This window comes from Lates calcarifer, linkage group LG2, assembly GCF_001640805.2.
Source record: "Lates calcarifer isolate ASB-BC8 linkage group LG2, TLL_Latcal_v3, whole genome shotgun sequence".
Lineage (NCBI taxonomy): Eukaryota > Metazoa > Chordata > Actinopteri > Centropomidae > Lates > Lates calcarifer.
In genome coordinates, this window is record NC_066834.1 from 6497332 (window position 1) to 6567438 (window position 70107).

The 70107-nt window shown below is 39.6% G+C and overlaps 6 protein-coding genes across 13 annotated transcripts; 2 read left to right on the forward strand and 4 right to left on the reverse strand.

Annotated features, from left to right (window-relative positions):
* Positions 1-12890: 12890 nt before the first annotated feature.
* Positions 12891-19023, reverse strand: stk16 (serine/threonine kinase 16). 3 transcript variants are annotated; one of them, XM_018683712.2, is made up of 8 exons: positions 18912-19023; positions 17716-17842; positions 17017-17236; positions 16797-16930; positions 15757-15844; positions 15487-15615; positions 15257-15378; positions 12891-15065 (listed from the first exon to the last, which is right to left on the reverse strand). In XM_018683712.2, exons 2-8 carry the CDS (start codon positions 17799-17801, stop codon positions 14927-14929), a joined length of 918 nt encoding a protein of 305 aa, XP_018539228.1. In that variant the 5' UTR covers positions 17802-17842; positions 18912-19023; the 3' UTR covers positions 12891-14926. The 3 variants fall into 3 exon arrangements, with proteins under 3 accessions (XP_018539228.1, XP_018539226.1, XP_018539227.1); XM_018683710.2 differs by lacking the exon at positions 18912-19023 and adding an exon at positions 18196-18311; XM_018683711.2 differs by lacking the exon at positions 18912-19023 and adding an exon at positions 18158-18246.
* Positions 18217-21260, forward strand: LOC108887964 (PEST proteolytic signal-containing nuclear protein). Of its 2 annotated transcripts, none has more exons than XM_018683714.2 (5): positions 18217-18367; positions 19028-19254; positions 19543-19617; positions 19711-19766; positions 19922-21260. In XM_018683714.2, exons 1-5 carry the CDS (start codon positions 18241-18243, stop codon positions 20031-20033), a joined length of 597 nt encoding a protein of 198 aa, XP_018539230.2. In that variant the 5' UTR covers positions 18217-18240; the 3' UTR covers positions 20034-21260. The 2 variants fall into 2 exon arrangements, with proteins under 2 accessions (XP_018539230.2, XP_018539229.1); XM_018683713.2 differs by having other exon boundaries at positions 18275-18367; positions 19025-19254.
* A 2-nt stretch (positions 21261-21262) lies between these two features.
* LOC108887962 (interleukin-18 receptor accessory protein) lies at positions 21263-28546 on the reverse strand. Of its 3 annotated transcripts, none has more exons than XM_018683706.2 (12): positions 28114-28546; positions 27820-28024; positions 27428-27587; positions 27166-27337; positions 24815-24886; positions 24448-24577; positions 24114-24268; positions 23517-23654; positions 22875-22985; positions 22643-22789; positions 22434-22549; positions 21263-21938 (listed from the first exon to the last, which is right to left on the reverse strand). In XM_018683706.2, exons 1-12 carry the CDS (start codon positions 28199-28201, stop codon positions 21681-21683), a joined length of 1752 nt encoding a protein of 583 aa, XP_018539222.1. In that variant the 5' UTR covers positions 28202-28546; the 3' UTR covers positions 21263-21680. The 3 variants fall into 3 exon arrangements, with proteins under 3 accessions (XP_018539222.1, XP_018539223.1, XP_018539225.1); XM_018683707.2 differs by having other exon boundaries at positions 22643-22786; positions 28114-28544; XM_018683709.2 differs by lacking the exon at positions 28114-28546 and having other exon boundaries at positions 27428-27559; positions 27820-27968.
* Positions 28547-29794: 1248 nt separating this feature from the next.
* LOC108887958 (interleukin-18 receptor 1) lies at positions 29795-35828 on the reverse strand. The gene is made up of 11 exons (XM_018683699.2): positions 35777-35828; positions 34465-35165; positions 33162-33399; positions 32327-32513; positions 32016-32160; positions 31862-31924; positions 31642-31765; positions 31386-31531; positions 31073-31216; positions 30811-30963; positions 29795-30734 (listed from the first exon to the last, which is right to left on the reverse strand). The coding sequence occupies exons 2-11, from the start codon at positions 34526-34528 to the stop codon at positions 30376-30378; spliced, it is 1623 nt and encodes a 540-aa protein (XP_018539215.1). The 5' UTR covers positions 34529-35165; positions 35777-35828; the 3' UTR covers positions 29795-30375.
* On the reverse strand, positions 35375-46116 carry LOC108887959 (interleukin-18 receptor 1). Of its 2 annotated transcripts, XM_051074502.1 has the most exons (12): positions 45979-46116; positions 45424-45549; positions 43390-43636; positions 42022-42208; positions 41711-41855; positions 41557-41619; positions 41337-41460; positions 41080-41225; positions 40736-40879; positions 40408-40560; positions 39994-40276; positions 35375-35858 (listed from the first exon to the last, which is right to left on the reverse strand). In XM_051074502.1, the coding sequence occupies exons 2-12, from the start codon at positions 45470-45472 to the stop codon at positions 35855-35857; spliced, it is 1545 nt and encodes a 514-aa protein (XP_050930459.1). In that variant the 5' UTR covers positions 45473-45549; positions 45979-46116; the 3' UTR covers positions 35375-35854. The 2 variants fall into 2 exon arrangements, with proteins under 2 accessions (XP_050930459.1, XP_018539217.1); XM_018683701.2 differs by lacking the exon at positions 35375-35858 and having other exon boundaries at positions 36648-40276.
* Positions 46117-46227: 111 nt separating this feature from the next.
* Positions 46228-54502, forward strand: LOC108887957 (coiled-coil domain-containing protein 81). Of its 2 annotated transcripts, none has more exons than XM_018683696.2 (16): positions 46228-46367; positions 46450-46511; positions 46597-46750; positions 46893-47077; positions 47166-47240; positions 47326-47497; positions 48212-48326; positions 49097-49190; positions 49917-50063; positions 51044-51142; positions 51354-51523; positions 51618-51696; positions 52395-52505; positions 52879-52988; positions 53165-53290; positions 54074-54502. In XM_018683696.2, the coding sequence occupies exons 1-16, from the start codon at positions 46292-46294 to the stop codon at positions 54210-54212; spliced, it is 1914 nt and encodes a 637-aa protein (XP_018539212.1). In that variant the 5' UTR covers positions 46228-46291; the 3' UTR covers positions 54213-54502. The 2 variants fall into 2 exon arrangements, with proteins under 2 accessions (XP_018539212.1, XP_018539213.1); XM_018683697.2 differs by having other exon boundaries at positions 48215-48326.
* Positions 54503-70107: the final 15605 nt, after the last annotated feature.

A 70107-nucleotide genomic window follows, 5' to 3' on the forward strand; every position in this document is an offset into this window, starting at 1 on the left:
TTGGGCATGGGGCTTACAGCTCATGATAGCATGTTTTCGTCCTTGCTTTCCTGCTTTGAGGAAATCATCCCCTGCCATTAGCACGAAGGTAATGTCTTCTTATTGCCCAATTTACCTGTTCACACTAACCAAAGGTTACTGAGTGGAGAGCGGCAGACACACAGTGAAAGATAGTGAGAGAATAGCAGAGGCAGATTTCTTTTTAAATACAAAAAACAAACCTTAACTTAGAAACTTAATGAACAAAATACCAAGAGGTTTTAAGTTGGTTTTTCACTGTGCAGCAAGCTCTTTCATGATCTTTGATTATTCGGCTGTCTGACAAATAGTTCTTGTAAAATATACTGGAAGCTTTGGCCTTGCACAGTCGCAGTCTGAATGCAAACAGTGGATTAGACATATATTCTAGCTATTGATGTTGGTAGCTGTTCTCAAATACATACAGTACCACATTTTATCTGCTGGGCTTGAAGTCACCATGACGCCAAAGCCAAGTTATATGTCTGTGTTGAATTGATACACTGTGCCGTAGCCTGACATGCATCCCCCTAGAAATGGAACTACATGTTGCAGCTGCACAGGTTGCAACAACTCTGACTGGTTCACTTGGTTGGAAAAATTCATCCTCCAGTCTTCCTCACTCAGTTCATTGCTACACACCATCTCCACCAACATCATTTCTCTTTTCTGCGTCGCGGTAATTTGCTAATTTCAACATGTAACTCCAACATGAAATGCATGAAGAAACTCAAAACAGTGGTACAGAAACCACATGGCACAGGCCACTTGCATAGGCTATTGCTCAGGCTGAGAAGAAGTAGGTGTAGATACACGTAAACACAGCACAGGCACCCCTTGTTTTCAAAGATGAAGCAAGTGGAGAAAAGGAATTTTTTGTCAAATTAAGTTTAGATCTTACTTCACCATCTTGTTGGGAGACGAGTGTGATGGATGCTACAAATTAGAAAAAAGAAATTCAATCACACATGAGACTAATCTTTTAAGCAAATGAGGCTCTTTCTGGTAATGCTAGTAGTGCCACCTCCCATCAGGTAATTTCTGGTGGGACGCGGTCAATATTCCAAAAATTGAAATGAATTGATCAGCCACTTGACTTTGTCAATAGACTAATGGAGTGCTGTTAAAATTAGTCAATGTATGAAACTGTGGCAGAGGTAAATCACAGCATTGTGGATTTTAATGGCTCCCAATTGATCAGAATGTCGTCAGGTGTGACAAAGTGTGGTCAATTCAGGTCCTTTGGCAACAGAGCTCTGATGAGGTGACAAAACAGAGTACCAATATTCAGAGCTCTATTCATTTAACCTCATCTTGACACATTTGACAGGTGCAAATAAAGTTAGAGCTAGCTTTTTGACTTTCTGCATATCAGATATCTCTGCAATATTAAAGCAAGGTGTCAAGTCCTGCAAGTTTTCATCCAAACCAAACATTTGTGTAGCTAATTTAACGTTTTAGTCTTGATTCACAGCACGGCACAACAAACTCTTCCACTGACTTTGAGCCAAGAATGAAAGTTTTACATATGAGGTGGTTTAAATGCAGTCATCTCTGCCTCATTTACTGATCTTTTCTTCACTCATTGTTCATTATATTTGCTCTATTCACGGCTACAAGGGTAGAGAGGTCAGGGAACTCATCCCTCTCTGTCAGTGTGCTAACTGGTTTGAATAAGCTGCTCCTCCTCCTGATAAACTACACACTCTCAATCTTTAAGGTAGCCTAAATCATTTTTAGTCAGCCTGTCGCAGATAACTAGAGATGGTCAAATTCTCCATCTTGCAACAGTCAAACTTTGAGTCTTGTCTACTCACTGCTGAATCTAAAACATTTTAATCCTCCATGATCAGAACTTGGCTCTCTACACAACAGATCAAACTACTGGAATCAACTCTTTACTATTGTGTTTGTGGTTTTTATTATCTCGCTTTGTGTGATAAAGCACTTGGTAACTTTTGTTTAAAAAAGTTCTATCCAAATTAAATTCTCTATAAATGTTGACATCCTCTTTCCACTTGCCCTATAATGATTCTGGGAAACAACACCTGCCGTATTTACATTTACAGCTAAATCTCATGTTTGTTGACATTCAGTTTTGTTCAAGTATCCTTATGAGATTAGCGCCATTTGTGATATTCTGTTTGCTCCTGGTGTGTTGACTGAAATGTTCCAGATGTGCCAAGATGGGACTGGCTCAGCGTGAGCTAACTGAAGAATTAGCAATTCAATAATTGCCCATTCTGTCAGAGGGTCTGACAAGCTGAGATGATGAAGTGGTCACTAAGTGATTTGTCTCCTGCTCAGCCTCACAATGTGTCCAACACAAAACTTGAGTCTTTGATTAGAATACTCACTTTCTCTTGTTCTACATCTTTCGCCATAAACCTCCTCACTTCACATAAAATCTTTGCTCTATTGATTAAAGCACAAAAAGCTCTAACGATACACCAGGGTTAGAGTGAATACTAGCAGTCTCCTCTGTCAGCACTGTCCGCCAACTTCACAAAAAGATGTTTTGACTTGTCAAGATGATACCTGTTTACTTGTGATCTCAACAGGTCTATGTTTGAAATCTGGAGAGAGCCAGACTAACTATTTCCCCTGGTTTGAGCCTTTTAAGCTAGGCTAACTACATATTTCCCAAAATTTTCTTTTAGAGGAATTTTAGAGCAGTGAACCTCACAGTCAACAGGTGTTTGGACCTTTTTATCTGTTTATGTTCATATCTAAGGGAGCTGAATTTAAGTATGACCTCAGTGTGTGTCCCATAGTTATGTCTGAAGTTAAATATCTATTAAAGTATGGCTGAGTGTCCGTTCAGCATTCTTCAAGGTTAAGCTTTGGGGGTGGTTGAAACTTTGGATTTAGAGCAGGTGAGTAGAAGTATAAATGGTGATATTTTACATTTAATAAATATGTATATAAATAATAAATATGTACAGTATGTAAACAGTGATGAAAAAATATGGATAGATCAACTAGTATTTTCTAAACTTTGAGAATTAACCTTTAATGTCCTTCATCACTGTCCATCTGTATTTTCTCGCACTGACTCTCCTGCCCCCCCCAAGGCTGTGTGCTTGCCTTGACAATGCAGCATTATGGAAATAAATTGTTCCATTAGGTGCATTGTGTTCTGTCATCAGGCCAACCACAGTGAGTTATTAATGGACACAGCCTCTGCTTTGATTAAGACTGAAGATTTATGAAAAAACGCGCACTGGCAGCGAATCACCCGACATACTTTCCTTCACTGAGGTGTGTTCGCAACAGCTACACTCGCAGGAAGTGACCTTAACCCTCCTGTTGCCCTTTGTATTCCATATACTTTTTTCTTCTTACTATTATTCAAAAACAAAAGATAACCGCTTCAGAATCATCGATTGTCATGCACAACAACAAATCCTACTACTACTACTACACACACACACGAAGGCACATTGTCAGCCACCGGGTCACTTTGACCCAGAGGACAACACGAGGGTTAAGAATGTCACAAAACTGGAAGACTCCTAGTCTATAATTTGACTGATAAAGGTAAGTTTGCCAATTTTACTTTTGGATAGTTTCAGGCTGAGAATCACAGCAGTAAAGATATATAATATAAGATTTGAATGAATGCCAGGACTCTCAGGTGAAATCATTTAAATATGTATTCAAGAATTCATTTACTTACATTGGTGTCTATCTCACATGTGTCTGATGGAACAGATACAGTCCCATCTTAATCAATCCAGCTTATAAATGTGGTCCAAAGCTTATTTCTGCATTTCAATCAGTTTTCTTCCTTTGGTGACTGTGTGTTGGACTGTGAGCGATTACAAATGAGTGACCAACAACAACACCTGTGTTTTGAGCTGAATGATAACCTCAGCATTCTAATATGACATTTGCTAATTAGCATTCACTGATGGTAATATTGCAGTTTTTTCAGGTATTTTGTCATAAACCAAGTAAATAAACGGATGTAAATTTCAACCTGATGACAGTGCCAGTATTGGACAGTAATAACTGGAATAATAAGTTGGAGAATTACCAAGGGATTAAAATTCATCTCAAGAGCAGACATGAATATCTGTACTAACTTTCACAGCAATGCATCCAACAGCTGTTGATATATTTTAGTCCAGACCAAAGTGGTCCAACGACTGGCTAACCATCACTGCCATCAGTACAAACTGGACAGATAAACAGTGAGATGCTCTTCCAGTAATATTAATTATCTCACCAAGAGGAAGATGAAGAGGTGAGTGTTTTTAATGGAGCTTGTAGTTGGAGAGTCAGGTATATCATCTTAAATCCAACGCGAGCATAGTTTCAAATTTATAAGCAGCCTTTCAATGTCATGGTGCCAGACGCTTCTGACCAATCAAACTTTTAACGAGCGATCGTCCAAGCCAACTCACAAATAACGCTTCTGCAAGACCTGATGCTGCTGTAACTGTGTGTTTTCTGAAAGCAGCAAATCAGAACTGTGTGTAGGCTACATCCTATTTCAATATATGTATCTTCACTCATTTTGTTTGTATCATGCAAGCTTTAGTGATTCCATCTCTAAAATACAGGTGTGTGTGTGTGCATGTACAAGTGTGAGTGAACCCATTTATCAGTCCAGTTAACCCTTGGCAGCAAGTAGTAATACGGTGCAGGAGACCAGAGGGGGGATGCAGGCACTCGCTCTAATTAAATCCCCCCTCCACCTCCCCACCCACACCTTCACAGACTGCCTCCCCTCCTCCGGCAGGAGAGACACTGACCTTCCAACCCAGCCTCCCCCCGTGCTGCCTGCATCTCCCTCCTCAGCTCTGTAAACTGCAAAGAGACACATGCAAACACTTTAAAGCGCCAATAGGAGTTTACATGTCAGTCTTTAACATTGCTTACTTACACCCTTTTTACACCAAAATTAGTGCATTATGCAGGTTTTTTTAAACATGGGTAAACTTGCTAAGACTTCTTTTCCCATTGCCAGTAGACAAGTTTGCCTTTGAACCATGTATGTCACATCTGCATCAAACACATTAAGCTTAATAAAAGACATTTCTTGTCACTGCTAAATGTTAATACATGAAAAAATGTTTGCACATCAATTTAAGTCATAAGGCCCAATATAAACACAAAGTAAGTAAATGAACAAGTTCGTATGGATCAGCTGGTCCACCATTTTGGCCCAGACTGAAATATCTCAACAACTATCAGCTGACTCGCCATGACATTTTGTACAAGTGTTTATCGTCACCAGAGGATGATGATCTAAAAGCTTTGGTGATACTCTGACTTTACCTCTAGCACCATCATGAGGCTGACATTTTTGTTTTTAGTGAAATTTCTCCACAGCTAGAGGGTGGATCAGCAATGAAATTTAGTATAGCCATTCATCTTCCCTAAATGATAAACTCCAACAACTGTGGTGATCTCCCCTTACTTTTCCCCCTGTGGCAACATGAATACACCAATACTTATACTAATGGACATTCCCATATGCCTCAGAAGTACTTTGTTTGGGACTTTGTACTTTGTACTTTGCATTTAGAACTAATTAGTAAATGTCTCTTTCACTTTGACAGATGAACAGAGCAGAAACTGTGGCCACAAGGCAGCAAACAAATCCATTTAAATTCCTAGGAAACCAAGAACACTGTGGTCAACTTTGAAATACGTTTCCCTCATTGATGTATTCAGAGTTTTTGCTGTAATGACTATGTTTGCTTTCCCAGGACTGTTGAGCTAATCGACATATGATGATGTTTTTCCCCTTTCAGTTATATATGCCTTCACTGAACTATTGACCTCTTCTAATCCCGCCTGTTTTCAGTGTGAGCAGTACACGATCTTAATGCTGACTCAAAATAAATGTGTCCCTCCGTCACTCATGAAGTAATGACAGCGAATAAAGTGGAATTAATGTGAATAAGTGTTTGCACTGGTATGAAGGCGTACAGCTGGCTTTTGTGCAGCATGCTGGGTTCAAAGGAGGGTTAAGAGCTGGGTAATCTGTTTGGTTGACAGCATCAAAGCGGCTGGCATCATTAATACAGTCCAAAGCTGAGGCGTTGTCACAGTGGCTCCATCCACTGTTTGTGAAGGTTACACATGAACTTGCATGTAGGTACATGTAACCGTATTTGTGTGTCCACAGAAATATGCACAAATTAGAGGAAATAATCCAGCCTTAATTGTTTAACGAAGTTGATTATATCTGTGGCACAGCGACCATTTTACTCACACAAAGACTGAAGTTTATTAGCACAACATTGTTTAAGTATATAACACTGAAGTGATGAATGCCAAATGTTTTTTTCAGTATAATGACACAGGAATAAGTCAAAGGAAAAGGCAGGAAATTATATAAGGAAATGTAAATGAATATGTAATTGTAATAACGTGCGATTGCATTAAAATGGAAGTAATACTCAAAGGCAAAATTCTAGGATGTGTCTTGCAGTTTGGCATTAGAAAAAAAAATTGAGGCTTTTCAGAAGGTGTGAGTACCTTTCTTAAAAATAACAGACAATGATTAGTGCTACTGCTGTCACTTCAAGGTATTTGGCTATTAATCTATTATAGCAACAGTTACATGGTTTCAAGAGGGAGAACAGGATTATGACCAGATTATAAAACAGTGATTTTTTTGGTCTGGGTTGTGCCCAGAAACCAAAAAATTATATATATATTTTCTTTTATCTATTCTTCCATCTCAGTTCTTTGAATTTAGACTGATGGAAATATCTGTTTCTTTAGCTGATAAATGCTCCACTATGTTCAATAGCAACTGTGCCTGTCTGCCTGCTGAGCAGGTAATGCATGTTGGGTTTTTAGAGATTTTTCTCTGAAAACAACTTTGGGCTGTGGCTGAACTTGCTATGAGAGCAGTGAAAATGAAACTCACTGTAAAACTCTGCAAAACCAAGCAAAGCTGCTAATTTGGGTGGTAATGTTCTGCAGGTACGTCACTAGTGACCAATTGTTCATGTCTCCTGGTGCCTGTCCAATGAATGCATTCGTCATTTGCTACATTTGTATTCTATTTACATAAAACTAAAGAGATACTAGTGTGTGTGTGTATGTGTGTTTGCATGCAAGCATACAGAGGGTCACGTCAACATCTCATTTATGTAATGGCTTCACATTTATCGCACCGTGACATGACTGACAGGTGGAAATGACATCACTAACATTTAAATCGTTGTCCTTCTCTCCGCAGAGTAATACGTCCTAAGTGATGCATATTCCACCAACAAGCTATTTCTACATACTCTTGTGTACTTCATCTTTACTCCGCTTTTCTCAAAAACACACACACACACATGCTTTAATCCCCCTCTCACTTTCTGCATTTCATTTTACTGTCCCCACAACCCCACAGTGTCACTGCGCTATCCAATTGGCATAATTGAGCCAGGTCAGATGATAGAGACCTATGACAATCAATGCAGGTGAAATAAAAAACAGCTCCCAGTTATTACTTTTGGCCTTTACCAACGTCAATCAATGCTCCTCCCCTACACACACACACACACACAGTCAGTCAGTTTAACAGACTGGGACGGTTTGCTTTATTTCAACAAAACGTTTGACGTCTCAGAAAGAGGAGTGAAAAGACACAAGGAGGTGAGGGCAGTGGAGGAAGAGGAGGAGGAGGAGGTTCTTCAGTAGTATCAGAGCTGAGATAGATGAGATGTGACAGGCTGCCACTCTTCTCAACACCTTCTCATCAGCATGACACAGCTGTCACAGCCCTATTTCAGGAAAATTAAACAGCCTTACGGTAAACTGGCCTGCCTTGGTGGGGGTGGGGGGCTGGAGGAGTGAGCAGTGCGTGTGTGTGAGTATGTGTGTGTGTGAAAACGAATAAGCTTGTAGTATGCAGATGGGCTTTCTGCTTCTCTCCTCCCTCAATCTGTTCCCCTCCCTGTAAGCACCATCCTCTCCTTTTGACATGGTAATGGGTCCAAATTGATGAAGACACTTCACTCATTCGGTGACAACTCTACTGGCAAGCGACATAAACACTTCCTCCACGCCTCCTCATCCATCACCCACAAGGCCCCTCCCCTCTCCCTGCTTGGCATTGGCTGGGCGGCGAGATGTTTAATCAGCTAATTTGCTCTTCTTTGGCCATCGTTAATGACCGTGCCACCTCTGGATTATCTTGTCATCCCATCCTCTTAATCAGCACTGATGAACTGCTCATCAAACTATTATCCTCCTTTTGCCTTTGACATGCTTAGCAAAGGTTATAGGCCTGTAATTAAAACTAATCTGCTGGGTCACATTTCTCTCTTAAACTGGCAGAATGGAGGTGGGTTCAGGGGCATTTTGAGAGACCTCAACTTTTCACTGCATTGCATCACAAATACAAGAAAAAATATCTTCTTCTTCTTCTTTTTTTTTTTTTAGAAAAAATTGCTGCAAATTAACAAACACAACGGGCACAATCCTCTGTGCCACAAATACAAGAGCAGGCAGAGAAGTGCGACATATTCACCATTCTTGGTTTGTTCCTGTTTTGTTTATTTGCAGCAGTTTCTCACCAAATTCTGCTTATATGTTATTAAAGTATCAACATGTCTGTGTATGTCTTCTTGAACATCATTCGTGCACTTTCTGCACACATTTCCTCATAGACACACCAGACTCATATTCTTTGTAAATCTAAAAATACTTGGCCAATAAATCTAATTCTGATTTATGTGCTTTTGTTTTCTTAAACTGCAGCGAGGTGAGGTCTGTTGGCCACCATATATTTCTAAAGAAAATTCAATTTGTAAGATGAAAACTGGAGTAAAGGTATGAAGAGGTGTGAAAAATGGCTAAATCGCTATGCTATCCTTAATAAAAAAAATTTAAAAAATCAAACAACAGAATGACCATTTTCTTAGTGTGCTGTCATGACCTTACAAAGCCTCATTTGTTTAGAGGTGAGATGGTGAATAGCTCCCTTGATTTTTCCCATAGTCACCACTATAAGGTTAGAACCACATGCCACTGCTTATAATCAAATATTATCCATTAGCATAAACACAGAATTCACTGCTATTGAACTTCTTCCTCCACAAAAAAAGACTCTTATCACAGTATTTTTCACCTTCCGAGCATTATACCAATTAGACACTTTGGACTGTTATCGGTACTCATATGGTCATCATTATGCCAGTTATCAGCCATGATGGGATAATCCACATTAAATACATTTTTTTGGTCATTAAAAAAAATCAGTGTCTCCATCATCAGTTAAATATGTTCGTGGCAAGCTGTTAACTCATGTATCTGTGATTTTAAAGCTGGTGAAAACAGAGAGCCAATATTGATTGGTACTTGATAACATCAGATAATCAAAGTTGAAGTATGAGACTGGTACTCAGCTCACTGAGCCTGCATCATGGACACAATTCATTCAACTCTAGACTAGGCTGCTTCAGCACAACGATGCAGCTACACTGTAGGTGAAAGAGCTGTGATGCCTTTAAAAGAATTCATAACATCCAACCTGTACTGACCTTATACAGCAAATAAAAACTATCGATCCTGCCTCCCCAACTCCCACTTTAAAAGACTTATTGTGGAGCTCCATTTCATCTAATCACTTGGCAAAAGAGTCCAGGGTCTAAATAAAGAAAGAATAAATAAAAAGTCCCCGGGCCAACGTGTTGCTCTCACCTTTGCAGATGAAATTACCCGAAAAGCTGTTACAAATCAATATAATCAATGCAATCAGCTAACTGACACAGGCAATCTCCTGCCAGTAAGTAAAATACCCCCGGCGGGGATCTTTCAATCTCTAGTGCCATAATTGCCCCCAAGGGCGACGTTAGGGTGTAGCATTTTGTACACTTAATTAAATTAGTGAGCTCTGTGGACAGGGTGGGTTGCCGATCTCACAGAGAACGGATAGGTCTGGCCCTGTGCCAGTAATTAAGGCAATACCTTTCCTGATTACGCCAATCCCCCTTAATGAACTCATTATGCATTTTAACCCAAACACTCCCATGAATTAATGAGCACAAAGAAAGCTCCTGGATGGAAAGAACGCCCCGATCACGAACGCAGGCCATAACTCATCCACTCAACGGGGTAGACGTAATGTCCATATTTCTCTCTCTTTCAGCTGCAGCCAAGGCTAATTTGGACTTGAGTGACAGCAAAAGTTCTGGGTCTGAGCACGTAAAGCTTTAAAGAAATAAGATCCCACGTCTGGCAAGTAACAACAGAAACTTTACAGGACGACTTTAAAGGGTCTCACTGGAATCATATCTGAATTCACTGTATTTAGGAAACTTTTGTACGGTCATTTTGCACAGATAAGATGACACGCTCGCACCCTCATGGGGGTCCAAACATATGTGTAAAATGATTTAAAGAGCCCTAGGAACACTGTGGGGTGGGAGCCGCTCTGCGCTGACCCATAATGCTTTGCTAATTAAATAATTCACTAATTGATTCATCGCCAAATCAATAAAGCCTGCAGATGGTTTATGGTGTGAGAGCTAAAGTGTGTTTGTGTTTGAGGACTGGAGTTGGATTACAAATGGAATACACACACACACACACAGAGCATCCCCCTAACTGAATGACAAGCAAAAGCACTTGAAATTGGTGCTAAAATGTAGGCGAACATTGAGTTGACCTTGTGCTTGTGTTGTATGACATCATTTCAGCCCCTCACAGGCAAATGATGGGTGGGGGCGGAGTGTGACAGTGAGTGTGTGTATGTGTGTGTGTGTGTGTGTGGGTACACGTTGAACCCATAAACACAGCTCCATCCTGAATCCAGTCCCAGGAGAGTCTGGGGGTTTGTAGGTGGGCCTGAGGAGGAAATCAGCTGGGATATCATTAATTAAAGTGTAATGAATCCTTTGGGTGTTTGTGTATAAAAGGGCATCTGCACTGTAAATATGTGGTATGCTGTGTATACTTTATGACCGGTCATTTGGGTGCGTGCGTTTGTGCCCGGTAAGGTAGGAATTACCTTTGAAAGTAATTGGGACAGCACTGAAGTGGGACATCTCCCTGGTCTGAGCAGATGTACGAGTTGTAAATTCAGCTGCATGAGCAGTTTGATATTTGTTTTCAAGCAAGTCTGCACAAACACACACACACAAACACACAGAGAGACGCAGTGAATGGTCACCAGTGCTCAAACCTGTCAGACGAAGGTTGTACTTGTCTGTTAATTTATCTAAGACTGTGCTAAGATCATTGAAAAAAAAAACTGCTTTAACAATGCTCTAAATGAACAGTTACACTGAAATTATTCATAAACAACTCTCTATCTTTAAACAGAAACATCTGTTACTTCTTTTAACTATCACCTACACAAAAGAAAACACATTTTCAAGAAATTAATTTTACTTTAAGTGGCACTCTTTGCAAAACTTTGTGGTCGCCCGCGCACTTCACACAGACTACTGAACATTATACGCTGGTATATCAACTCTTCTGGCACTGGAAACTGGCTGCAAGGATTTGCTGGTTATGTCGGGAACTGATAGGGCTGGACACCACTGATAAGGCCTGGCATCCAGTCGATGGTCCAGTTTATTCTAATGGTTTTGGATGGAATTAAAATCAGGGCTCTGTGCAGGCCAGTCAAGTTCAAGCTCAGCGCTAAATCTGGCACAGAGGAACAGGTCTAATTCAACTGGAAAGGGTCTTCCCAAACTGGTGGTACAAAGTTGGAAGGGAAATGTCACATTGCTCACTTGCTCACTGCAGAATTAAGATTTCCCTGAGCTGGAAATTGTTCCTCTTCTACCAAACTTCACAGTTGGCACGGTGAAGGGAGAGAGGAAGCATTCTCCTGAGACACGCAGATAGTAAAAGGTGATTCGTCATTTGAATATAACAACACATGTAAACTGTTCCAGGGTCCGATGGCTGTGTGTTTTATTCCACTCCATCCGATGACTGCACATGGTGAACTTAGGCTACAGTGATCATGTCACGAACGTCTAGAACTCGATAGTGAATGCTGACAAAGGACCAGTTACTTTTACGTACCTCAGCGCTCGGCAGTCCCATTTTGTGAGCCTTTGTGGCCCATTGGTTCACAGCTGAGCTGTTGTGGCTTCTAGACATCTCAGCATTGTAACATGGAACAGTAATCACAGGTGAATCAGGCTGATGGATGTATCCTATGTGATCAGGCCATCATCATGTGGTCTATCTATAGCCTATGGTGTAGCTTCAGAGCCTACACAGTCACTGTAAGTAAGGTGTAACTCCAAATGCAGACATTTAGCTTTAGTTAAATTACTTTACAGATGAATAATTTACAAATAAAATATCAATTTAAATAATAAAATATGATGCTCTGTTATAGATTCAACTGCACAACTGTGTATAAAATTGTTAGAATTAGCTCCACTGATCAAACGCTACTTACACAGAAATGTATCAGGAATAATAATCCAATAATATTATATATAAAGTTGTGTAACTCTCAGAGGGGAACTTTATATGCTTTAAATACATTTTGCTAATAATACATGCATTCTTTCACTTACTTGTGATGGATAGTTTTATATTGCTTTACTACCACCCTCACCTGAATAAAGGATCTTAATACTTCTACCATCACCTAGAGCAGGGCAGAAATTTGATTCGCTGATGTATTGGAAAGATGGCGTCCTACGTGCCACACTTCAAACTCCTCGGTATGACCTTAATGTTTGTCTGTGGCGATTTCATACTTGTATGTTTGACTGTATGCAGCTGAACCCACCAATTACAAATACTTTTGGGCGTATTGTGTGCATCAGGCAGGCTATGTAACAAAAGTATTTCACATGCTTTTCTTGACCGACTACTATTTAAATATAGGTTGCTGTTGTATTTCACAATTATATTAAAAACTGTATACTCAGTGCTACATATTTAATATTTATTTATCCTTTACTGTGCAGAGAATAAGAGATGAAACATAATTTTAACAGAATTCTCCATAATCAAATAACAGACTTAAAATATCTGTGAACTTCACCAGTACACTTCAATTGCTTTGTTTACCAGCAGCGTGATACCAGGATTAGTTCACCATTAACAGCTACACAAAAATTAATAGTCATTTGACATATCCAAACTTAGGGTTAAAAAGATAATATACTTTAACAGTATGTCAATTACCATTCCAACAATTAACTGCATTAACTATCGAGGACCTTTTTCAGTTCTAACATGGTCCAATTACAGTCACAAAAGCATAAATCTTAACTGAAATGCCCCAAAGTTTAATTTATCTAATAATAATTTTAAAGGTACCATTTAGGTCTAGTAGGAAAGACCATCAGACCCTTTGAGACGTGGGTGAACCCTGAGAGAACAGAAGTGTCAGACCATGTTTACACATGACAGGAAACCCAGAATTTAACAGCATAGCTGGAATGGACAATACTTAACTGTTCAAAAACACAACACAGTGAAAACTGAAGTTTAAAAAAAGATTAAACTGCAATGGTAAATATGACAATGACTTTGACTTACAGTTAATAAAAACACTTCTAAGTTCATTTTTCTATTGTTGTATAGTAACACCTGACCCCTTCTCTTTGATTTTCTTCTTTTTTGTGTGTAAGCAGATACTTTCTTCTGTGTTTTATGAAGGGCCCATTCTCACATTACCGACTATACAGACAGAAACATGGTCGATCGCCATGATAATACGTTTGTGGAGCAGGGGACTGTGATGCTGGAGCACCTCTGTGTGTTCAAATGCAGCATTGCAAGTGAGGAGCACTCAGCCTCTTAACTTCTCCCCAGTGGAGACAAACGTGTGAGTGACAGTGTGGGGAAGAGCCAAAGGCGAAGTTGTACATTGGTAAATACAGCATATGTGCAACTACAAGATGTCGCACACACATAACTCAAGAATTAAGATGAAAGATAAAGGGAACTGGCCCATCTTGGTAGGGAATGTAATCTGATATGCATTGAACTCAGGTAGCTTCATCCAACAGAAAGTCTGACAACCTTTTATGTTGTCCCTTTTCTTGTAAAAATAAAAAAAAATCCAAACTACAATTTTAAGACAAAAATGTGTTCTTTCTTTCTTATTTCTTTTATAGGAATACACTTATTTCCTAAGGCTCCAGCCAGGGACCTGTTAGCTTAGCTTAGCATTAAGACTGGAAAGAGGGGGAAACAGCTAGCCAGGTTCTGTCCAGGCAAGATAATCCACCTAGCAGTATTTCTAAAGCTCACTAATTAACATGTAAAATCTTTTTCATTTAATCCAAAACTAAAATGTAAAGTAATAACCCTGTACATAAACACCCCCTACAGCCACCAACCACTTGTTTTTACATTTTGGCTTTTGAACAGCTTAAACAAACAGATATAACAGGATAACTAGTGAGTTTCAGTTAGCTAGCTTTAGACAGGGCTAGGTTTGCTGTTTCCCCTTTTTTCCAGTCTTAATGCTAAACTAAGCTAAAATAAGCTAAGCTAAGCTATGGGGTTGCTGGCACCAGCTACACACTGAATTGACAGACATATCCATCTTCTCACACAACTCTCGGAGAAACCGAATATGCCCGTGTTTCACCATGTCAAACTGTCCCTTTAAAATTACAAGGTAAAGCCACTTTGTTTTTACACGTAACATTTGACCCTTGCCAAACTACTCACATTGCAGGGTCAAACTACAATTAAGGCCTTTTAGATTCTTTTGATCATTGGGTAAGCTTATACGGATTACAAAAGCCCACTGTGATGTGCAGGTTAGGTTGAATCATTCAAACTAAAAGCTGATACTGTTGCCAAGCTCAGTCAAGGTGAATGAAAGTCTATACCTGGGCTTTTACACAACACTCAATAAATTAAAGGAATATTTTCAAACCTAAATAAAAGACGATTATTTGTGCGCGCAATGGTCTCCAAGAGCCCGCATCTAGTGCACCGTGCAAAATCAGACCATGTTGGTTTGGGTGTTGGGGCTGCGACTCTGCAGGTCCTGTACCTGGTCAAGAACCCAGCTGATGTTTGGTCTCTCCTGGGGGTTTGACACCATTATGGAGCTGAGCAGCATCTGCAGGCCCTCTGAGTAACTGTTCACAAGACAGACAGACACCAAATTAGAACAACCTTATGTCTGATGCAGACTGTATCTGCAGCTGCTATTTAAGTGGCTATTTAAGGAAAGTTCCAGTAGAAAAAAGGCAGTAAGAGAAACTGTTACATCAATTGGAAACTTTCTTCAAGTTACACTGTCAGAAAAAGTTACAGTATGAAAACTGACCTGCAAGGCTGTGGGATGGTTACTGGATTCTGGACAGCGAGGGCAACACTGTCCCCCTTCTGGAATACCAGGTCGTATGGTCCCTCCAACATCATCATGCAGTAAAGCACACAGCCAAGTGACTGGAGGAGCACAGGAACCACAACAGAAAAGATGTATTCAGTGACAGAAGCAGCACAATGACTTAAGAAGCATATATAAGTCAGGGGGTGATGAATACAAGGCTTTACCCAGATATCAGTGCGCTCATCTATAATGCAGTGGCTCTCTACATTGAAGAGTTCAGGAGCCCTGTAGGAAATGGTGCACCGCTGGGCTGCCCAGTCCTGTATGGTCATGGCTTCTCTGCTACCTCTAACCTGTAATAAATTTAGTTTTATCAGAATATTCACTGGGTAAGGATCATTTAGAGGAGATACTTTCATGACTGGATATTTTCAGTACATATGTTACCTATGACTCTTGAAATGTTATGTAAATACTCATTCTATAACCCTTACCTCAATCCTGGCACGGTTCATGGAGCCCAGGTCCATCAGAACTGGCCTGTCATCCTCATCCAGAAGCACATTTGTAGGCTTCAGATCTCTGTCAAATCATAGCAGACACATGTCATGTGTTCAGTTGTCTGCAATGAACACATATGACACATGATTTTCTGACAAACAGTAGCATCTCATTGATTGGGCTTTTAGCACAATTCCTGTTTTGGATATCTCTGCTAAATTAAATGTCAATGACAAAGTAAATGTATTTCAGAAGATGAAGGATCAATTACACAAGTGGAATACCTTCATTAGGGCATAAACTGTGATACACTATCCTCAACTAATCCTCAGTAGGTGTTCTACTTTAAGTGCTGACTGGCAAGGTGCCCCAGTTTCTGCACAGTCCATATTAATTTCTTTTTAACCCAAACTATGAAGTGAAACAAACTAAATGTCATTTTGCATAACAAAAGTCTGCTGTTTTTGCTTGGTAAATTAAAAATTAGACATGGCAAAGTGCTGCAAAACATTTAACATAAAACATTTTCTAGACAGTGTTCCGTTTTTGATGCATATATAAATTAAGAGCTTAAAAAAAATAAATAAATAAAAAAAATATATATATAGAATTTATTCACTTTTCTGACAGAGAGCAATTTGATTAATTTACCACACATTCAGTTAGGCACCAGAAAACAGTATTTCAAGTTCTATTTTGAATATTGATTGATTAAAAAAAAAAAAAACAGCAGAGTGTCATTCATATTTTGAAATTGAACGCTAATAAATTGCTAGCCTAACCAGTGTCTGATTCACCAACTATTTTAGTGAGAGTAAATGAGTGAGCTCCTCTTATCAATATTAATATGGTATTTCACATCAGAGTCAGTGACCAATTTATTTGGGTGAATCCATGGAAAAAGATGATCAGTTACCCAAATGGCTTACAGACAGACAGACAGACACTGGTATGGCACTCCAAGTTAGCATAAGTGTCTTTTCACTGGTTTTGTGCATAGAAATGTGCATGTGTATGTGGAGAGAGAGATTACCTGTGTGCAAAGCCTTTTTCATGAATGGCCTTGAGTCCAGAGCAGATGCCACGGAAAATTTGCAGAATCTGTTTTTCAGGCATGGAGCTCCCCTTGTCTCTTAGCTTCTCCAGAACAGACCACAGACTGCCTTTCTGCTCAGACAAATGCACCAACATATCAAAGTCAGACATTTTCTCTCAATGATATTTTTGCTATAATAAATGCTGCACTTACTTACACTTATATAAGGAAGAAGCAACCAGGCTTCACTCTTGCCTCCACGATCAACAAAGGTGTGTGCGACCAGGTTCAAGATGTTGGGATGATTAAACATCTGATGCATTTCCACTTCTGTCTGAGCCTCCTGTCGGCCTTCACGGTCATGGCACAGGATCCTCTTCAGGGCATAGAATCGCCCATCTTTTGCCCCCTCAACCAGATCAACATAACTGAACCCACTGAAGAGAGAACACAGAGAGATCAGATCAGTTTGGCATTAAATTGTAAAGCAAGTAATATTCCATATTTGTTTTGTCAACAAATCCCATAAAAAGATTAATATCAACAGTACATTAGTCAGTCTTTCAGTACTTTCTGATATCCCTAGTCCATCTGTGGGTCTCAGTCAGGTACTGCATTTTTCAGAAAAAGTAATAAATTGTGTAATTATGGGGGACTATTTCAGACTAAATTTGGGTGAGTAAGTTTGTATCTGCTGCAGCCGGATGGTGCATGTAGGACTGACTCAAAAAAAGTGCTCATGTTCATAGTGATAAGGAAAGCTGTCACGTTGTGTCACAGTGAGGCTCAATGGTGTATATTGATGTATGTGTATTTTTAGGACAAAAATGGAGGTCAGACAAATATAAAATATTAGCACACTTAACCATGGAGGTGAAGTTAAACTAGGTTTAAAACGTATAACATGCAGTCTTACCCTTCATCTAGTTTCTGGACAAAGTAATATTTTTTGTTATCGATGGTGATGGAACCACGGGAGCATACGCACAGGGTCTGCCCCATCTTGACTGGTTCATTGTTTAACACCAAGCTTTTAAAAGGGCCTGGGAGAAAGAGGACAAATAAAAGTTATTTGAGTCAGGCAGTCAGAAAAATACACACAGAGAGATGCATTGTTACTTAAAAGCTAACTGAAAGCAAACTGCGAGGTCTACTGAAGGAAAATATATGTTGCGACACTTTATAAAATGTAACAGTTCATGTTTGTTGTCTGTTAGCTTAGCTAATGTTAACGTGAGCATAGCAACTCTCAGGCTCCAAGAGCCAAAATACGACATTAACATCGATTTTTAACGTTAACCCCAATAGCCAAGTATTTTTAACTCTCTGACACAATGGGCAGCTAAAAAAAGATATACCGCTGCCATAATCGACGCTGTTGTGTCTTTAATCTTACCAGTTAGCTTTCAGTTTACCAAGTTAGCTCTGTCTTATTTCCTCCATGTTCTTCTTCTTTTATAAACAATACACGGAGCTTCAAGGAGACGAGCGACGCCTGCCGGAGAGTCTGAGAGGCGCACTGATGGCGGATTACGAGCACAACGGAAAGGGTTGCACCGACGACGGAGGTGATATTTGAGCTATTTTAACGTATAAAAATATGTTGAGAAATAAGCAGTATTTGGAGTTTGCTTGACTTGCTGCCTACCCATTAAAACTGGCCACAACTAACGTTAAACAGAAGAAATGTCTGTACAACTTCACTGAGCTAATGCAATGTTAGCAACGTATCATTGCCTAGCTAATGCTAATGTGAAGTAACTTAACATTGTATTAACATTATCAGTGTAGGTATGGACATTTAGGCTGTCTTTAACTACTGAGCTAAAGTTACTGCTAATATTAGCCAGACAATAAAGCTATAAAGAGACCCTCTTCCAGGAGACAGGTGTCTTGTTGACTTGTTAGCATGGCGTTAGCCTAGCTAGTGTTCTGTTGATAACTTAAGCTAGTTAGCGCAGGTTAACAATGTTGATATTAGCTGGTTTCAGATTCTGCGTACAGTACCCAGTAGTTAACTTAAACCGTGTTATTATCACTACTCTCTGCACACACAGTCCCCACGTAGACTTATAAAACAGTAAATACATGAATGAGTGGAACCTAAATTACCTTTGGTTCATTGATGGCTAGAAACGTAGCCTGACAGGTAAAGGTGATAGCTCTTATTATACTCCAGTTCTCAGAAAACAGTTGTTCACCTTGGTGAGTTGTCTTGCCTCAAGCAGGGCCGCAGGAGGAGGGAGGCAGAGTGAAAACTAAGCCTGTCTCTTGTAGCACTGTGGGAGGAGAGGGGACTGCAGTCAAACGCACATCCCAGCATCTCACACCTGAGGATGAAGATGAGTCCTCAGCAGACCCACCAGCACCCTGCAAAGTCTCCAAAATAGGCTTTAGCATGAGCAGTCAGATGGGGAAGAAGTCGAACCCCATATCTATCAAACTTGGAGCAACAGTGAGTGTGTAACAATGCATATTAACTGCTTGCACAGACTGTTCGTGATAAACAGTTGCTGGAAGAGTTAGTCATGAGTCTGTTGATATAACTAATCACTTAATCATTCAATTCATTTACCAAGTAAAATATAAATAAAAGCAAATATTTGCTGGTTAAGCTTTCCAATTTGAGGATTTGCTGCTTTTCTTCTGCATCTTATGAAGACTGTAAAGATGTGTGATACTGCAAAGCTGTGTTGCTGCATTTTTTTTTTTCACTAAATGTTGTGTCTCCAACCTGCTGTAGAAGCCCAAAGAGCCTGTACCATCGCTCCCTCCAAAAAAGCCAGGGCTGGCATCTGTTTTTAATGAAGATGATGATGTAAGTATGCATGCACACAATAATGGCATGGGAGTATAAATGCACAAATAACAAATAAGTAGATGTTGACTGTAACTTTCTCTTGACATGCAGAGTGAACCTGAGGAGATGCCTCCAGAAGCAAAGATGAGGATGAAGAACATTGGCAGGTATATGTTCACACATATACATGATGTACTTGATAATTGTTTCCTCAGCATCAGCTTTTACCAAAGCATTCAGCTTTTTAATCTTCTTAAATTAATTGCTATACTGCTAGTTACACGTGTCTGAGTTTGAAGTGACAAATCTGCTAACTTTTCAGGGAGACTCCAACATCTGCTGGACCTAATTCCTTCAACAAGGGCAAGCAAGGCTTCTCTGATCATCAAAAACTTTGGGAGAGGAAGCTGAAGGCCCAAGCAGACAAACTGTAAATGACTACCTGATTTTTTGTCACTAATGGATAAGTTTGTATAGGTTAAAACACATCAGAGCTATATATCAAGGCTCAAATGATTCCTCGCTGTAACCACAGTTTTGACAACCTCACACCTTTGTAGACATGCAATGAAGAATAATTTAAGCCTTTTATGATACTCTGTGACTGAACTCACGATTGCATGTCTAACCACTACCGGCTGATGGTAACTGAGAGGAGAGACAGCAGGCCCCTGTGATAAAGAGGTGCAGAGTGCTGTGATGAAGAAGTGGGCCAAACAAATTAGCCAGAATTTTGCTTAAACTGTATAAAATTAGCTACAGTTGCTTCTTGCTGGCTAATGAAAAAAATCAAGCATCTTAGAGCCTTCATGCCCCTTTTTGCGACGTGCTTGTTCCTATCTGAAGCTGGTTGGGTGTGGTCCTGAGCAAGCTCTTAATTTTACTTGTCTAATATTTGTGTAAAAATGTACATAGAAGTGTGATAATGTTTTATTTTTAAATCCACACATGGGAGTGTGAGTTTGAGCGTTATGTTAACGTGCAGAGCAAGTTGGGCATAGATGAGAGAGATTGATTTTGTTTCATTTAGTTTCACAAGGTCAGTGTACAACCCTTTGTTTTCATCAGCTGTGCCACCTCATAGGCAGTCGTTTGTGTGATTTTTAGGTTTCCTTTTACATTTGGCTTTTGTGCAAGTACTTGTGGTTTTGCTTACTCAACACTGACTTTGTTCTTTTTATCTGAATCTGGCAAACTTACTGTACAAATGTGGCTGTTTTCATCTTTATGGTCACAAATGAAGGACTGATATCTGATATGTGTTTTAGTTGACAGCTGTGTGAAGATAAGAATCATACAGCTGGCACAGTCCTATCCAGTGATTTCTGGGTGGTTAAAGTATAGTTTAGCAATTAGTTACTCACATTTACAAATACTTTTCGTTGGCACTTTAACATCAGAAACACATTTCATAAATATAACCCCATTCTTTTTAATTTAGATAAATGTGGTACCTCATTGACTTCTCCTGTGCCTGAAACTCTTTTTTGGAAAATCCCCTCTGTCAAAATCTAAACTTCAAATCTCTCTGTGGGTTACCTCACTGTTGTGCTGAATTTCCCAAAAGAACTACATCTATATCCACTGCTGTGAACTGTTTTGTCAAACAGAACTCTCTTGAACATGCTTAAAAGCCAGTCAAATAAAAATTTTGGATTATATGTATTGTGTCAGATGTTTATTGCTGAGATATGTGATGAACTACACCTCACAACATAAGATTGTTGATCTTAAATTGATGCACAAACAAAAGCTACTAGTATTTATTTTTAACCCCTTCTTTTTACATTTTGTTTATCTGTGTATTAGAACAAATTCTTCACATGTCTTTTCTTTATTCTTTTTGTAGAGTTAATAAGTGATTGTTTTACATGGTTAACTGTTTATGTTTGGTACGTGGGGTGACTCACTTTTTCATTTGAAAATGCTACATTACGGTTTGACATCAAATCAGTGTGGGAATTTCCTTGAGCCTTTTGTTCATTAATGACTCAGCAGTTTCAGTGAACAGTGCAGTAACATAAGCTGCATTTTGGTATTATAACTTAAATAAGCTTACTATACACATACATGTATATAGGCTATATATAACCATTTAATGACTGATCCTGCATGTCTGATACCAGTTTGACTCTGTGATGGGGCATGGCCTTCCTCAAAGACCTCCAAAAGTTGCAGGTGGCTCTGGCAGGTTTGCCTGACGTCCAGTTCAGACTCGGTAGCACCTTCAAGGCCCTTTGGACCAGTGTGGGCAATGGAGGGTCCTGCTGGATGAGGGAAGCTGAGTCTCTACTGGTCCATATTAGCAGGAGTTTGATGGCAGAGTTTTGCAGCAAAGCCTAAAGATTTGGACCAAGTATCAAAACATTAATGAATTGTGTTTTTTCGGAATGAACCGGTAAACCTTTAGTCACACGTTAAAACTGGTTTGTCATCAAAGACAAACTTGACATTTCAACAGAGCTCAGAAGTTTAACTGAATCAAAGGATACCAGTGGTTTTGTTTGCGGCTTATTCTACGTTACATTTTCATACAGATTTCCCACCATTCACATAGCTGCTAGTTTCAGTATAGGTCAGTAAAATGAGAAAATGAAACCAATGTGATTACCTAAGAATTGCACTCAGGATTTGTGTTGCAGGAAACTAAACCACCTAATTTAAAATAAATGGATGGCTGGAAAGTAGAAGAATGATTAGAAAGGTAGGTTGGAAGTAAATTATAAACATGTAAATCCCCTAGTATTACTATATAAAGACTAGCAGGGTATCTGCAGATCTTGGACATACTGGAGCTTTCAGAAGAATTTGTAGAATTTGAAATGCAGGCCTACCTGGACTCCTGATTCCAGTACAAATACAGCATCGCTGTTGCAGAGGTAGTCAGCTGACAGGAGACAGATAAGCATTTTGCTTCTCTGTATTGTAAGAACCACATCATTTGTGTATGCTGCAATACAAATATGAAAACCATTAGGAACCTTTGCGGTCCACCCCCCCCCCCCCCCACACACACACACACGCACACAGCTGATCGTCTGACCTCCCCCTGGAAGCACATCTCTCTCCAGCAGACAGAGGCGATACCCCCACTGCTCCTCTAACACTTGGGGTAGTAGCACTTGTAATGGTTTCTGGGTGGCTTTACCCTCCTCACTGTTCAGGGGGTCCATGCTGGGTGGACATCCTGCTGACAACAAAAGTCACTGTCAATTTCCTTTACCGGTGTAGTCACATGAGAATGAAGCTATCATACACTGAACATGTTGTCCTACCTTCCTCATCAGTGTTGGGTCCTGATCCGGAAGAAAATGTCCAACCTCGTTCCCCCTCTGCTGATGGCGGGCTCCACACATACGACAGAAACACATCAAACTCTTTGTTATCTGAGAAAGAGTGTTGGTACACATGAAAGAAAGTTTTGACACCACAACATCAGAAATCTAACCATTGGCAACAAGATTAGCTAGAGATACGGTTGTTGCCACGGTTTTTGTCAGTGCTACACAAAGTGCAGTGAGCTACATACATTTTTCAAGTACAGGCAGTGGATTAAGTTTCATGTTTCAGTGTGTTCAATAATGTAAGTCTTCATGGGGTTTTACATTAAACACCTGTAAATATAAAAATATATCAGTGCAGTTTTAAATGTTCCCTGCACAAGAGCTCATTGGAGTAGTTGCATTATTTTTTACCTAACTGCATGGAAGATTTTCTCTTCAAGCAGTGACACTGAAAACAGATAAGCATTTTCTTCTTCTTGTGGAGCTTTATCTATCAGTTAAACCACATCCTGTAAAAAGCAGCAACTATTGGGTCTGGGTCAGAGCTTGCACGCTGGCCAAGTTTAGCTTAGGATTTCTATTTAATATAACATGTCTCTCTCAGTGTGTGTGTGTGTGTGTGTGTCTCCTGACCTTCATCGTGTTTTCCATGTTGGAAGTGGGATCTGTAGATAAGCTGCAGTTCCATCCATTTCACATGCAAAATTATTCCCAGCCCAGACACCAGCAAGAAAGACACAAGGGGATACCCAACCAGGCATGGCAATTTCACTAAAAACCAAGTCAAAAATATACTTATTAGATTGTAGTTTGTCTTGTGCAGCTTTAAATGTTGCCTGCATGAGATTAAACCTAATGTTTCAAATACCTGATACCATTGGTATCAGTCAGAGAACATAACACCAAAACAAACTGTCACTATTGAGCTCACTGAATTGGTTACACTATTTTTGACCTTACTAGATGGAAGATTTTCATTTCAAGCACTGATATGAAACATTTTGCTTGCACAGTGGATTAGGGTCAGCTGCCCCTGTGTAAAATAACACATCTGCTCTTTCAGGTATCTGACACACCTGACTCACAGCCTGAATAGTCTTTCCTCTAGATTTTATTTCATTCAATGTTGATGTTTCATATAGAATTGTTTCAACAGTAATGTAACAATGTTATGACACAATATGATATTGATGAAACAAAGACATGAAGGTGAAATAGAAACAATAGTACCTGTAGTTTTCTTCTTGAGCTTGATGGTGACACTGTTATTTCTGACAGTATTGCTGGCAATGCAGGTGTACGTGTGCTTCAAGTGTTGTTGAGTCACCTCTTTTATGATGGCTCTTCTTGTGACCCCGTACTCCTCCCTTATCTTAAACCCATATCTAAATCATGGAAAACATTTTAGCTGCGTTGTATCCTAAACTTGTAATACAAGCCAAGCTGAATCATTATGTTTACGTCTTTGGGTTTTTAAAAATTTCTAATGAGCAAACACTGGGACTATGAAATGAAAGACAGTTACTTGAGGGCAAAAGCAAACTTCAATTTGACAGTGACTCACTGTGGTGGCTCCATTGGTAGTAGAGTCATATTCTCCTTATTGCCATTGTAATTCATGAACCATTGCACCTTTGCTGAAATCCTTTTCTCATAAGGAAAAAATACCTTACATGTCAGATTGTGAGTCTGACCTAAAACAAGGAAAAAAACAGTATTAATAGTTTAAGAGTGGGGGAAGAGTGATATATGTTTTCATGCCAGTTTGGAAGACATCCGAATGAGTCTTTCAAAGATGAGACCATCAAGTCATTAGCAGAGCAATTTCAGATATGTAGGTATAAGCTACTGCAACATTTTGTGCATTAAAAATAAAAGACATGTCAGATAGTTTTGAAAGCCACCCTAGAACCAAACTTGCTTGCACTTACCAAGCTCCACTTCCTCTGTTGCGTTGTCAGCAGGAGACATGAACCTGAGAGGGCCACTTGGTTCGCTGTATGCTAGTTTGGGGTGGGAAATAAAGTCACATATTCATTCTATAGTCTGCCTAGTTTACTGTGCACCTGTGCTATATAAAACCAATGTGAGCTCTACTTACACACATGGTGGTACCCACATGTAAGAAAAAAAAAAACACTTCATACGATGAGAGGAAACAACATACTCTACTTGAAATGAAAAATAACTCTAATGACTTTATGTCACTGGCAAGATTTGTATACAAAATGTGATTAAACAATAACCTCAGACAAACAATGTGTGGAGGATGTTTCCCTGCCTTTCTCCCATTGCATGTTGTGCTGTTTGGCCCCTGGTAAACAAAGTACAGATGAGGCTGAAGGGAGTATAGATCAGCATTTGGTTACAAGGCAATGCACTGGACAAACTGCACTTTGGATCTGTTGATAGAGCCAGATGAAATGTCTGAAATCACCAAAAATATTACAATTCATCCTGAGGAGGACAGTGATGGCTGTACCAGATTTCATGGCAATCCATCAAATAGTTGCTGAACCTCTGGGTATCACAGATGTGATGATAAAATTTCATTGCAGTCCATCAAGTAGCTGTTGAGACTAAAGACAGACTTTGACAGTGACATGGCATGGATGATTATATCTATCAGTCAGGCTTAATATGTACATTAAAGTTCAGTGGCTGGTCCACAAAGCTGGTCTTTCTTAAATGCAGTATGTTCTGGGTAAAATCTGAGCCACAGATGCAAGTGGTTTACCCTCATCAATAACAGAAAACCTTATTCTGAAAAAATTAAACAAGTACTACAAGGTTTCAATTGGAAACTTCACTGATGATTAAAAACGTGGGGAAAAAACCCCACCAACTGGGGTTTCTACTGCAATCTCTTTCAAGTGATTCATTCTCATTGTTTGCCCTGTGACATTTGGTAAATCACAAATTGAGGAGGTTGGGAGGCCAGCTTTTTACTCTTAAAAGTAATTTTGTCTAACTTGTCTAACAACTATAACCATTTACCTGATTTACCATTGTACACTGGTGCATAAATGGTTAGGGAAACAATAATGTAACACTTGTTGTTAACATCTGTTTGATATACAGTATGAATGGCTCTAAGGACGTTAAAAGATCTTAAAACGTGAACATGTGATAGACCTTTTAAAATGGGGTTATGTGTATAATATAGCACCATAATGTAAAGTTATTTAAGTAACATTGTTCTCTAGTATTATTTTATCTCGTTATTTTATTCTTAAGTTGAGTGACTTTAGTGTGCTCATGGCCAAGGAAAAATACTAACTTCTCATTGGCTGGCAAAATTGAATAACTGGACACCTCAAAAAGCCCTTCTTCAATTTAACCTCTGTAGCATAGAAAGAGCTCTTTATACATTTGCTAATCACTCCCACTGGTGTTCACCTAGTCATGGGTACACCATCCTCCAACTTATTTCCACAGCAATTGATCCAGTAGTTGTGGAGACATCTGTCCATCCAGTCTACACTGTTTATCCTTTGAGGGCTGCAGGGAGCTCGGATCCAATCCCAGCTGACACTGGGAGAGAGGCGAGGGAAGACCCTGAGCACATCACCAGTCTATCACAAGGCTGACATATAAAGCAAAACAACCATTACAGTCAGTTTAGAGTCACCAATTAACCTATTGTGCATGTCTTTAGATTGTGGGAAGAAGCCTGAGTATCCAGAGAGAACCCACAAAGGCACAGGGAGAACATGCAAACAACCTTCTTGTTGTGAGGCGACAGTGCTAACCACTGCACCACAGTACTGCCCAGTTGTCAACATCATAGTGACAATTAGGCAAAGGTCAGAAGGTTGTCAAAATGAATAATCTAGCATCAATTAAAGTTGCTCCACATCATCAACACTGACTGGCACAACTTTGCAGCTGGTGGTTGGGGGATCACCACAGTCATTGGGATTTTTTCCACTGGCCACTGTGGGCATTTGTACAAAATTTCACAGCCACCACCATTTGACTGACTGATGGTAGCCGTGACGGACATTGCCATCCCTAGAGTCACAGCAAGAAGGTTGTTTGCATGTTCTCCCTGTGCCTCTGTCGGTTCTCTCCCTGTACTCCAGCTTGTGAGTGTGAATGATTGTTTGTCTGTACATGTCACTCTGTTCAGAGCGTACCCCACCTCTCACCTAATGTCAGCTGGGATTGGCTCCAGCCCCCTGCAACCCTGGAGGGATAATAGATGGATGGATGGATGTATTGTATAAGAGTGATAATGCACTTGTGGCACACTTAACCAATACATACATGTAGCACTTACGTATAACTTCGACTTTAACAGCCCTCCTGAAGGTCCACATAACTCCTTGCTCAATTATTTGTCTATCACAGAAATATACACCAGGATCAGATTCAGCTTTGACTTGGCAGAGATGTAAGAGCCCGTCCTTTTCACAGGGGGCTCTTTTCATCTCAGACACAGCTCTGTTACCCTGTAAGAGAGCACACTTGTCTGAGTTTTTTCCTGTGATTTAGGGGTTTCCATTCTGAAATGGATAATCCTGCTGATGTGTGAACTTCACCTTGTACCATGTGACATCAGTGTTGTTGCTACAGTCGTATCTTGGGCAGGGGATCTCCCCGCCAGCGCTGTTGTACAGTTCTACTGTGCTCTCCTCAGGCTGGAAGCAACTTGGACTGCTTTTCTCCTCCACCTGTAGATGCAAGAAATATTTGCTGCCACTGGACAGCAGAGACCTCACAACTTAATAGTAACCACAAGCACATCAAAAAACTCACAACAGCATATGAGGCATGTTTTGAGGCACACTTGAAACTATCATTGTGGAATTATCATTTAAAACCCCTTAATGAATATACCACAGTGTTACCACGATAATCAAATTCTGCAATATATAATCTGTAAATCTTGTGTATATTAGTTAAAATCGGTTTTAAGTATAATAAGCATTACCCTGTGTGGCATGTGTAATTTCCCGAGTGTTTTACTTCAGCTGGGAACTCTTTCTCACAGTCATAGGATGGGCCTTCATTTCCTCCATCCTCTCTGATTCTGGACCACACCACGCTCTCAGATTTAACACACGGCATTATAAAGCTCTCCCCCTCCACAGCTCTGTAGCGCTGATGTGTGGTATTCTGCTGAAGACCCATGAGTCCTGCAGTTGCCACAGAGTCATATTTCTGTTTCATTTCAGTACATTCTAGAAAAGAGACACTATCAATACAATGTGTTTAAATGAATTACCTGTTCTTTTCTTTTGATGATTTCCCACACAGCATCCTTCCAAGACAACAGGAAAGATAAAAAAAAACAGAACGTGCCCAGTTTGCATCCTGCTTCTCTAAGTTGGTAAAAAAAATGTAGTGAGGGCAGTCATGACGCTGTCCTCTATATTCTACCATTTATCTAGAGTTCTCAGCATTTTCTCAGAATCGTGAGAGGTTTGTCCCCCGTCTCTCCAGTGGTAACTTGAGGTGCAACATTTTCACAGGACATATCAGTGTTGTAGTAGGTGGTATCATACGGTTTCCTGTTAGGTTGTGTTTCTTGTTTTCACAAGAAACTGCTCTAATATTTTTGTTCCTGTTGTTAGCCACTTCCTATGTGAATTGCAGAAGAGCATTTCTCAGAACTGCTCTGTTATATTTTACTGTGCTTTGAAAGGAAACACTAACCTTGACAAAACTCCTTTTTAAGCATAAAAACATAAAATACCAGGCTACACTTACAGCAGGATACACAAAAGGTCAATAACAGAGTACATTAAAGAACAGACATAAAGGTTAAGCATAATTCAATGGCATGCTTTTAAATATAATATATAGTATAATAGAATTCAGGTGATAACATTAACGTGAGACACAAGCACAGTTTTCTAGGCGTAAATTTAGAGACTGAAAGCATTGTGTTCATGTCCTCTGTTTTAAACTGTGGTATGCCTGAATTCTAATCTAGATTTAGATTCATATCTAGATTTCCGCCTGCAACAACTTCTTACCCCAAATGCTGACACACACCAAAGTAGAAAGATTTTGTAGCAAAGTGGTGGGCAAAAACATTTGTAGGAGTCAGGAGCAGTGGGAAAACTCACAGGAAAACTCCAAAAGCAGAAGCACAAGGTAAAGTGGGGTACACACTAAAAGATTTTAATAATCTTACCCGTTTTAGAAAATGTGAGAGACCACACATATTACGAAAAATGTCAGATTTCAGAGTTTTGTCCTTTGGTGGTGTGCAACGAGAAGACCAACACGGCACACCATAAACAGACTCTGTCCACTGACCACCAGAGCCTGGAATCTCAAAACTTGACATCTCCCGCGGTCAAACATCTTTTGTATGTTGTGCTTCCGTCTTCAATCAACTTCCTTCTTGATTGGCTATCGCCCCGTTCAATGTGATAATCCACAGAGTGTGTGCTTGGCTCCCCTCGGTGTACGATTTTCGGTCGTAAATATTGAACGTGTAATATTTATCGGGGCGGTCCCAATCGTTTTCGGAGCAGATCGGGGAGAATAAAATCACTCTTAACACACCTCGGACGACAGGAGAATCCAACAAGATAATCTTTAGAGCCAACCGAAAATCGGGCCTTTGCTGACTTTGATCGGGAGGGGAAGAGAGATGTCAAAACAAGTAATTTCAGAATAAAACAGGAAATAACATAAAGTCCAGGGCAAACCATGACATATCTGGGTCCTATTCTAAATGCGAACAACTTAGCTACTCAGTAATATGTCTGTCTGCTGGACAGCTATGTACACTTGGTTTACCAGAGACCGCTGGAAACTGCACCCTGTAAATGTATTACTGTGCTGGAAGTAGTTAGTAAAACCAAAAGACTGAGCTAAAAGAGGTTGAAAAGATTTGTAGAGTTACAGTCAGATTATAATTCTCTGTAGGTTTTAATATAAAAATAAACTGATTAATGCAGGTATATCCTTTATTTTTAAGTACACTTCAAGGGCATCACACAGTGGCACATGGATGAGGAAAAGATAAACAGCAGCATGACAGTGACAGTAGAGATCTTAATTTGCATATAGAGAACAGAGCTTGTATGTTCAAAAACAAATTTCTGTGAAGGGTTTCTACAGATAATATAGATATACAAAGTGGTATGGAAAGAGATGTATAATAAGAAATTTGAAAAATTATTAATTATAAAACTGATTTTAATTCAGCCAATATGAAAAGCAGCACTTGAACTGTTGTGAGAATACAGTGCACAAGCTGATGTGAACAAGAGGCAATTCTACATTTTCACATTACTCTCATACATACAGTGATCAGGAAAAGTTTCTTATGTCAGCCTTCTGGCTTACAGTAGAAATTTTTTACCTGAAAAAGGGGAACATATGTTCAATGACTCAAGAATACAAGATATTTTATAGAAAAATTAAGTTACTAAAATTAAATATGAATTAAGTAAATGAATAAATTATTTTATATACAGAATATAAACTGGTGGTGAAGGTGGATGTGATGTAGGCTATTAATTCTAACTTAACATCCAACATCCTGGATTGTCTGTGGTAAAAGGCTTATTTTTGGTGCGTGCTGTGGCACAGGTAGGTAATACCGTAGCTGTTTCCAGAAGGAGGAGGAGGGTGGCATGGATCTCATGCCCCTCCAGGTGACACAGTCTCCGGCCTCACTAAGAAGATGTAAGGCCTCAGCTAAGGAACCTGATGTTGATGTTTCTGTTGTCTCCGTTTTGATGAAAATCAAGTGAGTCTGCCGCTCCACAAGGGCTGCATGGATGGCACTCAGCACTCCAGAACCTAGACCGGGATCTGGAGATGTGGGAACCAGGACCACCGTCCGGCACTGCTCTATGCGGTCTAACACTGCCTCTGCTATAGCTGTAACCAAGCACAGTTATTATACATCATTTCATTAATATATTTAGGTAGATAGAAGTATTTTGTAAATATGTACCTTCCCCAGGTAAGATGTCACGATGATAAAGACAGAGGCTGTAACCAAACGTCTCCTCCAAAACACTCTCCACCTGTTTTCTGTCATAAGCATTTAGTCCTGCATCCGTGTCGCTCTTATAACACATCAAAAAGGCATCGTAGCTTTTTCCATCTAATCAAACAACAACAAACCACAACAACTCAGCCATCCAGGAAAGCACAAACATGTCTCAAACATAAGTTGTTCATTGAAATGAAACAGACAAGAACATGAATCCCACCTGAGGTGCTTCTATGGCAGCCAAGAGTGTCTCTTAGGAAAAGAGTGATGTCAATTTTCAACTTCACATAGATAACTACTGTCACAACCATTACTACCACAATGCCCACAATGCTGAGAGCCAGGGCAGTGTAAGAGGGGCGAGCTGTAAGGTAATAATGGAGAGAGAAAAAAAGGCTGAATAGCAATCATTTGAATGTGTGGAAGAAACCGGACTAAAATATTAGGAACTGATGCAAGTATTAATTGATCAATTGACATTTTTTGACAAAATGCAACAAGGAAAATAACTCAAAAGGTACAATTAGGCATACGTTTTTGGACGAGGGTAATGGTGATTAAACTTGAGGACTGGAAAACAGATTCTAGTTTACAGGTATAATTTTTTGATAGATCCTCCTGTGACACTTTTTTGAAGACCAGAGATGCTGTTATCTTTATTTCATCACCATGCTTTTCCCTGAAAAGAAAGAAAGGAGGAATAAGTAAGAGAAGCAATTTTATGTCATGATGTGTATGACATTTGGAGATTTGTTGTGATAGCTGTGTGTGTGTCTGTGCAGCGTTTACCGTGTGAGATTATAGAAAACTGGTGACCTGGTGTTTTGGGAAACAGATGTTTTCCCACTCACCCAGAACACCCCGTCAAAGTTTGAAAACACAACAGCTGTACAGTTAATCACCTTTGCTGAGCCTAGAAAAAGCAGTTTACACAAGATTTAATATGAGCACATTTAGAAAATTAGTAAATGTTTATATATGTATCTATGCTACAAGATTTGAGGTTCACCCAGATCTACAGGAAACACCTCATCCTGGTGTGGGGAAATGATTTCTGCAGTTTTCGCAGCCTCTGTGCAAAAAAAGGGGAAAGCTCTTTATACCTGTTTTTGAACATATGAAGTCCAAAGAGGATAAACATATCAATAAGGTGTTTTTCTTACCCTTTGTTTTGACATTAAGCACCACTGTAAAGGTCATGTTATATATCTGACCATGATACAGGTAAGATCTGGTACAGGTGTAGACACCACTGTCTTTTGCCTCCACACGTGAGAAGTAACTGCGTATTGGCCATGACTCACCCTTCTACAAGATGGAAAATGAAGTTGAATTTTTTAGGTATGAATTCAATGAAAACCTTAAATGTGGGGAAAACATTACAAATCTGCAACAACAAATCATAAATGATGCGTGGTCAAGCTTATTATTTAACAATAAAATCTCACTCAGAAATCTGTTGTGTAAAAATTACCTTGTGCCATGTGATGCCGTTGCTGGTAATAGTCGGGGTATTTACAGCAGGAATATTTTCATCAGGGCAAAACAATTCACAGGATTCTGCTGTGTAACATGTCTTAGAGTACTTAGTTTCTTCTTCATGCTCTCTGGACTGTGCTGTGTTTACTGTCAGCCTGAACCAGAACTGGCTGCTGGCACTCCTGTCATGACATAAAATAAAAATAAAAATGTGCAAACAATGAGATTTCACTTTACATTTGAATCACAGCCACTGGCTGTGAATGAAGTGAGAGTAAAGAAGGCTTTAAGGATCAGTTTCTGAAGTACATATCCAGTGTGCCAAAGTGTGTATCCCCACACCATTACACCGCCACCAACCTGGACTGTTGACACAAGGCAGGTTGGGTCCATACATTCATGGTGTCGATGATAAATTCAGACTCTATCAGCTATGAAATCTAGATTCATCAGATCAGGCTATCTTTTTCCAATATTCAACTGTGCCCACTGTAGCCTCACATTTCTGTTCTTGGCTTACAACAGTGGAGCTTAATGTAATCTTCTCCTGTTAGAGCTCAATCTAAAGCAATGACGTGTTTCTATCCATCTGCAGAACTGCCACTAACTGGATGTTTATTTATTTTATTTTGTGCACCATTCTGAGTAAACTGTGAGTCACTAAGATCACATTTCCCCCATTCTGCTTGGTGTGAACATTAACTGATGCTCCTGACTCAAATCTGCATGATTTTATGCACGGCACTGCTACTACATGATTAGATGACTGTATGAATAAGCAGTTTAATTAATAAAACAAAGTCAGGGTCATAGGACTGACAGGACTTTACCTCAGAGAGTAGTTCCCCTGATGATTTACAGATGCACAGAGAACAATAAGGCTCCACCCATGAACCAGCACACCCATCTGCCTCTGCTCAACTGATGACATGTTGGTCAGGTCCGTCTCCTCTGTGGTATAACTGGTCCAGGTCAGTTTGGCATCACCATTCTGATAAGAGGGGCAGAGCAGTGCCACCATCTCACCTGCCTTGACATATATCTCCTTGCTTCTCAGGCAGCACACACCTGCGAATGAGTGTCACAAATTACTGCTCATTGTACTGTGCAAAACTGAAACATGACCTGACTTGTGGACAGCTAGATATAAATGTCAAAAATATAATTATTGCATTATATCACACAGAAATGTGGCTGTAGCAGGGGAACACCAGATAACCATAGTTTAAGTTAGTCTTGCATACAGACTGATTGGTTTATTATTATTATTTAGCCTTTTAATTTGTTATCCAAATGTCTATTAAGGCACAATTTACTTCTGTGAACCAACCAGAGATTTCCTTCAATAAGTGCTGTAGATTTGTTATTTACACCAAACTGACTGGTGATAACATCAAATGTTTTTCATCATAATTTGCTTAAACTGGGATGATACTGACACTGGTGATAACCTGTTGTAGACGTGCAACAATGTTCTAAGATAGACCCTTACATCAGAGAATGTATGGGTTTCTCATACTCAGCAAAGGGTGTGACTGTTAAGAAAGCTGAGTGGGGGGTTCTTAGCCACATCCTAGTTTCTTGGTGTCAGTCTTGTGTAATAAGTGTGAAGGAAAATTAGTAAGTTGTGACAAAATCAGTTTACTTACCAGTGCATTAAAGGAAAAACAGGTCAAGAGATATCTAAGTGTATTTAATATGTTAGTATTGGTATGATATGTCAGCTCATCTGCACAGTTTGTGCTCATTATCATGTGCAAATAATCCATATTAACTTTTAGTAATTTTGTCCTTCATAGTAGTGGACAGTAATGGATGATAAGTAAGTATATTTCCTCAATTTAACTAACAGCTAATACACAATATAAACACTAAATACATTCTGATGCATTATCATAGCATAAGTACATTTGCTTTTGTCACTTTAAGTATATTTTGATGTTAGTATTTACTTGAGTGAAAATCTTATTACAGAACTTGCTTTTTGTGCTCCCTTCTTCTTGAATTGAATTACCATTTTTTGTTTCCTCTTCCTCTTCTTTTAAATTATTTGCAGGAAGACGTGTGGATCTTTTAAAAAATCAAACAACGTATAATTCTTACCCTTTAATACCACTGAGAGTAATCTCTTACCTGGTGTGAGGAGGAAGAGCAGAGGGACCAGAAGTGCTGTCATCGTCACGACAGCTTGCATCATTACACACCAAGCAGTCAACAGCGTCTTTAAAAATGTGCTCGAACAGCCCCCAGATGCAGCTCTGGTGGATTACATCTGGCGTTTCCCCTCTGTTGTAAATCAGCGTGATGTTAAAAGTGAAAGGGAAGCGCGCGACGTTGTATCGGCAAAGCAAACACCCCCTGAATCTCCCACATCATCGTCATCCTTTTTACATTTATTTATGGACCAACTGTTTATTTTTAAGTTAAGTTTTTACCTCCACGATAAAATGCAAACAATGAAAGTGGAACTATTAAACACCCTATAGTGTAGTATGTTGTAATCCGCAGTGACAGATGGGGACGACGCACCGGGCAGAGAAAACTATGTTTTGACGTTAAAAGCACCCCCGAGTACGTCTGCTGTTATTTAACCCCTTTAACCATAATCTAATGGAGGTGCTTTTCACGGCGTTACACCGGGCACACTGTGCAGGCATGTATAATCCAGAGACTGACTAATTGATTCCTTCCGATTGGGGTTACACTGCGGACTTCCCCCTTCCCTCAGCAGACGTTGGACATGCAGAAAAAAGCTGACAACGATCCAACGACCCATCTTTCTCCAAGGCTGGGAGGAATCCAGTCCCTGGGTTTAAAGCGGGTCAGGTCACTGCCTGCAGGTGAGTCCATCAAACAGGTGAGAGCAGAGAGATTAAAGAAAAGCAGAGGATACTCTAGTCAAACATAGAATTTCTTTGGACATTTTACCAAAAGGATAATAATAATATCAGTATGTTATAAATCTGTGCAGTAGCAATTCCACAATGAAAAAACAAAAACAAAAACAAACAAACAAACAAAACAAACAAACAAACAAACAAACTGTAGTAAAAGTCCTGTATTCAAAATATTACTTTGGCAAAAAGTACAAATGCAATTTCAGTAAAATGTACTTAAAGTATCAAAAGTACTGAGTATGCAATATACCTCTATTTAGAGTTTTATATTTATCATATACAGAATATGTTATTGAATTTTATTGCTGATACATCACTGACATTTTTGAGCTAATTGTGTATAACAATATGAAATGATCACATTTTACAAATAAAATGGCTGTGACATAAAATGGACTAAAACGTGCAATATTTCTCTAAGAAATGTAGTGTGGTAGAAGTATGAATGGTCATAAAATGGAAATATTTAATACATCAAAACAGTGGTTGAGTAAATGTACTTAGTTACATGGCTTTTATGTACATATCTGTGTCGGCAACACACCTACCAACAAACTGCTGAAACTCACAGCTGTGCCACAGGAGACTCCTTTCATGATCAAACGCCGCTGCTCTTCCTCAGAGCTCTAACTTTAAGAGAAGCAGAGACATGTTTTGTTTTATTTGCTTTAGCTCTTCAGGCTTACAAACCTTAGATTAATTAATATTAATAATTAAAATTAAACAAGGAAAAAATAATGCTCTTTTGGTTGAACTGGAGACAGACAATAGACACTTCAGGATAAAAGGATATAGTGTCCAACGATATAGCATTGCACTTCCACAAAGTCAGAAGACCCAGAACAGAAAGACAAGTCACTGGGTCCTACACCTCCCTGATAGCATTGTTTTATTGATAACATCATCAGAGGTTATTTTTAGACACTTGACTAAGCTTCTCCAGAGTCACAGTAGACTTTATGCTACTGAGGTACTATCCAGAGCATGACCTTTATTATGTGAGAGCAGTGGAATTTCCATCTAAGCACAACAAGGAGGCAAACAATCTCACATTTCAACGGATTACTGACTTATTGTGAATGGAAATGTCACATAGGCTATGTTTTACCTCTCATAAATAGGAGTTCACAACATTTGCATTGCTGGGCACATCTGTCATAACCACACAAACCACATGCTAGCTGACAGACATGCCAGCAGCAGCATCAGTGTGGCTATAATTGATACTTTTATAACAGCGGTGTATAAAATGACAATAAGAAAACAACATGATGTAAATCTTCAGCTCTTCTCAGCTCTACAGAGCTTTACAGTGGGTTTCAACACTGCCCACACCTATACTCTTCAGTGTACACTGGTAGTTAATCAGGTACACCCAGCTAAAATTACTGTAGTCTAATACGACAGTCCTGCAATAAATCCTATCTTCATGAAGATTTTTATTTAAGATTTTTATTTGAACTGTTTTTAAATTTGATGGTCATTTTGGAGGCTGCGGCTTCGTGTTGCTGAATTGTATTACATTATACAGACAAGTGTCTCTATTATTTTGTTCAACCCATTTAGACCTGTTAGGATAGGCTGAGCAATACCCTCCTGTGTAATGCAGTACAGAGAGGTGTCACCACCAAAAGGGCTTCTTCACATTTAAAGTGTTTAACTGGTGAAAGTGGGGGTGGCTTGGATTGTGGAGAAGACACAGGAAATACATTGTATTTGCCACTAAGCTACATGCTAACCACAAATGTTCATCTGCAAAACACGAACAGTCACTTTCTGCATGTATTCATCAGCAGGTCATTTATGTTTATGTTTTTTTTTTAATCTGTTATATTTATGATAAAGTAGTGACCTGGGTTGACATATCAACCAGGACTTAAATCTGAAGGATCACATATTTCAATCATACACCAACAGCAGGCCCACCCTCAGCTTCTTTCTCTGACTGCCTCTCACCACAGCAGGAGAATGCATTTCACCTTCACAATTCTGGAGCAATGGCAACATTAACGAAAGCCGAAGACACTTTCATGTTTTATTCTATGACATAAAATACATCAAATGTTTTAAGCTTTTATGTGTCTTATAAAAGGTGGTTGCTAACAAGTGGCTAAATGAAACTGCTGACATTGTAACACCTCACACAAAAAACCGATCTACATACCAGCCCACCTTTATAGCCTCACTGTGTTTATACTCACACTCCTGCAGACTATCACTAACTTTCTAAGAAGAAAGGCTTTTATAGAAGAGGTCAGAGCTCAGTATCATAAACTTTTGTTTGGCAAAGAGCTTATTTTCTGCAACAATTCAGAACCCAATGAAAAAATCCCATTGCTGAGCAAACCATGGTGATAAAGTTTAGTTTAAAGATACTTTAGTAAGTTCTAACAAATAGGCCTCACACCGTCTGCTCCTTCCTCTGCCAACTTCTTTACAGCAGTTATCTTTATGGAAAATTAACATCGTGACATTAAACAAGGTCCATCCTCAAACATTAATCCACTCATTTTGAACAATACAGATGTAACTGGCAGTCTTTAGGCATTAAAGGGCTATTCCCTTAATTTGAACTGAAAAGTATAAAGTCAAAACCATAACCAGACCATGTGGATAATGGTGTAGAACAGTGAACACAGTTGATTCAGGTATGTTACCATGACAGAGTTTCTTTTTTCTTTTTCTTTTTTTTTAAATCTGATTGTCTAATTTAATCATCTAAATGATATTATATTTTTCACCCTCTCTGTTGTCAGGGTAACCTGTGCAGACCCAGTGATCTTTTAGAGCATTAAGACTAATTTAATCACCAAAGCGAGTCACATGCAAACTTGAAAGAGAAATTCCCAGAGAAAACTGTGACTCTTTCTCCAAACCTCCAGGATTCACAATGATTAATGCTTAAATGAATATGTTAAATTTTCTCTAATTTTCATTGACAGCAGTCTGTCCTGTTTCAAGCATCTGTGCCAGGTTGATGGAGATTTTATTAGGCAAACTTTGAAAGCTAAAGATTTATTTCACAGTTATGGCAATACAGTATATTCTGAGATTCAAAGGAGACCCATTCCTTGAAGTTGCACTGATGGTTTTATACCAGCAGGTGGTGGAAAACATCAAATAAGCTCATTATCATGTTCAATTACACTTAATGAGAAAACAGGAGCTACTTATACAGGAAACATGGAGTAACAATGTGTTTCCTGCCACCTGTTGAACAGAAGTCCAAGATTCACTGACCTTTTGACTCAGTCAGAGTTTCCACCAAGTCTTGGGGAAAATATCTGGGTACTTATCTGACAAATGTTCCACTTTATTCAGCCGTCACATGATTACTGTTTGCTATTCAGTGACAAAGCAGTGTTCAGTGGGTTTATCAGAGCTTAGCTGCCTTTGGGAAGTCTGACAGTGAGCCAGTAAATCTGCAAAATGTAAAATTAAAACAATATACAATATACTACAAGAAGGTAACCCTTTCACATATTACATAGTGAGTTCATATGGTCAATACAAAAAAGTACATTTGTAAAAGCTTAACATCATACTGACCTGGGGCAGTGCTGTCCACCCCAGGATATGGAGAGGCTCAGTACTGTATATTTTCCATCTTTCCCTGCAGTGCCCACATCTGCTCAGCCTCTTTCACCTCAGACATTTTGACATGTCACAGTGGGAAGGGCTTAAGTGTAAATAATCAAATTAATTACTATAATAATTACTGCTTCAATTTTAAGGGCCTGGTATTTATGCATACCAGTTCACTGTCACACTGTCATAACCTACTGGTTGTTAAAATTACAACACAGCCGTCTGTGTTTTTTCCATAATGACAAGTCAAAACGTCTGAGGTGAAAAAGGCCTCTTCGCTCAATGAGTCAGTGAGTCAGTCAATCAAGAGCTGATCAGGGTGGACAGAGTAAGTAGAGAGGAGGCTATGCAGTACTGGGGCTCACCAGGGGCAGGCACCACTACACCAAGGCACTGCATTTTATGATATATGGAGAGGTAGGATAAATAAGTTGTAGGGATAAAGGGAGAGTGGAGAGCATCATGAGAACACAACTAGTAGTTCCAATATATAAGAGGAGCTTCAAAAACTGTTTTAGGTATAATGTGAATCCCACAAAGGTGCAAACTATAAAAAATATATATAGTTAGTAGTAATTTTAGTGAAATATATACTTAAAAGTCTAAGAACACCCTAATTTTCCCAGTTGTTATTGAAATTTAAACAATTCAAGTCCAGGGCAAGACCTTAATGGTACAACTGTAACTGCTCATGGTGAGAAAAAGGTTTAGGCCACTAGAAACTGAAAAGTCATGTAAACCTCATAGAAAATAGGTCTTTTACAGGGATTAAAAAATTGTATAAAGGTAGTGTTGGAACAAACTGTGTTACTACCCCCTCTGATGTGACTGATTATTAGGACAATACTGGGATGAATTAGAGGTGAAAACAAAGCAGCTTACAAGTATAATACATTTGTGGAAACTTGTGGGACAAACTCTCCAAACAATGTTTCATTTTCATTGTAGAAATAAATACTGGTGTAGATTACACTGAGATATTACACTATACAAACTTCAGTAACAATTGGAAAAACCAAGTTGTTCAACTTTTGACTGATAGAGTACGTCCTATACCAAAACACTGATATGACATATTCATTCTGACTTTGCTAAGTATTTCAACAGTTATCATACTGGTCAGCTGTCTGGTAAAAGGCTTATTTTTGGTGCGTGCTGTGGCACAGGTAGGTAATACCGTAGCTGTTTCCAGAAGGAGGAGGAGGAAGGTATGGATCTCATGCCCCTCCAGGTGACACAGTCTCCGGCCTCGCTAAGAAGTTGTAAGGCCTCAGCTAAGGAACCTGATGTTGACGCTTCTGTTGTCTCCGTTTTGATGAAAATCAAGTGAGTCTGCCGCTCCACAAGGGCTGCATGGATGGCACTCAGCACTCCAGAACCTAGACCGGGATCTGGAGATGTGGGAACCAGGACTACCGTCCGGCACTGCTCTATGCGGTCTAACACTGCCTCCACCGTAGCTACAACCAAGCAGAATTCAGATTATACACTAATACATTACAAACTATACAAATAATAAATTCTATCAATAAATTATTTATATGGCAATATAATGCACAAATTATAATATAACAATAAGTGCGATACCTACCTTCTCTTGGTAAGACATCATAGTCATAAAGACAGAGGCTGTAACCAAACCTCTCCTCCAAAACACTCTCCAGCTGTTTTCTGTCATGAGCATTTAGTCCTGCATCCGTGTCGCTCTTATAACACATCAAAAAGGCATCGTAGCTTTTTCCATCTAATCAAACAACAACAAACAATTGTCCAACATTTCAGAGCCATGCTCTCTCAGACCTGGATACTGGTGAAGGCAGAAACAACATGGATGCCTGCTCCAGCACAACCATGCAATTCTGGGAAAAATATGAACCTTTAAGCTATTTGATACGAAGAGACAAGAACATGAATCCCACCTGAGGTGCTTCTATGGCAGCCAAGAGTGTCTCTTAGGAAAAGAGTGATGTCAATTTTCAACTTCACATAGATAACTACTGTCACAACAATTAACACCACAATGCCCACAATGCTGAGAGCCAGAGCAGTGTAAGAGGGGCGAGCTGTAAGGTAATAATGGAGAGATGGTTATAAACATTAAATTAACTTTTAAAAAGTAGTAGACTGAGAAAAATCAGATCAACCTTTAATGTTGCCATAGTGTGGTTTGAACTTTATGGTTGTGTATTGAATACAACAATAATGAAAACAATCATATACAATAGTAAAGCCAAAGCTCTGCTTATCTATCTATCTTACATACTTTTTTGGACGAGGGTAATGGTGACAAAGCTTGAGGACTGGGAAACAGATTCTAGTTTACAGGTATAATTTTTTGATAGATCCTCCTGTGACACTTTTTTGAAGACCAGAGATGCTGTTATCTTTATTTCATCACCATGCTTTTCTCTGAAAAGAAAGGAAAGGAGGAATAAGAAAGTGAAGCCATTTTATGTCATGATGTGTATGACATTTGGAGATTTGTTGTGATAGCTGTGTGTGTGTCTGTGCAGCGTTTACCGTGTGAGATTATAGAAAACTGGTGACTTGGTGTTTTGGGAAACAGATGTTTTCCCACTCAACCAGAACACCCCGTCAAAGTTTGAAAACACAACAGCTGTACAGTTAATCACCTTTGCTGAGCCTAGAAAAAGCAGTTTACACAAGATTTAATATGAGCACATTTAGAAAATTAGTAAATGTTTATATATGTATCTATGCTACAAGATTTGAGGTTCACCCAGATCTACAGGAAACACCTCATCCTGGTGTGGGGAAATGATTTCTGCAGTTTTCACAGCCTCTGTGCAAAAAAAGGAGAAAGCTCTTTATACCTGTTTTTGAACATATGAAGTCCAAAGAGGATAAACATATCAGTAAGGTGTTTTTCTTACCCTTTGTTTTGACATTAAGCACCACTGTAAAGGTCATGTTATATATCTGACCATGATACAGGTAAGATCTGGTACAGGTGTAGACACCACTGTCTTTTGCCTCCACACGTGAAAAGTAACTGCGTATTGGCCATGACTCACCCTTCTACAAGATGGAAAATGAAGTTGAATTTTTTAGGTATGAATTCAATGAAAACCTTAAATGTGGGGAAAACATTACAAATCTGCAACAACAAATCATAAATGATGCATGATCAAGCTTATTATTTAACAATAAAATCTCACTCAGAAATCTGCTGTGTAAAAATTACCTTGTGCCATGTGATGCCGTTGCTGGTAATATTCGGGGTATTTACAGCAGGAATATTTTCATCAGGGCAAAACAATTCACAGGATTCTGCTGTGTAACATGTCTTAGAGTACTTAGTTTCTTCTTCATGCTCTCTGGACTGTGCTGTGTTTACTGTCAGCCTGAACCAGAACTGGCTGCTGGCATTCCTGTCATGACATAAAAAATGAAAATATGTGCAAACATGAAGGTTTCACTTTACATTTGAATCACAGCCACTCACTGTGAATGAATTGTAAAGAAGGCTTTAAGGATCAGTTTCCAAAAGACAACTTTTCCTTTTAGTCAGTTTGCCATTTCTTCATCTAGACAGTTTTGGTTTTACTGCAGATGTCTTCCATCAAAACAAAACAGCAGACAGGACACTGGGTTTATGTCTGACTGCAAAGAATCACACTACACCAAACCTATCTAGATGGAGAGATAAAGCTCTGGACAAGAGGCCTTTCAAACAACATGATGCCAGGGATGGGATTAAAAGTCGGTCATCCACCTTGGTCCAGAATAATTTGATGAATTGTTGTTATAAATGTGTGATAGACTGACAAGAGGGAATTCATTCATAAATAGGTAAACTATAAATAAAAAAAGCCCTATAAAAACTTTCAAAAAAGTCAACCACAGTTAAAGCTTTAAAGGTATAATACGCAAGATTTGTTTGTTGCCAAACACTGTTTGGCAGTTGCCCTCTCCTCTCCAGCTCAGTGAGAAACAGGAGGCAGCAATGGCTGATTGAGCTTAAGAGTGAACAAAGAGAGGGAGTGGCATTTGCAGGAACAAAACAGCGAATCAGAAAAATAAAATCTTATTTTATGATTACTCTACTGTCGTGTTTAGTGCTACTTAGCAAAGTTAGTATGCTAACACTCTGCACTAAGGTGGTGAGCATGGTAAACATTATATCTGCTAAACATCATCCAGTTAGCATTTTTATTGTGAGCATGATAACATGCCTACATCAGCATTTAGCTCAGTCATTGTTGCTCTTGTGAGTACAGCCTCACATAGCCAATAGCATGACTCATACAAGTTCAGTGATTGATTGGCAACATTCCTGTTACTGAGGCATGCCACTACGTAGGACAACAACACACAACACAACTTCCTCTCAGGGTACGACTCATACTATCTTCTAATGTAGGAAATATATAAAGCATATACACTTTGATTTAAGTGAAACCTCATCTATTAGTCATCTTGGCTGACTAATAGCAAAAAGATTTCTTGGAATAAAATCTGACTCATGCCTGAACTATTCATGCTACTTATTTATAGACTTGCTATTTTAGTGATCATTAGTTATATGTATGTCACAACATTCATACTTTACCCCATAGCACATGAGTAATTCCCTTGATGGTTTATGGACACACTGAGAATCACAAGGCTCCTTCCATGAAGCACAACACCCATCTGTGTCAGCTCATCTGATGACATGTTGTTGGTCACATACGTTCTCTGGGTTGTGTGACTTGTCCAGACCAGTTTGGTATCAGCATGATTATATCCTCTGTTACGAGGGCAGTACAGCGCCACCATCTCACCTGCCTTTGAATGTATCTCTCTGGGACACACACCTGCAAAAGAGTGTTTTACTGTGTCAAACAACAACATGAACTGGTTTTTGGATGCTGAGAATGAGATGTCAAAAATATACATAACCTCCCGTAAAGCCACAAATTATTAATTTTCTTCTTTTTTAAAATCAGATAATTACAGTAATGTACCTTTGGACAGAGCTTGTTTCCACTTTATGCTAAGCTAAACTAATTGTGTGCTGGCTTAATATTTACTTTACAGATACAAGAGCACTCTTGACCTTCTCATCTAACTCTCCACATGAAAGAGAATGAACATCACATCACACATTTACCAACATGACAAACTTTTCTATAAAGCTGAGCTGTGAAAACATCTTCCTGTAACCACTATTTATTCACACTTTAGCAACGCTGAGAGTGGTAGTATAGTAACATAGTAAACAGTGTGTGTTGCCCTTTGTGATATGATGCTTTGCACTAAAGGGATGTAGCTGTTATGAAATAAGCACATGTGACCACATCCCCATTTCTTCGTGGCTATTAGTCTTGTGATTTCCTTCCAAAAGCAGTTCAACTTTTGTGGCACTGATTCATCACTTCATGAATAATTTGTTCTTGTTACTTGGCACGTTTCATATGACCATTTCACAAATACAGGATTGTTGAGATTGTGTGTTTTATTGTGAATCTGCACATTATTATTGCAGTTACACTATAATAACTTTGGTAACAGAGTTAATATTATCAACCTTACAACTTTGCTTCACTTGACAAAGACAGAATCGGTTTAATCTTTTAAAAACCTAAGATCTGTTTTTTTTTATTATGTTTTAATGCATTTTCTTTCATCATGAACCTTGTTTCTGTTTTTATTAGTTTTAGTATTGTTATTATAACCCACTCACAGCAATGGAAGAAGTACTCAATATTCAACCAATATTCAACTTTGTGAAGAATGTATGCAATCAGTTTACATGACCTGGACCCAGATAAGCAGCATTTGTTGATTTAAATTGAGAAATTGAAATTTAATTAAATCAAAATCAGACAATAAGTTTCCTGTCCATTGTGCCAAGCAACAGTCACAGTGTTTACTACAGAACTGATGGCTCCTCACCTCACAAACATCACAAATATCTGCTGGTGTGTACAATCCACACACTCCTCACATAATCACACCTGTAGTTTTACATATGTGTAACTTTTTAATACCTTCTAATGCTGCTTTCCTTGCAGGGACTGAATTCAGGACTTTTCAAAACTTTTCAGGAGCAGCAGATAGACTGCAGATAAAACATCAATATAAGAATGTAAAATACTATATTATAAGTTCAAACTCCTTCTTGAACAACAGAAATGTTGACAGGACATGTTGAATTCACATGTTGAGTTTAGGCAGCATGTTGCCCCCCTCCTGGCAGTGATAGTTAACACTGGTGCAATAAGGTGTAAGAGGGTTGTGCTCTGCTAGATAAATAGTAGAGGGAAAAAAACATTTTCTTCTCCTTAAATGTGGTAAAGTTTAAGTCAAAGTAGCATAAAACAGAAATGCCCACATAGTAAGTAAAGTACATGTATCTCAAACCTGGATTGGAGTAATTGGATGAATGTATTTAGTTACTTTCCTCCATGGAATATTTAGTTGATATTAGAATATTCATGCAGGACTATAAATTTAATAATGCCCAACTATGAAACTATGTGTAGGTTAAGTTAATATTCAACACCACAGGATTCATCTGTTACAGATTCACACATTATCCCACCTGTCTTTGCCATTCATAACATATTGTAATTAAATAAAATGAAAAGCATTTTCATACCTGTAAATACTGTGAGGAGGAAAAGCAGAAGTATCTTCGGGGTAATCATGGTAACACCTTGGAGCAGGATAAAGACGATTGATTTCCTCCCAGAAACTGGCCTTATAAAGGATCAGCCCAGCAGTTCTGGAGAAATGTCAGAGATTACAGTTACACATTGACCTTTTTAAAAACTGAAACTGAAAGAGGACATGGTAGTTAAGCAAGAAATATCCAGCTGCCTCCTATGACCTATAGTTCAGATAAATATTTTCTGCAGTAGATCTAATCTGGCTGTGTTTATAGAACATTTATAAATAATAAGCACTTGATCTCTAAATAACCTAAACAGTCTACCGGTCATTAACATTAAATATACATGTATGCCATTAGCCTACGTGTGGCGATATTTGTATTGCCTTTAACAACATATGACGTGTATACTTATATAATTTATTCATAAATACACATTTTCTACACAAGTAAAGCAATTAGTCAAAGTTTATGAACCATTTTCCTATCAATTATGATTAATGATGTTTTTACTGTTATCATTAAGAAAACTAACCGACTCACTTAAATCAATTAAATAATTGCACCTTCCTGAGTATGACTTTTTTCTGGCTTCCAGACAACTTTCAGGCGTTCTCCTTCACAAGGACAACCAGAGGATGAAACTTGAACTCAGTAAACCCCGTTTGTTGTAGTTTGTTGTCATCCTCAGAGACAGAGACACCACTGCGCTGTGCGTGTCCTGCGGAGGTGCGTCAGGCTACTAAGGCAACCGAGGCGCTTGTGCTGATCTCTGGTACAGTCACAGTCAAGAAGGGAGTACACGGGATTTCCTCAGGCTTCATCCTGGAAAGATTGTGGCGACGGTTTAGCAGAAATGACTGACATACTGCGGCTGGTGTCAGAAGCGGACAAGCGGACTTTACCGACTCTCTCCCAGCTCTCTGACAGCGGTCGGGCATAAGTGTTTTATTTCCTTGTGACAGTTGGTAGTTTATATATACACATATATAACCAAACTTCATGTGTTTTCAGATGTTGACTGTATTTGGGCTGACGTATCCGCCTACATTGAACGTCAGATGACCTTACAGAAGGTAAGTCTGTCTATCTATCTATCTATCTATCTATCTATCTATCTATCTATCTATCTATTTGAAATTGATTGATCTGTTGTAATAGGGGGTTCACCTGGCAGGACTGGGGACTTTCACCTTCTCGCAGCAGAAGTTGGACATAGGGAACAAGTTCACAATGATCCAAAGACCCATCTTCCTCCTGGCTGGGAAACTGGTCCAGTCTCTGGGTTTAAAGCAGGCCAGGCCACTGGCTGCAGGTGAACAGATAAGAATATATTTGTATTTGACATTTACAGTCAGGTGGAACAGAGAGAATATTTTATAAGTTTGTTTGACACATAAACAAAAGAACAATGAGGATTTGTGTGTGTGTGTTGTGCTTGTGTGTGTCCCTCATAGCGACACAGCTACCAGTGGTGCAGCTAAACTTCACAGCTGTGTCACAAGTGACTCCTTTCAGCCGAGATGTAGTGGAGGGCTGCATTAGAGAAACTCTCCTGCTGCTCTACAGAGCTTTGGCCTCTGAACAAAACGTGTTTGTCACCTTCCAGGGAATTGGAGTTCTGTCCTTTAAGAACAACAAGGTGCCTCAGCTGCTCGTACTTTACTCACGTTGTAGACTATGACAGCTTGTTTTTTATTAAATCTAATCTCATTTGATGTACTTTGAAGGTCCGGATGAAATTCAGTAGAGATTTTATTAATACCATGGATGGAAGTGGTAGGCTGCTGTTAGCCTTCAACAATGTGAGTATGAAGAAGAGCATGTATGTTCGTATGTTAGAGTATATAATGAATTTACAGTATTGTGTGTATTCTTATGCCCCTCCAGAGACCTGGCAGCAGCATCTCTTTACTGTCTGGTGGACTGTCCAGACTTCAGAGGCCACAGACTGCCAACCCCGTCACCCTGCCAACTGTCTGCTCCCCTCAGCCAGGCGACAAAGCCTGTGACAGAGATGGATGGTGCTTGTCACCAGCTCCAGACCAGAGGAATGCAGGAGGTGAAAGAGCCTTTTGCACAAAGCTGATAGTTAGGGTTGGGGTTTGATGACACTTTAATGAATCTAAATTAATGACTGAATCAAATCCAAATCATTTAATACCTCTCATCAACTTGTGCACAGAGAATTGTGAGGCCGAATTGGAGCTGCAGTGGCTGCAGAAACTGAAATAACACAATGTGGTGGGAGGTCTTTTTAAGTATTAGTCATCATTGTCAGTTTTGGAAATGAGGCTTAGCTGGAATCTTATTGAAAGGAACCTGATCTTTAAATGTGAAACTTCATACAGTGGCTGATAAGACTGAGAGGATTTGTGATTTTACAAAGAAGGAATGTGCTGAACTATTTCTTGGTAGGAGCAGTACTTCCTGGCAACTCAAGGAGGTTTTTGTATGCATAAGGTGGCACCAGTAGGTTGAGGTGGAGCACATATTTTCACACTGTACAAAGGGACTCAAGCTTTTACTTTTGATTTGATGCACTTTTGGCAATGATTAAAAATAAACAGCCCCTTTCCTGTATAACTAATAGCTTTATGAGTCCAGGCATTTTTCCAACTTGGAGCTAGGCTCAAACAACAAACTCAAAATGAAACTGGATTCAAAAACAGAACTAACAGGGTTTAACGTAAGTTGAGCTGATTATACAAAGAATTAGATAAGTGCAGTTACGTTTAGGAACAGTGAACCTACTCAGTGTTGTGTGTCTCTACAGAAGATCCCCAACAGAGAGAATCTAAATCCCATCAGACACTGCAGCCTGTCAAGATGAAAGCTGTCAGCCCGTCTGAGGAACTGAATCCGAACCCCCCTGTGGAGGCCACAGAAAAGTATTCCACACACAAAGACACACAAAGACACACACACACACTTTGTGGAGAGGTTCAGTTTGCAGTGGACAGAGCTGTTGTTTGCAGGTAGATTAGTCAGTGAGAGCTGAGAGCTCAGTGGTGGTCTTATATTGTTACCATCCCAAGGCAGCTTCCAGCTCCATCAATGATGCACAACTACCTGTGGGACAGATTCCTCTTCTTTCATCATTTCCCTGCACTGTCAGCTTCCACACACACACACACACACACACACACACACACACACACACACACACACACACACACCTGTAATCTGGGAAAATTGTCATGGTGAAAATTTTCTAATTTCCACTGCACCGGTAGGTGTTGTGATATTTCACACAGGTTTTAGGTTTTATATGAAAATTCATACAAGACATGGGCCCAGGAATCAACGTGTTCGTCTTGATCAATATTTGTTTTTTTCCCCCAAGGCTCATTTTGCAATTAACCTTATCGATATTAATTCTTCTTTTTTCATTCAACACCCCCGTCCCTTGAAGTGGTATAAAATCAACCACAAAATAAAGTTGGTTTGTGGTTCAATAACACAACCCAAACAGCATGGAGTAAGCTTCAGGGAGGCTCAGACGAATAATGTGTAAAAGTAAATGTTCATGCAAACACGTCACACAACATCACTGTGATAATTTACCAACAAATTCACACCAAACTACACATGTAAAAGCCAAAGAATCACTCTCTGTCATGTATACTAACAATGGTAAAGTATCTGTTTCCACTCCCAGGCCCGACACCTCCATCTCACCGCCAGAGGCTCCTCCCAAATTTGAAGAACCTCATGTGGATGTCAGCTGCTCTGGCCACACCCGTGCTGGACAGGTGAGTATAGATCTACTGTGGTTTTTTAAGTCAACTCTCTTGATGGAGTGACTAGCAAACTGGATTGTAATTATATGTTATTTGTTAGGAATCTGGTTTTGTTGAAACCATGCTGGGTCTGTGCACCAACTCTCTAGCAGTGTATGTAATGACAGGCTCTAACCTTCTAAGACACTTCACTTCTAAGAATAACCAGGGATGGAATATGAAATAACCAACTTGGGACTTGACAAGACTAGACTTGTCAAGTTTTATTGCTTTTAGGGCAGCTCAGGTCTATGTCAAGGAAGCTGTGGGTGTTGCTGTTCTCAAATCCAAATCAGTGTTTCCACTTTCACACCCACAAACTCATGGTTACAGTTTGCTCCTATTGTGTAATTTTTTAGTTGCAGCAAGCAATGGTTTCCTGCTCTGCACTAAATGGCAGATAAGACACAGTTAGTGACAAGCAGGTGGACACTGCAGTTAGGGAGTTGGTGGAGAATAAAATAGAGCTAGAAAGAGAGCAAATATTGGACTTAAAGTTTGTCAACAACTCCAAATGAGTGATAATGTTGCTCTGTGTCTGCTGGATGTGTTGAAATGCAACCAAACAGTTGGTCATTGACACTGCAGGTCTAAGTTGTTTGTGTTCAATGGAATGAGAGGAAATTGTCTCTGGCGTATATTTTAACCCTGCAAACATGAACTCTATACATTACCGATCCTGGGGCCTTATCCCTGTAGGAGCTGTGCTACTTGTGTATGCAGCGGGCCCAAAGAAATGTTCCAGTGTATCTGAGGGAGCAGCAACAGGCAGAGGAAAAAGCTCAGGAGAAACTCTTACTGCTGAAAGAACAACAGAGAGACAAGCAGTGCATGGAGGAAGAACAGGTATGTGTGACAATAACACAGTTAACAGTCACAACAATATGCACACCCTGTATGAGCTAAATGCTAATGCCAGCACGGTAACACCTTCATAGTTGCAGTGCTTGACTCTTCACAGGCACAATGACGAAAGATGGAAAGTCAAGGACTCACAAAAATTATGACAATGAATGTCAGACACGAATGTCTGAGTTAAATATCAATCCATTCAATCGCTGTTGAAACATTTCACTAAAAACCAAAAATGTCAGCCTAATTATGGCATAAATTAAAAGTCAGGGGATCACCAAAGTCATTAGGATTCATCCTCTGGGGAATATAAATGGCGGAACCACATTGCATGGCAATCCAGGCAAGAGTTATTGAAATATTGCAGTTTGGACCTATGTGGCCGACTGACCCACAAGCCGATAGACATTCCAACACTGTGTGCTAGGGTGGTAGGTATTCTGGCAATTTTTGAGATACCTACTACAGTAGGTTACTTATAGTCAAGAAAGTAAATGGGATCAGGAAACCACACAACACATAGACTGAGGATGTAGAAACTGCTGATTTCACACAGTGAGAAGTGGAAGTGAGAAAAATAACAACCCATTATGTCAAAACAAAGTAAAAGCAACAATAAAAAGTAAAAACAAAAAAGAATGAGTGACGGGTGGTTCCAGGCTGGACGGGGTGAGCTGAGGAAAAGGCTTCATCCTTTCTCCAGCACTGGGAAAGAAGTGTGGGGCACCTGGGAAATTATGATGCAAAATGAAACAACGTTAAGTTCCTTGCATGTTGTTTTTGCCAATATTATTTCATGCTTCAATAAAACAGCCTCTAAAACAGATCAGCATGTCCCAAGAACCGCTGAAGGCGCCAAAGGCCTCTGAAAAAAGTTCCTTTTTTTTTTTTTTTACCCTGGTGAGTATAGGTCATGCTCTTATTCAGTCAATGTGATGATAAAAGACATTTGCTTTTGTGTGTTCATCTGGCAGGTAAAGCTGAACGAGCAACGTGAGCACGCAAAGCAGGTTGCTACATTCAACCTGCAAATGTCGGAGAAGAAAGAAAAGACTAATTGTCCTCTGTACCCTGTGAGTAGAACCTGCAGCTCATTGTACCAGTTGTTCCTAATGTAAGTGTTTAAATACTATACAGCAAGGTACTTATTTAATGTAAATATATTAAATCCCTGTTGCATGCTATCAAAAATACAGTGTGAGTTTATGAAAATCTTAAGAACTATTACTGTAAAAATATTAAATCCCATCTTGCATCATGCATCTTGTTCTCTGGGCTGCTTAGACTTCATTCATCTTCCCGGCTCGCCCTCTGACCCCTGCCAAGAGGGTTCAGCAGCATCGTTACATGAACGATCTTCAGAGCCAGATAGAGAGCCGGCGACAGCACGAGGCTCGAGACCAGCAGAACCGTCTTCTAATGGAACGTCTCAACCAGGTCCAGCTGGTCCAGGAGTGAGTCTGTAAACAGCAGCACTGCTCAGGCATTTCAAATTATCACCTGTGGGGATGACTAGAGTGTCATATGGTGTGTATGTGTGTGTTTTAGGATAGCTTTACAGAAGGCTCAGCAGCTACAGCGGAAACATGAGAAAACTAAGCATTACAAGAGGGCTCTGGACACTCAGGCAAGAAAATATGTCACTAACTGACTTTCAATTTGACACTTTGTAAAGGATGTTTCTAAAAATATTTCCCTCTACAGAAATGATTTTGCAGCTCCTTGTATTCCTCTTTGATGCTGCTGATTTCTGCAGAATCACAATGTCAACAAGGAATCAATCAAGGATGTGCTGTTGTGTTGTTCAGGCTGAGGAAGGTCGTAGGTCAAAGGAAGGCCGGAGAAGCTACAGCCCATCCTGTCTGTAAAGGGCACGAGTGCAGGCACGCTGCCCGAATAAACCATTTGAGACCAGTTTTCATCTATTTTTATCTCACATGCCACAGCAGGGATGGGTGAAAAAACCCTGCCACAGTGTTAACATATCCACATATCAAGCTGCTGAATGTCTGATGTGCTATATTCAATCCTATGTTTAAGATGAACCACTGCTTGATAAATGAACTTGCACCTTGAAACTTTCTGTTCATTGAACCTGTTCTGCCAACTTGCCAAAAGATGCTTTCTGTGATACAACTACACCATCATAATCAGAGGAGTGAAACGTCTGCAGTGTATCAAAGTCAGATATCACATTTGATGTAGCTACGTGCAGCACAGCTGACACATCTGTAAGAGAGGATCTGTGTGTTTGACTGTTTTGTATTATACCAAGGTCTGTTCTATGTTAATCTTACAACTGAATGAGTGTGTTCCGTCCTGTAGGTGGGGGAAAAGACGTACACAGACCGTCCAGAGCGCCAGGCTGACAACTCTGGGTTCAGCCGCTATGAGACAGCAGCCAGAAACACAGAGAGCCGAGAGAGGGCGCAGAAGGTCAGCTCTGTTTCTTAGTGCTGCCATAAACATTGCTTTGTAGTTGTGACCTATGATCACGGTCATAGTTGTTTAATTATAATGTCTCTGCATTGCTTTTGTTTTATGCAGTGGTGGAAGAAAAACTACAGAAGTATTATCAGAAAAATGTACTAAAAGTATCAAAAGTAAAAATATTCAGTTATGCAGAATCACCCCTTTATGAGCATATTATTATTATAAATTATTGTATTAATATCATTAATTCATTACCATTGCACATTTTTTGGTCGACTGGCCTACAAATATTCTCAGGACTATTAATGCATATCTTGTTTTTAAATTGGTCCACTACATGTTGAAGCTGATGTGATGTTATTTTTCATGTCTGCAGCTCTTCCAAGTAAATTTCAGTGCTGCCACTCAGAGGAAAAAGGAAGAACTGCATAACCATTGGGCACAGCTGGAGAAAGAGAGGGAAATGCTCCAGCACAACAAAACGCAGTTAGTAAAGAGAAGGGGAAATGAAAGAAACCAATAACAATGAGGATGTGGAGAAAACAGCTGAAGCCTCAGTCCAGAACATATTGTTCTTCTATGGAAACTATGATGAAGTTTGTTATGTTGTTATGTTATGTCTATGTTGAAGTTTGTCTCTCTCTGGTATGTTTTCTCTCCAGGCTGATACTGGACCGCATTAATCACTTTGAGAAGAGGCGGGACATCAGTAAGTCATTAGAGAATGAGTGGAGCTACAGTGTGAAGCTCAAACACCAACGAGAGGAAGAGGAGCGGCGCTTCCTAAGGTATGATGATCAGGGGTGTAACGCTGTACCTTGGCATGGTGCATTGCGATTCAGAAAACATGACGATACATAAAAAAAGTATTGTGCTATGACTGATGAAGTGAGCGCTGTAATCTTAAGTAGTCCTGATCACACTGTGTGCCGCATGAAATAACACTGGTGAAACAAGATTAGATTGTTCAGTGCCACCATTCACTAAAGTGTAAGCGCTCACTTCATCAGTCACAGCACGATACATTTTTTCAGGGTCACAATGCATATTGTCATGTTTTCTGAATCGCGATGCATCGTGCCACAATATATCGTTCTACCCGTACTTTCTAAAGTTAATAATATGAACTTGTTATGAGACAGTTGCTTATTTACACATTCACTGCATTAGGCTAAGTCCAATCTTCACTCTCTTTTAGTGGGTGATAATTCTCTGTAAGTTCATCACTACATGGGATCCGTTTCACATTGTCACATTGTTTTCTCAACTGACGTCTTCTTAATGTTCTTAATTTCTCTCTCTTTTTAATCTATTTCTTTTTTCATTTTTTCGACTTAGTATTAAAATTTCAATCTTTGAAAGGCTACAACAGACTGTGCACATTGGTTTTATTTTGAATAAATTATTTCTGGTAACCAAACACTGAGCTTTCCTGCCATTGCTTTTAGAATTTGCTCAACACTCTTTTACTCACTGTCCTGAAAAGACGCCTACATCATTCATGTGGGATGACATGTTTTCCTGGTCATTCATTTATTCCTCCATTCTTTATTCTGTCTCCCTGTGGTCAGGTCTGCTGGTCAGCTCCTGGTAGACAAGCTGTCACAGTACAGGCGCTGTTGCCAGTGTAAGAGGAGGACCACTAACTTTGGAGAGACCAACATCTGGAAGGACTCTCATTACCTCTCTGGCTCACAGTTCATGATCTGATGAACAATGTAGCTTACTGCAGCACTGCAGAGCATCAGTACCTCTCAACAGGACCTCAACCCTCAGTGCTCATTGTGTGATAGTCACTAATGATTAAAATGACACGTTAAGCACATGTGAGGCATGCTTTGATGTTGTGGTGTGCAGTATTCACAATATGCACTATTCTCTGCTGTAATGTGAGATTTATTCCTGTTTCTTTCCTAAATTAGTCTCTGGAGTTCATCTTTACTGTACTTAATATGTTTGTTTTTGGTGTTTTGTATGAAATAACTAAATGAACAAATTTCTACTCTGTAATTTTGTTTGGGTCAGAGGCAGGTATGTTAATGTGAGACTGTGCATTTTTGAAGACAAGCTAGGACAGGCTAATCACAAAGTAACTACAGTGGTTATTATTGCAGGTAGAAGTTAATGCACTTAATAACATGGTTTATACTGACTATACTTGCTAAAACTAAAACAGGCTAGGCTATTTTATTGTGTTAAATAAAAAATAACACTGCTGTTAACATGTAAAATGGATTTTTACAGCTTATACTTATATATAATATATAATGATAAGTATATATAATTTTATACTTATCAGTGCAGCATTGCAACAAAAGCAGAAACGTGACTGCAGTGACTGTCATTGTCTCTGGACATTACAAACTTTGATGGGTAGCTGTCCCATATCTGACAATGAAGTAATCTATGCCACAGTACATACAGAGAAAGGCAAGAGGGCCCCAACAGGGCCCCAGGATTGTGAGGAAAACGCAAAAACACAAATGATTGTAGATCATTGTAAGTTTCATGAATCAGAGGCTGGAATGAAAAGAAAAGCAAGGGAAATAAAGCAAGATAAGGATGAAAGACGTTATTTGGTTTTAATGTGGGAGGATGGGTTCATGCAATGGGGAGTATCTATAGATGATAAATGCTGTGCTACAATATTCTTCTGGCAGTAGTCCCAGTTCTCAGTGAAGCCAGAACTCCCTTAATGAGCTCATGGAGGCATCTGAAGGTCTTTGTACTGAAACAGATGCACAAGCCTGACACACTCTGGCTGATTAATTTACGAACTGACAGATCTTATGTATGGACAAAGAGATGTGTGTGTGTGTGTGTATACTGTGTGGTGATCTCCCTCATACTGTATCCCAGGGAAGAGAAATGTGATCCAGAAGAGGATCCACCCTGAAACATCTACAAACTAGGGGCGTCCTAGCCCCCATCAGACTTGTTTAATGTCGCAGTGTGCAGGTAAACATATTTTCATCCAAGTGTAAAAATGACCTGATGCACGGGGAAACCCATACAACAGTCAGAGGTGCTGTCATATCTGCAGTTTTGAACCACAGTGAGTGAAAAGTTCCTCAAACATTGTTACCACTGTTGGAAACAAATGTTACTCATTAGTCTGTGCTCTGCCTCAAGTGTTTGTGAACCACCCATCTCCTGCAAAGTCTTGTGTTGTGTTCTATGAGTGATTTAACAAGTCCTTGTTGACTTTCCCCCCAGGTGATTCTCTGAAAACTCAATTGTACTGTGAGACTGACCCCTGAAAGACTGTCAGTGAACCTGCAGGGCACTCAAGCGCCACATTCATTCTGAGTTGATCATTTCCTTTGCACAATGCATGATAGAAGATGTAAGTTAAGTAAATTAGTCAATCCACCACTCTGAAACACTATCAGACTGAGAATCAGTTCTCTGAATCAATTCAGAGAATGAATACTACTGACTTTGGTAATCACCTAACTTTTCCAGAGCCCAGAAAAACAGTTTTTTATTACATGTATATGTGTTGGTACATGAAGCTGTGATTTTTTTTAGTCTACATAATCTTGAATTATTCATTTATGAGAAAAATACCACAGTTTCCTCAGACTCCACTGTGAGTACAACCACTGTCAGCTAGAATCAAGTTCAAAGTCTGGAAGCACAAAGACCATTCTGCAAAAACAACACAGGAAATCTTGCTATAAAATGCATCAGTGGAGCCATCAACTAGACCGGATTAAAGTTGACTGAGGTAAGAATATTGCATTAACAGTGTTGTAACAACGAATAGCATCCAGGTCTTCCAGAACACCATCTGCTCTGTAGAGAACCCTCCTCACAATCACATGAAATCGAAATAAAACTTTTTAAGTGACAAACCAAAGCTTGTGACTGCAGGTGAGCAAGTTTGCTTTGTAGTTCAAGTCTCCTCAACTGTGAACCCCACGTAGATACCTGAAATTTAACAGAAGCTCTTTGTGCTCTTTTACTAATCCTATTTCTGGCATGCATTACTTACTCTCTGGGTGGTTTTTGGATTTGAATGTTGAATTAAATACTCAGGATTTAGGATTTGGAATCAAAGGTTGGTGACTAAACTACAACATTAGTTGTGTAATGTGTAACTCAATGTTGTCTTTGGAGGGTACTGTGGAGTTATTAGCGGGGTGGAGAGCACTGCCTCTTGGGGCATCTCTGCTCCCCTGTGAGTAGCAGACAGCAGGAGACCAGTGACAACATACTTTCTGCTGTTTGTCATGCACATGATGACTGATGACCAGTGGAGGGGTTATATGAGGCTGAGCAGTTTTGTTCTGCAACAGCACTAAAGTGTCCTCATATATTGGGTTCAAATGTGAACTTATTTCCCCTGGAGAAAATGTGTGAAATGTGTGAAATGAAAGAAACTTGTGAAATACACCCTCCATTTCTTTCCTCTGCCATTCTTCTCTCTCTCTCTCTCTCTCTCTCTCTCTCTCTCTCTGTCTCTGTCTCTCTCTCTGTGTGTGTGTGTGTGTTTGCAGATTCCCAGGCCAGTAGATCTAATGGATATCCATCCTACTTTTACTGGCAGGCAGATTGTTGTTGGCTTTTTGACAGTTGGTGTCTGAGTTTCATTTCAGATCCAGATGTTCCCATCCTGCCCACACGCCATCCCACAATGACCAGAGCACAGTCTCCTTAAACTAAACATGGGTAGGCTGTGTCACTGAATGACAACCAGCATATGATCAGTTTTATACACTCTGAGAGAAACTAACGTGGAACGGCACTGTTTGTAAGAAAACCTATTATGTATGGAATATGGTTAGAGTTAATAAAATAAGCACAGAACACAAAGTTCAGTATTACTCTCACAAAATGGCACATTAAGTTACATTTCTCAGAATATGCTTAAGGCCAAACTGGAGTTAAAAGTATCAAGAGTATTGGCCAGCTCACGCCAACTCACTAAATGCTGTTGCTCCATGTGTGCTGGATGTGTAAATGGGCAGCTATTAGCTAACATATTAGCCATATCAGTGTTATAAAGTGATAGTTTGTTTAATGTGTGTTGTGTTGATCCCTGCATCCACCTTCAGTTTTGCTTTATCTTTATAGAGTTGGTAATTCCTACATGAAATGCATTTTCCTTGTGAATTCAACAGGTACACTGTTACTTCTACACATCTGAATGTACAGGATTAAAGCTGTTTGATGCAACAGTCTGCTGTTGGGATGTTTAAAAAACTAAATGAGTTAAGGTTTGCAATCAAATGTTTCTTACTGTCAAAAGAAATCTAAATGTCTCGAAGATATTAGAATAGCTGATGGTTAGGGGGGAAAAAACCATATTTCATATCAAAAACGGGATCTGTTATTGATTACAATCATCATCAGCTTGTCTGAGAACCAAAAGCTGTTTCCTCCGATGAAACCAGTGCAGGCCAAAGGCCAGAAACAACCACGCCTGCTCCCTCAGCCCCTCAATAACAGCATGTCTTACATATGAACACGTGAGTGCGCACATGCACATGCACATGCACACACACACACAGTCTTTGCCTCTCTGTCTCACGCAAGCAGTTCACACACAGCCAGAGGGTCACTCGTGTCACACATTCTGCATGTCAAAAACCGTCATTTCCTGACAAAAACATTCTTCTGCTATTCTAATGAATCCTCCTGTTTTCCTGTTCCTCTTCTGACCATAACGTACATCCTGATGGCTAATGCATGAATAACGTCAATGTACACACACAGAGAAATGATTTGTACTGAGTCCTAACTTGAGCTCCCTTCTCCTTATTCCCCCTCCCTCCCCTCATAATCTTCATCTTTTTTATCTACATTCTGCTTTTTCTCTGACCAGCTAAAAGATCAGCCTTGGTATTTTTCTTTCTTCTCTCCTCTCCCTGTCTTCACTTGTTTTACTTTTGGACTTTGATGTATTTCCTTCTAGACTGACTCCCTTTCCTCCGCCACCACACCTCTTCTTATTTATTCCATCTTCCTCTCATCTATCCCTTTGTGTTAGCCTGTCCCCAGTGTATTATCTTAGCTTCCTGTCCACCTTAATACAACACACATGTTTACAGTTAAAAGCGTAAAGACACATCTGCTGTAGGGTGCCCATATTGGCTGCAACACAGGGAGATCAACATGGATGTGCCAAAGAGTGTGCGTGTGTTGTGGTTTGCAATATATTGCTCTTTAATTGTCCAGCGCAGTGTAATGTTTCTCAAGCTGACAGTCGCTCCACAGCACTTAAACTGCTCCGGCAGTGAGCTACAATTCACACTCAGCATAATGACTTCCATGTTCAGCAGATGATAAATTGGCTCTGAAGCTTCTTAAAGAGAGCTGCCAAGACTAGGGTTAGCATGTTGTTTTACATTTTAATTTGCTAAAAGGACCAGGTGGATTTTGCATTTTAAATTCCTCTGAAATCAAATTAGTTTGTTTGTTCTGTTGTGTGTCTTTGTGTGTATGTGTGCATCTGCATGTTATGTTTGTGTGCTGCCCAGTCCCTCTCCCATGCCTGTTTATGGTCAAACTATGCTGGCAGGGTCTCGAGGAGCACAGCCTGTGGACATGGGAAAAAGGCGATGGAGGAAAAAAAGAGGGGGAGAAAGAGGGAAAAATATAACTTGCCTATGCAGTATAGTTTCTATAAGCTCCCATGTTACTAATCATTTGCACTTTGTGTCCTGGAAAGAGCTCAGTTCAGTATTTTATTGTCTCACAAGTGAAATTTGATTTCACAAATACAAAACACATGATAGTGGTGGTGGACAACATACTTGAAAAAATTAAATCAGTTACTCATCACATATTACACTGATATGTAATGAGTAAAGTTAGTAGAGTAAAGTAGTATAAATACTACTAACTGACTACTAAAAAAGCAAAAAACAAAAATAATTAGATACATTAGTCCTTACACTGCTCCAAGGCCTGCACACCCACAAATCATAGCATCTTTATGTAATGATGTGCAAAAGTACAACTTTAACAGTAAAAGCCCTGCATTTAGTGCAATTAATTAATCTTACTTAAGTAAAAGTACATGAGTACTATAAGCTAGATGTGCTTAAAATATAAAAAGTAAAAGTACTCTTGAAAATTTCCCAGTGATTACATGACGATTTCAGGTAGTTATATTTTTGTTTCAGTAAATAAGCAGCATTTTACTGTTGTATCTGGTTGAGTTGGAGGTGATTTTAAGAACTTTATGTTCAAAGACCAAAGTCCAGTCATCCACAGTCTGGGGGTTGGGCCTGATCCAGAGTGTCACATATCTGAGGGGTTGTAAGATGGTTAACTAGGTAGAAAAGAAGAAAAATTACAGTTCATTCCTCTAATCTTTGTTTGTTGTGTTGTTGGATTGTTGGATAATTTTACCTCTTTGGACTTTGGAGTTATTAAAATGGAACCACATGAGAAGTCTTGAGGGGAAATCCCTCTCTTTGGTAAAGTCCAAGTACCTCAAAACTACTAAAATTCAGTAATCAAGTTGATCTGCTTAGTTACTTTCCACCACTGCTGACCATCACCATATTTCTGTAGGCTATCGTTAGGCCTAGGCCTAACAGTAGCTGACCAGCTAAGAACACACAGCATATAAAATAGACAACATTGTTACAGTTACAGGAGTCACGCTGCTCCTCTTCTGGTGGATTAACCACCACCCGCACACCCTGAACCAAGCTACCAGTCCCTTCACTGAACACACAAAGACTAAATTAACATCAAGCATCAATCATCAAACTCCTGGTGAGACAACAAACAGCATCCACAAAATGTCAAATTAGTGATAAGCTGCTGGGGTGAGTAACTATGATGTAACTTAATGAATGAATAACTGAATAGACTCCTTACTGAGAAAATCACATTACTGGACGTTTGCAAAGTAGTGGGATATGAAACTGGGAAAGCAGTCCTGAAAATATGCGCATGCATGCACGCACACACACACATACTCTATGTGAGTCACAGTCACACAGAATTGCATGCAGCCAGTCCCCATGTCATCACTTGTTAATCAACTTCAGTTCATTCACTCCAATCCTTCTACACTTGTTCTTCGTCCTTCAATAACTGAGACAGAGGGTGTCTCCTGATATTATGAGGGAACAGGTCCCAGTGAGCTTCAGTTTCAGGTCGAGTCTGGCAGCACAAGGTGGAACGTTTTTAACCCAGGGAGGAGTCTCTTGAGATTTCAGCATAATCCAGCTGAAGGCAGATCATGGTAAAGGTATTGCAGCAGCATGACTGATTACACCGCTGCTCTGCCTGAACACAAACACCACATTCAGTGTCAGTACGTATGTGTGTATGTGTGTGTGTGTGTGTGTGTAGGGGGGGGGGGGGAATTGATGCCTGAAGCCCAAGTTAATCCTATTGTTGTGCAGTGTGTAACTGTTGAATTTAAAGCTTGTTATGCTGCCTCCAAGAGGGCAAAAATGTTTTTTTGCTGTTTTAAGGTAAGTGTTAGGCAGGTAGAGGTTGCATAATTCCACAAGGAATAATATACTGTGTCCTCACAACTATAGCAAAGCCAGACTGCTGTGTGTGTGTGTGTATCTGTGTGTGTTTGTGGATTGTAGCTCAGGTCCAAGATCGGCACGTAACATAACATAATTATTCACTGACCTGCAGTCGAGCCAAAGTGGCCTCAGGCCACTTCCTGCCACAACTATCAACCTTAGTTTGATAGATTACAGTGGGGAACCTCACTGAACTGCAATCAGTCCTCTTTCAGAAACATCTCAGACATGGATCCTTGGAGGAAATTTTGGATTATGTCTGTATCCTTCTGAGACACAAACTCTAATATGTCAATTCATCTTAGTCAAAAAATGTGCCTTAAAATTTTGCTTTTTTTAAGTGAAGTATTTTGCTAGGAAAACTCATCTTGTGTTTACTGCAGTAAGACTGTTAGAACTTCTCAAAAGGCATAAAACAAAAACTCTTGAAATGACATTTTGGTATGTGGAAATAATAACACAGGTATCACACACAATAGACGGAAGAAATTATAAAGGGCTCAGACAGGAAAAAAGAAAATACCCTGAACATAAAACTAGCCAGATGGATTTATACTGTATGAACTAGCAGAATAACACTGGAACAATATTCCCACTGTCATTAAAACACGGAAAACCCCTTTGTGAGAATGACGCAGAGGTCTCCCTCCTGCTGTGAACACACCCCTTCCCACACGGAAGCTCTCATTAACCCAAAATGCTCCAAACTTCCTGCTGGTCAGTGATTGTGCCCTACTTCAGTGGTTACTGTGGCAACAGTTGTTTGGTGGGAGCAAGGGTGTCTGGATACAGAGAGAGGTCAAACGATGGCTACAGAGGATTGTTTGTCAGGGGTGGGGGGGTGGGGGGTCACCGAGGTGACTGCACAGTAAGACGCCTTGTCTTTGTCTGTAGCCCAGCGTGTTACCTCATGCAAGTATCGTACAGCTTCGTGGATGCAAGAGCAACATAAAGATCAGCAAATACAGTGGATTTTTAAATCCTAGCTGTTAAATATTGCTGTTTAAGCTCATTTGAACATTTTATACTTGTCTATTTCCAAGTTAAGTTGTACTTTCAAGCAGAAACTTGAAAAAAAAAGACTAAACAAATTAAGAATGTAAGAGTACGCAGCCATGAGGCATGGCAATACTTTGAGCTAAATGCTAAAGTTAATATGCTACCATGCTCACAAGGACATTGTTGGCATGCTGATGTTTAGCAGGTGTAAAGTAAACCATTTTTACTACCTTAGTTTAGTGCGTTCGCATGCTAACAACAAGGTCTGATAGATAAAGCCTTTTATACTCTCCAACCTTCCTACACTGTCCATGACGCTTAGTCCCAAGCTCCTCCATTCATGTCATAAATCCTTAACAGGGCCTAAATGTAAAGTCTCAGCCAATGTTTCACCATCTTAGTTTAGCTTGTCAGCATGCTAACAATAGCTAATTAGTACTTCACTCTAATTGTCAAAAGTCAGAGGATCATCATAAGCAGTAGGATTCATCCTCTGGGAACCATGAATATCAAGACAAAAACTTAAATGGTAATTGAGTTACTTCAGTCTGTAGCAAAGCAGTGGACTGATCAACTTAAGGACAGACATTACTCTCTGTAGAGCTGTGCCACTGGCTGAAAACATCTATATCAAAGTATTTGTGAGGTTTAAAATAATTTTCTCTTGGAGAAGATGAAGATTTAAAATGGTTTAAAGGTTCAGACAAATACTGGGTTCCTCATATTGTACAGGGAGTCAAAATTTAAGTGGAACATAATGAGGACCCTAAAAAGAGACAAATTGACAAAGCAAACCCACCAATAAAAACCTGTGACTGACAAGTAACTAAACAATGGCAAGACTGATTACTGCTCCTTTAACTATTATTGTACAATTAGAGGCAGAAAACAGACAGGAAACCTTCTGCTGAACTATTTTACCAATGATGTTTTGGGTTGTCTGAGTCATACAGATAGTTTCAATGGAACCAACATGTAATGTCCCCCCAGCCCTGTATAGAACAGGAAACATTCATAACATGTAGAGCAGATGTTCATTTACACAAAGCCTGGTGTTTATCTCAAATTTGGTTCCTCTACCTCCCTTTGACCGTTTGCTTCAGCACATTAGGCTCCATGACGTTTTACTCCTGCCAAACACCAGCTGAGTTAATTGTGCTTCTAACTGTAAGAACAGCCATTATAATGTTCTGATTCATGAGACAAAAATCTCAACCCTTTCAAGGACACAGCTTCTGGAAGCACTTCAGCACTTCTTTACTGCTTTCCACAAGCACACAATCAAGATACAATAATCTTTGGAGGATTATCTTTTTTTCATCTTCTTAAAACAACATCTGCTGCCAGCCGCCTACTGGACACTTTAAATGTGAGAATTTAGGCTGATTCTTGAGAGTTTTTATTTGATTTATTCATGATTAATTCTGCTGATTCATCCAATACTTTGGTTTATAATCAAATACATGCAAATGTTAGCATGCTAACTAAACTAAAAACTGGTTAGACACTGTATAGATAAAGACAGATTTTAGGCACTGGACACCCCAATTTTTTTCTGTCGGACAGTTGGCATTTCCTGTTAACCCTGTGTCCTAGAAATTACATTTATATATAACTAATTTGCAACAACAAATATGGTTCAGAGGAAACGTAATGCCAACTTGCTGGATGCAAACCCTGGTGCTGAACTTTTGACTACATTTTCCATCTCCAAGCAATTCCATTTTATTTTTTTTTATTCTCGTTCATAATATAATTTTACAAATAATACTGCTGCCTTTCTGCCTTTTTTCGCCACTCAGAGCTGCTAGCATGAGTGTAGACTCTCCTGTGTCTTTTTATGAATGTGGCTGAATGAAGAACATTTGTAAAACTTATACTAATAATTAAAAAAAGCTATGCATCTGAGAAAAGGCACATAAAAAGTTTAGAAACAGAATAGCAGTGCTGACTAATCCATCTGAGCAGAGGCAGGAGCTGAGCAGATCAAGCAGCTCAACGACCTGGAAGTGACTCACAGGTCCCAGATCCCAATTCCCATCATTAAAATCCCCCACACCTCCCACAGGCACACAGACACACAGATCTCCTCTGCGACACAGTGGAGATAATTGGTTCTGGACCAGAGAAATGGAGATCATTTCATCATCAAAAGTGCACAGGGGCACAGTTGTGGCCTGCTGGATTGTCTATTATGGTCAGAAGCAATCTTACTGGTATGCTGACAGACTTCATGTTCAAGCTTGTGTCGTGTGGTGAGACCACCTCTGCCTGGCTGGAAGAGTTTAACCTCTGACCTCTGAGCTGCGATATCATCGTAATACACAGCAGTTGACCAGAGAAAGAAAGAAAGAGATAAATGTTGCTATTAGAAGTAACAAAACAGGAAACTTGCAGCTGAATAACAGCCATTGTGCTGATGGTGTTTTGGGTTATCTGAGTCACACAGATGACACTACCATGCACTGTCCCTGCAGCTCTGGAAAGATTAATATAGTGTCTCCTGCACAGCAGATGCTCCCCTTACTCTTGACATTGCACCACATACTGAACCACTTGTTGCTCCTTGAAAAATCTACATGCACACGCACACGCACACACACACACACACACACACACACACACACTTGAATTGCTGTGGGGTAAGATATTATCTCAAGATGTGCTTTATCTGTGAGAAATTAGTCTCTCAATCACATGAAACTGCAACAGACTCAAGTATGAATGTCTTTTTCAGGGAATGAGACAATCCCTGGATAGAAGCCTCAAAAAGCCTTTGTAAAGATCCATGTGGTTTAAAGAGGGATTGGATTCACAGGGATTCCTGATATCTGGGGTCTATCCGAGGCTGACAGACTGTCACTTTCCTCAGTGTGTGGTTGCTCTCTCAGGGATGGGTGGATGCTCACAGTGACTCAACTTGGATCAAGCTAGGAGCAACCACAAACAAATAAGGTGCTTGTCTGAGTCACAGCGTCTTTTGGCAGGCTGGTATTCTATGAAAATTCATGTGAACAGTATGATGATAAGTAACACATGCTTTTTAACAAGATTTACTGCTGCGTTTTGTTGTGAAGCATATTTGGTATCAAGTTTGGTGCTGCTGTGAAAGCTGCCTTTATCTTAGTATTGAAAAGAGTCTATGGTCTATCTGTGAGACAGGGCATGGTTAGCCTAGCTTAGCCTAAAGACTGGACTGTTAACCCGAGTCTCCAAAGTTCAAAACTACGCCTAGAGGCACTTTTAAAGCTGACTCATTTATACAAAGTGTCTTGTTTGCCTAATCATGCATAAACATAAATATTTAAAGGTCCCTGTGGTTTTAGGTGGACTTGGATGCTTAAACTATTTCTTAAAGAGTTGTTTTTTCCATTTATCAGCACTTCTTGCCAGCCAATTAGTGCAGATTCCAGGAACTTGCTGCTCAGAGGGAAAAAAGATCTTTCAACACATGATCACTCTGATTCTACGCTTAATTGACAGCTATGGTTCAGATTCTTATCAGTCATGCAATACCATCAGGATTGTTTCCAAATTCATTCTGCAGCATAGCAACGACCCCAAACACGTAGTCAACTATCTTCACCAACAAGAAAATCAGTCGGCAGGATTACATGAAGAGAGAGGGGAGGAACTATGGCAAGTTCTCCAAGATCTTTGGAACAACCTGACTGGCAAAGTACCCACAAAAATTGTGTCAAGAATAACTGGTGCACCAAATACCTAAAACTATTTTTGACTACTACAAAGTGCTTTGTGTCAAATTAGCTTAGAATGAGCCAATTACAACAGTAAAATACATACACACATAAACTTTAATGAATCAGCAATAATCATCCAATAATATAATAAAAGAACTTTTACTTTTGATACTCTTGGCTCATTCGGCTAATAATACTTTTAAAGATGCTATTTGTGTGTTTTCTCTGTTGCTGAACATGGTCGCTTTACAGGAGTAGGTGATGGCTGCTTGCCAAGAGCTTCAGCCATTGTTACATTTACGATATAAAAGGTTAGAATACGTGCTTCTTATTCAGGGCAGTGCTGGACACTACAGTAAGTCGCAATTGAAAAGTGACTTACAAATATCTTTAGGTGACATTTTATAAGCAGGACCTTTACTTAAACAGTATGGAGTGTGGATTTGCATTAGACTTGTATGCTTTATGATGTTATATACTCAACCGTGACCGAAATGATGAGTAGTTAAATTAATTAATTGATTTACCATTTTATCAAATGGCACAACCTGTAAAATAAAGGCCTTGATACATTTGCTAAGCTCAGCTGCTGCAAAGTGGCTAAAAAGTTTTTAGAAGCTGTTTAGTAACTGTTAATTTTTTATGTTAATATATACATCAGAGTCATCTCTGTGATACAGTGTCAACATCACTGGCATTGTTTTCAAATTATATCCAACACCCTGCTGTCCAATAAAACATGGAGCAACCCAAACATACTTCACATTTGAAACATATGATGTTGACCAAAGAAAAATACGATGAAATCCAGCTTTTGCATCACTCGCATAATTATTATTTACATAGCACTGAGTTAACATTGAGTGCCTCAGAGGACTTCAAAGGCATACATCAGCAATGGCTCACAACCAGGCCAAAGCTGTCTAGAGGAACTCCACAAAAAACCTCAGCAGAAATGGAAAACTGAAATAATCTCAGGAGAGGCAATTCAAAGAGAGTTTGAGGTTTGAGATTGAGGGAAAAAAGCAATTATAAAATAAGCAAACAAAACATTTTTACAGTGGAGAGGCTCGTTCTGATCATTCCCTCTGCATCATCAGATCATGAGTCTGTTTGAAATACACTGCACCCATGACCAGCCTTCAGCATCCATTACTGAAGGGTAAATATCACAGAACCTTTGTGTAACGAAAGACTCAATGCTTTGATTAAATCAGCATGTAATCAGCTTTGATCTGATTACATGCATTGGCCCTATGAATGAAAAATTACTTCAGAGGAGAGGACAGGGCAGAGTTCAAATAATTGTTACCTTCTAAATAAACCAAATTACATTTGTAAGGACATCAAATTACATCAAATTGTAACCTAAAAACTAGTAACAGAATACCACAGCTCCCAATGGATGTCATAAATGTTCTGCCATATCTTTCACAAGGATGTGAGTCATTTTCCAGCGAGCCAGAGTATCACATGCCTTGCCAAGTCAAGGGGTTTACCCATAGTCACAGTGCAAAACTACTTTCCTGTAGGCGAAAATCGTTTAGAATAGCTCAGTCATCAAAAGCATTTGTCTGTGAGAGGACACTGAGGGAGAGACAGAACTGCTGTGACTGTGTGCATTGTTTCATAATATGAATCCCTGTTTCTTCTGCTTCCTCTATTTAAACTAAATGCCATTCAAAGTGTGGGTGACTTGATGCAAAAATGTGAGCACAAAAGAAAATGCTTATCATCACCCTTTCTGATTGAGAGTTTTAAGTCTCTAGCACTTTTGACCAAATAAAGCATCACTGACAGGCATGGGACTAGTAACCACACCCAACAGCAATGCCACAGTGTACTGACCAGTTAATGGAGTACAGTTTTATATCAATGCAGCAAGGGGGGGAAAGGTTAAACCACTGGATGTCAATAAAAAGCATTTTCTTTTGGTTGTACGTTGCTGTAAAGAGTAACTTACCACACCCTAACATCTTCCTCTTTCTGACCTCCAGTGGTTTAACTTCTCACCTTACAACAGTGATGTACAGCTGGACTACAGGCCCCCCACGACATTACTATTAAATGTGATTACAGGTGCAACAGAGCACACTGCTGACCACACCCAACCCTTCACATGCTGGCTGTGGTCAGAGGTGAAACAGGCTTGAAACTTCTAACCAGAGAGGACAGTAAAATACTTCTTCTAAAACAGCTGTTAAGTTACTCTTTTAAGAGTAATTACACCCTCAAATTCTTCTAGCTGCCTCCCTTTCAGGCATATTGGAGTGGGGGAGTAATGGCTGTAGGAGGTGTGGTCTTAATGCAGGGGTTGTGGTTTAATGGTGGACACTGTCTGACCACTGGTTAGTATATCACAGTTAGCAACAAAGGGCTGGTAGCCAGAGCTAAGACAGAGAGTCTTAGGCCATAGCCATGCTGTTACTGTACAGCTCTAAATATCTTTTTAAGCTCTGAATATAGCACAGATATTTGTGGGCTTGTGACTTGTGTTCACTGCCACAGAAGAGGAATTAAACTTATTCCTGTGTGATGTCATTTTTCTGCCGGCACTTATCAGGCCTGCTAACGCTTACTGTAGCTATGTGTGACTACAGACTTCCAGTGTTCTACTTACAGTTTAGTGTGGAGTTTTTTTCTTATCACTAGAGCTGTGTTTTTGATAAAAGGATCCTCTAATTGTTTGTATTTTCTTCTTTACTAGCACATGCACGAGCATAATCATAATTAGTTATGCAGCAAGAAACATAGCTATGCAGCAGCAAAAAGCAGGGAAGAGGGAGACCGCTAGTCAATATAAACAGAAACATTAACAAGGCAGATTCAAAGATATTTTTAAAAAACTATCTTAGCAAAAACAAGCAAGGAAGGCCTAACAAAGGCCAAACACTTTGTTTATAAGTAACAAAAAAAAAAAGAAAAATGCAAATTCCAAAGATATGTTTTTGATCATTATAACATGGTTTGTCCACAAAACAGCACTGACATGTTTATTTGTCAGCTACTAAATTACTATCAGCCAGAGTCCCACCAACCAGCTGTCACTATGGCCAACTGCACAATATCATAATTTCCAGTGTATGTGACCATGATGTTGAGGTTACATAGTTTGCATTCAACACATGGAACATACAGCATGAAGTGATTGTTGAGGCAACATACTGAAACTAATTGAAGTGTAAAATTGTTCTATTGCTGTTGCTATGCAATCATCACTATTATTGCGGGATTTCTAAACAGCAATGACACAGAAGTATACATGCAGGGTGGGGAGAAGAAAATACTCCAAACCATAAACTAAAAGATATCATCTCAAAATAATGCCTGGAATGTACTGAGCATCAAGAGCGGAAATTTCTTTCAACAGCAGCTAAGCAAGACAGTGTTTACCGTTTTATATATGAGGCATGAAAACTATACATCAAATGTGCTTGCCAACAGTTGTATTATGTCCCTTTTGGCTTTGCCTGGGGCTTTAAACTTGGCTTACGTTTCCCCCAAGATTTCACAGCAAATAACTTCTCAAAAGACCTCTGTGGTTATCTTGTTTTGCCAAACAGCTGTTTCATTGCCTCTTGGGACGAGTGAGAGAAGAGGTCCAGGATGGGAGAGATGATTCAAACAAGAGACTGAGAGGCACAGAGACGGGGGGGAAAAAAACAAAGAAGGAACAGAGAGAGAGAGAGAGACAGACAGAGGGACATAAAGAGAGAGAATTCAAACATGTGAAGCCGTCCACACTTGCTTGATTGTGTCTGCGGCCAGAAGCGAGAGGAGGAGAGTGGGAGGAATAAAACAATTAACATGAACAGTACTCCGGGGAATGTGGGTTTCCTTGACAACAGTGGGCATAGCCAAACAAACGGGCTCTTTCATAACAATTCAAGACAAACAGAAATGTCTCCCTTATTAGCACCCAGGCGTTAGTTAAAAAAAGGGGGGTGGGGGTGCATCCCGTCCTGTCATTTTAGAGAAGAAGTATAAACATATGTATTTCTCCAAAATTCCTTTTCTATATTCAGTATGGCTACTGCACTCCATATTTCTTGTGCAAGCATGGACCTGCACAGATAAGAACTGATTATTATGAAACAGCAGAAATTTATTTGTTGGAGTGGTTAGAAAATATCTACAAAGATTTTGGTTAGAAAAGCTCAGGTTCATGAAAACATGTTAAACCAGCAGAGACAGGCGAGGCCACAGAGCTGATGAGAAATAACGGGTGAGGGGAGGATGAGACACTGGCAGACCCTCCTGCCCCAGATACTGCTCCAGAGAGGTATGTGTGTGCGTGTGTTTATTAACTGTAAATTTGGGTTGTGGGATGGGTGGGGTTTTGGGTTATTTAGAGCAGTGTTTAATGAGCCAGCAGGTCCACCCTGTGTCCTGGCAAAG

Excerpts from the sequence above, each read along its gene's own strand:
- LOC108887958 (XM_018683699.2), bottom strand. The coding sequence starts at position 34,528 with ATGATGCAAGCTGTCGTGACGATGACAGCACTTCTGGTCCCTCTGCTC. Across the intron at positions 33,400-34,464 it reads GCTCTTCCTCCTCACACCAG|GTGTGTGCTGCCTGAGAAGC; the intron begins GTAAGAGATTAC and ends ACTCATTCGCAG. Across the intron at positions 31,766-31,861 it reads GGTGTTTCCTGTAGATCTGG|GCTCAGCAAAGGTGATTAAC; the intron begins GTGAACCTCAAA and ends TGCTTTTTCTAG.
- stk16 (XM_018683712.2), bottom strand. The coding sequence starts at position 17,801 with ATGGGGCAGACCCTGTGCGTATGCTCCCGTGGTTCCATCACCATCGAT. Across the intron at positions 16,931-17,016 it reads TGCTTCTTCCTTATATAAGT|AAAGGCAGTCTGTGGTCTGT; the intron begins GTAAGTAAGTGC and ends TTGTCTGAGCAG. Across the intron at positions 15,616-15,756 it reads TGAACCGTGCCAGGATTGAG|GTTAGAGGTAGCAGAGAAGC; the intron begins GTAAGGGTTATA and ends AATTTATTACAG.
- LOC108887959 (XM_018683701.2), bottom strand. The coding sequence starts at position 45,472 with ATGATTACCCCGAAGATACTTCTGCTTTTCCTCCTCACAGTATTTACA. Across the intron at positions 40,880-41,079 it reads CATTACCCTCGTCCAAAAAA|CTCGCCCCTCTTACACTGCT; the intron begins GTATGTAAGATA and ends ATTACCTTACAG. Across the intron at positions 40,561-40,735 it reads CTGCCATAGAAGCACCTCAG|ATGGAAAAAGCTACGATGCC; the intron begins GTGGGATTCATG and ends TTGTTTGATTAG.
- LOC108887957 (XM_018683696.2), top strand. The coding sequence starts at position 46,292 with ATGACTGACATACTGCGGCTGGTGTCAGAAGCGGACAAGCGGACTTTA. Across the intron at positions 46,368-46,449 it reads CTCCCAGCTCTCTGACAGCG|ATGTTGACTGTATTTGGGCT; the intron begins GTCGGGCATAAG and ends ATGTGTTTTCAG. Across the intron at positions 47,498-48,211 it reads AGACCAGAGGAATGCAGGAG|AAGATCCCCAACAGAGAGAA; the intron begins GTGAAAGAGCCT and ends GTGTCTCTACAG.
- LOC108887964 (XM_018683714.2), top strand. The coding sequence starts at position 18,241 with ATGTTCTTCTTCTTTTATAAACAATACACGGAGCTTCAAGGAGACGAG. Across the intron at positions 18,368-19,027 it reads GGGTTGCACCGACGACGGAG|GGCCGCAGGAGGAGGGAGGC; the intron begins GTGATATTTGAG and ends TGCCTCAAGCAG. Across the intron at positions 19,618-19,710 it reads TTTTTAATGAAGATGATGAT|AGTGAACCTGAGGAGATGCC; the intron begins GTAAGTATGCAT and ends CTTGACATGCAG.
- LOC108887962 (XM_018683706.2), bottom strand. The coding sequence starts at position 28,201 with ATGCAAACTGGGCACGTTCTGTTTTTTTTTATCTTTCCTGTTGTCTTG. Across the intron at positions 27,588-27,819 it reads AATTACACATGCCACACAGG|TGGCAGCAAATATTTCTTGC; the intron begins GTAATGCTTATT and ends TCTGCTGTCCAG. Across the intron at positions 24,887-27,165 it reads TGTTAAAGTCGAAGTTATAC|CATACAGCGAACCAAGTGGC; the intron begins GTAAGTGCTACA and ends ACCCCAAACTAG.